Source organism: Sorex fumeus, unplaced genomic scaffold, assembly GCF_029834395.1.
Source record: "Sorex fumeus unplaced genomic scaffold, SorFum_2.1 ptg000005l, whole genome shotgun sequence".
NCBI lineage: Eukaryota > Metazoa > Chordata > Mammalia > Eulipotyphla > Soricidae > Sorex > Sorex fumeus.
This window is the reverse complement of record NW_026606062.1, coordinates 11,004-82,218: the sequence shown is the minus strand read 5'-3', so window position 1 is coordinate 82,218 and position 71,215 is coordinate 11,004. Positions and strand designations below refer to the sequence as shown.

General features: G+C 48.9%; 2 protein-coding genes across 2 annotated transcripts; one reads left to right on the top strand and one right to left on the bottom strand.

Moving 5' to 3' along the window:
* Window positions 1-12,327: 12,327 nt before the first annotated feature.
* On the top strand, window positions 12,328-43,715 carry SERPINE2 (serpin family E member 2). The gene is made up of 8 exons (XM_056121128.1): window positions 12,328-12,608; window positions 15,482-15,709; window positions 22,919-23,116; window positions 30,009-30,207; window positions 34,750-34,850; window positions 37,419-37,505; window positions 41,088-41,171; window positions 42,960-43,715. Exons 1-8 carry the CDS (start codon window positions 12,350-12,352, stop codon window positions 42,995-42,997), a joined length of 1,194 nt encoding a protein of 397 aa, XP_055977103.1. The 5' UTR covers window positions 12,328-12,349; the 3' UTR covers window positions 42,998-43,715.
* Window positions 43,716-52,587: 8,872 nt separating this feature from the next.
* MRPL44 (mitochondrial ribosomal protein L44) lies at window positions 52,588-67,503 on the bottom strand. Its single transcript, XM_056121729.1, has 4 exons — window positions 67,245-67,503; window positions 63,342-63,810; window positions 54,779-54,957; window positions 52,588-53,083 (listed from the first exon to the last, which is right to left on the bottom strand). Exons 1-4 carry the CDS (start codon window positions 67,421-67,423, stop codon window positions 52,912-52,914), a joined length of 999 nt encoding a protein of 332 aa, XP_055977704.1. The 5' UTR covers window positions 67,424-67,503; the 3' UTR covers window positions 52,588-52,911.
* Between the last annotated feature and the right edge of the window lie 3,712 nt (window positions 67,504-71,215).

Below are 71,215 nucleotides of genomic sequence, written 5' to 3'. Positions count from 1 at the left end.
TTTAATGGATGTATTCATTGCCCTGGTTTTGAGAACAGTTTCAGGAACAAACAACTTAAGGTTCGATGCCTGGCATCCCATATGATCCCCCGAGTGCAAGCCACAAGTAAATCCTGAGCACTGCTGGATGTGAGCCCCCTCCAAAGCCAAAAAAAAAAATTGAACTTTAAAAAAAAATTACCAATAATAGTTGCTACTCTCTAAAATATAATTAATAGTTTATGTCCACAGAGTCAGATCATAAGCATTATTGTAATCTACACTAGGGACTGTTCTAAATACAGGCAGTCAGAGATTATTAATAAGCTCATATTCCTGCCTTTAAATATCCACTACATGGCTTTAGTCACATAAAAAGTTCAGAATGGAGCTACCGGATACTGGGAAAAAGCACAGCAGGAAATGCTCAATGGAATGTAACTTCCACTTTAGTGTACATAAAGAAATTTCACCGTATTCTTATTCTCCCTTTCCTCTAAGGACCATTTTTTTATTCACGTTTTTATGATCGTGTGATTTAATCGCTATCGTATGCCTGTAGCCATTTCTGCTCTGCTTTATTATACACGGCGGTGGGTCTAAATTCCCATTGCTGGTTTTTATTATAGGGGCCTCTCCCCTGGTGCTTGGGGACTGGTTGTCCCCTGCCAGTCATCCTGGACCCACCAGCACTGGACCCAGCAGAGCTGGGGACCATGTAGTATTGGGGATCAGGTTTCAAGAATGCAGTGCACGCACAATACCCCTTTGAGTTATCGCCTCACCCCGCTGGTGCTATTTTGGGTAGGCAGAGAGAGGATGCTTATTTAACAGATGTATTCATTGCCCTGGTTTTGAGAGCAGTTTCAGTAGCAAACAACTTAAGCTCATATTCCCACCGTGAGAAATAACTCTATAGATAATATCTTGATATTATCTTGATATTTATCTGTCTAGGTTTTTTCCCCCTGTGTCTGTGTATAATTTTTATATGATTAATCACACCATAAAGTTTTCTTCTCAACAGCTAAGACGTATGCAGAATACATTACCATATCTTGACGTTTTCTTCCAAGCCGGTTTCTTTGTCACTGAAGGATGCTCTGTTGGGTTAAGAATAGTCTTAACTGCAGGGCGGGTGTCATTCTTAGCTGCCTTCCCAGCCACAACTTCTGAGCAAAAAGTGAGATGCAAAGGTTTCATGGAAGGATTGTGGCAGGTGAAGCAGCAAGGGGAGTGGGGAAGTGGGGGGTGGAACCGGAAAGGGGAGCAGCCAATCAGTGAGTTTCTAGCAGTCAGCGCTCTCCCTCTGGGAGCTCTGGAGAGCCATTAAGCCTTTAGGTGTTCTCAAGTCATTGGGTTTTCGCCACCAGTCTGCAAACCAGTACCAGTCAGTCCACAAGTGTTAATAGGTTGACAACGTGGCCAGAGATGTACAGGAAGTAAGATGCTTGTCTTGCTGACCCATGTTTGATCAACAAAGGGACCCTGAGTACTGTCAGGAGTGATCCCTGAGTGCAGAACCAGGAGCAATCCCTGAGCACCACTATGTGTGGATCCCCTCGCCCACCACCACTAACAACAACAACAACAACAAAGGATTGAAAACCTGGCAAGGGAGATGGCTCAGAGGACTGAAGTGCCTGGTTTGCTAGCAGGAGCCCCAGATTTGATTCCCAGCACCACACCCTGAGTAGCCTCGAGTAACCCTCAAGTATAGCTGTAAAACATCCACGTAAACAAATTAAGTAAAAGCCTCAAGCTGAAGAGAAAGTACAGCATGTAGGTCTCTCTCCTCGCGTGTTGCCAACCTAGGTTCAATCCCTGACACCCCACATGGTCCCTTGAGCACCTCCAGGAGTGCTCCCTGAGCACAGAGCCAGGAGTAAGCCCAAAGCACCTTCAGACGTGGCCCCAAAACAACAGAAAGTGAATCAAAGATTGCAGCACACTAATGTGGGCCCCTTTGAAGAGAAGGGGTTGGACCTTCGTCCTCTCAGATCTAAAACCAGCGCTGTGGGTCTCCAAGGTGGAAAAACGGTGCCCATACCCTCCCAACCACTTAGGAAAATGTCCTTCAGCTTTCTGTAACTTCCAGTAGCTTCTAGTGCTCCCAGCAGTCAGCCTCTGAAGGAAACAGGTGCAAACCATTAGCAGCAGCACCACACTCTGAAGCCAGAACAGTGCACAAAGCTAGGTCAAGGTCCCCAGGGGTCCCCTCTGAAAATGTGGGCTTCAGTGATCCTTAAGATTTCCTGCAAAGAATACAGCAGTGATTGTAGAAACAACACCATCATGAATGTCTTTAGTCCCAAATCTTTTTTATTGTTGCCTTACGTTGATAGAGGGTTATTACTATTCTGAGGAATATTACACACTCTTCAAATTATGCATGCCAAAAATTGCCTTTCAGAAAGATTGTTACCCATTTAGGCTTCCAACACTTAACTGCTCATTTTTTACTAGCAGTCATCCAGAGAGCATTGATTTCTCACCTGTAAACATCAGAGTTATTCCTGGGGATAAGAGAAACCATGTTCATAGTCCACCCTTGAGAACAGACAGACCAAATCACATCACTAAATGGATTTGTAACAAGCTTCTTGATGCCGCTATAGATCCCCAAAATTTGCATTTTATTAAAGTGCTCGGGAATGCATAGCAACTTTTATAATGCATTTTCAAGAGTACTAGAATTAGACCTTGTCACAAACTATCTGTAATACTTTTTCTATGCCTAAAAATGCATGTTAGCGAGTTTCTGACAGCACCTTGGGTCAATAGCCCTATAATATCTGAGGTCCCTTTCTTGATTATTAATTAGGAAAACACCTATTTGAACTTGTATCTTAAAAGGTCTGTCAGTAAGTAAGTCTATAAGTACAAAATAGGGGCTGGAGCGACAGCATAGTGAGTAGGGCGTTTGCCTTGCACGCAGCCAACATGGCCAACACAGGTTCGATTCCCAGCACCCCATATGGTCCCCTGAGCACTGCCAGGAGTAACCCCTGAGTGCTTGAGCCAGGAGTAACCCCTGAGCATTGCCGGGTGTGACCCAAAAAGCAGATATAAGTACAAAATAGAAATAGATCTGGGAAGGTGAGGGGGGCCCTCTTTAAAAATTTTTTTAAAAAACAGGAATCAACTCTGCATCTCATCCATTGTATCAGCAGAGGTCTTCAAACCAACTCAAGGCCCTGAACTTGAACTTGGAAGCGGGTGTTTGGTAGCCTTTGGTGTTGGCATGAGAGGGAGAGGGAGGCGGAGCTTCCGGTGTTGACTAGGAAGGACAAGAGCTGTTGCCATGGGGATTGTGGGACCTCCCAGTGCTCAGGGACCTCAGCAGCTGGATCTTGAGAAGGGAAGAACCCGCTGGAGGTGATTCTTCCCTGTGGTTGATCTCTAATCTTGGTAATGGAGGCAGCGCATATAACCCCCCAGAGCTAAACCTCTAATCCGAGCCTCAGGCTATAACTACTTTTATCTGAATGGAAGTGTTCGCTCTGCTGCTGCCAGAACAGGATAAGTACTGCACGTTGGGGATCCACAAGAGTCCGGGATACTGGTGAACTTATTCACAGAGGAAAGGATGCCCATGACTGTTCAGGCCAGGATCTGTAGCTCAGCCAGAGTCACAGAGATCCCAGCAGCCATACAATAGGAGATGCCTCTTTTCTGGCCATCATGAAAAGCATCTATCACCCTCAGTACCTCAGACTCCAAAAATCCACCCGTTTGCTTTAGCCTTGCTAGGGAAGAGCTGGCAGGGTTGGCACTGGAAACTCAGTCCAGACGCAGAAAAAAATAGTCCTCCGATGAGAGAATGAGAGAAGGGATTGACTGAGCTGAGAGAGGACAGATGAGGTCACAGAGGAGAGATTTCAGACCCAGAGCAGGGATGGAAGGAAACAAAACCAGCTCACACCAAGGTCCACCATGCCTCCTGGTGGAAAACCAAAACAAATGTTGGAAACGATGAACGAGGATGAAATGCCCTCAGAAGTAAACCTAGAGGCTGGAGGGTAGCACAGCGGGTAGGGCATTTGCCTTGCACGAGGCCAACCAGGTTCGATTCCCAGCATCCCATATGGTCTCCCGAGCACTGTCAGGAGTAACCCCTGTGCATCACCGGGTATGACAAAAAAAACTAAAGAAAGAAAGAAAAAAAGAAAGAAAACCTAAATGCCACCCCAATCTGGGAGCCTGATAGAAAGTGGATTTTTTTTTTAATTTTTACTAGTGAAACACCATGAGGTACAGTTGTAGACTTACAAATTTTTGTGCTTGGGTTTTAATTATACAATGATCAAATACCCATTCCTCCACCGAAAGCAGATTTAAATTAAAACGTTAGGAAGAAATTCAATCAAGTACATCAGGTGCACACTAACAGAGAAAGAAACGCTAACAGAAGAAGAAAGGAATACAGGAGCAAAGGACTGCTTTTAGCAAAGAGACTGAAACTATGAAAGAAAAATTCCAGATTTACTGGAAATAGAAAACACAGTGACCTAAATGCCTCCAGGGAGAGCTCAACCAGTAGGTCCAGATTTCACAGAGGAAAGATAAGTGAAATCAAAGACAAAATTCCAGTCATGACTCTGCAGATAGGAGAAGAGAGAAGTGAGATTTTAGATAAAATGAAGAAATCCTTCAGGAACACCAGTCTCTGTGAGCAGAGGAAATATCAGGATGGTGGATGTATTAGAAGCAAAAAGAGAGGAGGGAACACGTGCCTAGTCAAACAAAATCTACAGGACATATTGTCCTACATAAAAACATTTAATGAACTGAGTCAGCAGAATGAAAAACATCTCTAAACCATTAAAGCATTTTTGGAGCACACTTGTCCACCTTCTCTCCCGGCATCAAACAACTTTTTCTGCTCTCTCACAGAGAGAGTTTTAGTGTTGTGTTAGTTTATGTCTTAAGTGGTTCGCAGAAGTTATAAGGATAGAGGTCATGCTTTGGTTAGGCGGGGTGGGATTACTCACTTATTTTCTTAGCTTGGCCCTTGGACATTTTTAAATAACTATTGGGAAAAAATTAGATTATTTCACACCTTGACCATTGATTGACAAGGAGAAGAGAACCAACATTTATGGGAATTTCTGCCTTTCATGGGAATTAGACAATACCCATGATTACCATTGAAATGTTTACTAAAATAATGGAAGAAAAAGCTCAAATTGGGGCCAGAAAGACAGTACAGTGGGGAGGAGGGGAGGCACTTGCCATGCATGTGGCCAACTTGGGTTCCATTCCAGTGCCACATACAACCCCAAGCCCTTCCGGGAGTGATCCCTGAACACAGAGCCAGGAGTAAGCCCTGAGCACTGCTGGGTGTGGTCCCAAAACAAACGAACAAAAAACCTTCTGCTCAGGTGAACCAAGTTAGTCTCATAACTCACACATGATCTCATGATTAGTGAATTGTAAGTTTGGGGTTTGCACCTTAGATTATTTTTTCCTAAAATGTAAAGGTAAATAGAAGAAATACTCTATAATCTTGTATTTTAAAATATAGACAGCTAACAAAGTTTCTATTGTCTTCTTTTTGCCCTCTCCCTAAACTCCGAGAGATGTTTCAGGAAAAAATGATATATGGATGAAAGGCACTTGATGTCAGAGTTTGCTTAATAAAATGTGTGTTTCTCTTCACTGAAGGAATCTTTGAAACATTGCTGTCCATTTCAGCCACTAATAATGTCTCTCCTGAGTATTTTTAGGTTCTTTTCTGGCTAAATTAATTGATGTCAAAGGATCAAGTATGCATTTTGAAGTCCCATAAAAAAAATTGAAGGGAAAAAAAAAATCTATGAAGAGGTCTCTAAGCCCCAGTCCACTGAAAAAGCGCATTTCAAAACCACCAAGCTGCCATCATCACTGTGATGAGTTGGCATTTTCCTCTTCCATCTGTTGTAAAGATGCTGAGTCATTCTGATAACGCTCTGTGCACTTCCCAAGGTATCAAGATGCTCTTTAGTTTTGCTTCTTCATCTAATTTTCTATCTTAAGAGGGAGTGATAGACGTGAGGAAAATAAATTAATGGCAATAGATAAACATATTTCCAAACAGAGTCCTCTCAGGGTTGTGGCGCCATCTCTGAGACTTGATGCCTGCTGTGTGTACATTAGTGGCCACTGTCACTCTGCAACGTGACCTTTCTTTAACCCCTCTTTGCATGTGAGAAAGGTTATGCTAGTCTCCCTTCTGGTCCGCACAGTCCTCCCGAATGACCCCTCTGAGCTCTCCCTGTGGCCCCCAACACCTGTCCTGCACAATCGTTTCTTTGGGAGGTTAAGTGAGTCTAAGAGTAGGGAAAAGGGTGCCATGGTAAAAGGCATGCCTTGCATACATGAAGCCTGGGTTTGATCCCCACCCCCGACACTGCAAAAATAAGTAACCTGAAGGGGCCCGAGAAAGAATACAGGATGGAAGGCACTAACTGGTCTTCCAGGCTGCCATGGTAATCAAGACTCCTGGCAGCAGACAGAGGTCCCTTGAGCACCATTGGTTTTCATCACTCGTGAGTACAGTGCTAGGAATTGCCCATAGGGAGCAACCTGGTGTGACTCAATCCCTCCCCTCCAACAACAACAACAACAACAACACAAAAAGAAATGTCTTGATTTCAATATAGTCAAATGTGTGGTAGAGGTTCATCTGTTCGGGCTCAGATTAATAAAGAGTGCTTACGGGGCTAGAGCAATAGTACAGCGAGCAGGGCATTTGCCTTGCACGTGGACAACCCGGGTTTAATTCACAACATTCCATATGATTCCTTGGGCGCCGCCAGGAGTAATCCCCGAGTGCAAAACCAGGATTGACCCCAGTGCATCACCAGATATGACCCAAAAAAGAAAAAAAAAAAGAGTTCTTACATTCCAAGGACCAGGATCCTTAGATAGCAGAAGGATAGCGATAGCGAAACTTTTCCAATGCTTGAGAGAGTGTGTCCACTTTCGCTGAGGGCCAGAGGCTAATTGTCAGCCCTTGGGGGACCCTCCTTCTCAGTCTTTGAGCTCCTTCTTCATTCCAGGGTCTCAAAGCGATGAGGATCTTATTCTCGGGATGGACTTAATTCGGGTGATTCATCACTTTCAAGGAGGGTGATCTATTTTGATCCTAGCCTAACCTTTAGCACCAGTTCCTTCTGCCATTTTTTTTTATTCCCTGCCACGCTGTCTATGGACACTCTGGGCAGGGAAAGCTGACCCACCCTCAGCACGCAGTCCGTGTCACCTCATCAGTACTTCAGTGTCTGAGTACAGCCCAGACATCCATGGCTTTGGCTTTCACACATTGCTGTCATGCAGTTTCTGCAAAGTGAATTTAAGAGACTGTGAAGTCACCTCCGATGTAGTCTCTAGGTATGGGCTTCCCCTCAAAGGAGACAGAAATCCTCAGGGAAACAGCAGTTTCCTCTCAGCAGAATGTGCCTGACCCTGAAGCATGTCTCCAGACCAAAAAAAATTTTAAAAAAAACTTAAAAAGCAGCTATTGAGTCTTCAAGAGTCCCAGGAAAGGTTCAGATGCCACCACAAGAAAGCTCATTTTGAGTCATTAGGAGAAATCTTTTTTAAAATTTGTGGATCATGATCTTTAAAAAGTGCTAAAACATATGAGCTCATGATTATGTGAAGCTAACAAAACCCCCCTTGGACAACTGAGGATTCTGGGTAAATGACTCATTATTTTTTTTAAGACTATGTAGGGAACGAATCAAACATTGATCTTGCCTTTGTGATATGGGCCGAACTTCAGGATAACCAAAGCATTGGTTGTGGAACAAATTGTAGCCGTGTTCCGGCTAATAAATGAAGAAGGAAAGTTAGAATTACATTTGCCGGACCCCTAATGAAACACTGATCATGAGTAACTGCTAACATCAGGAAACATAGACAGATGGGCCCTGTCTCCTGATTCCCACCACTGCTGATGCAGCACCATCCCTCGAGGGGTCTGTTCCTGCAAAAAAAAGCAAGATGTGGATGGGATCGACTTCTGGGCAGTGAGGGTGTGCGTCTGAAGCAGGCAGGCAGGCGGTAAGGGCCTCTGGCTCTGCAGACCTACAGTTTCTGTCTATTGTCTGTCCCCCGACTGACTGCCTGTAAAACCAAGTGAGACCTGGAGATCTGGGCCCGGAGCTGAAGTTTTCAGACCCTCCTGTTGACAGATGGCCTCTTTACAGGAAGTCCAGACGACAAAGAAGCTTGTTAAGGGGCATCCTGGAGTGCAATTTAGCAAAATGGAGATGGCAGGAAAGTCCACGAGACAAGTAACCGGCTCCTTCATCCAAAAAAAAAAAAATTGACAAGCCAAGAGCGAAGAAAAGAAAGAGGCCACAGAGCTAGGACAGAGGGGACAGCGCTGGCCTTGCACACAGCTGACTTAGATCTGATCTCTGACACCCCGCCTTGGGCACTGCCAGGAATGATTCCTGAGCAGATCCAGAAGGGAGCCCTGAGTCCTGCCAGGTGTGGCCCCAAAACTAAACCAAAAACCCAACGCAAAGTCCAGTTTGGGAATTTTCTCCACTCGGTAAAGATTTGGAGTGAGGGAAGTTGCAAGTATGAGAGGAAGAGAAGTCCACGTCGAGGGCCAGGTGGAGCTTCTTACAGTCCCACGTCATCTCCCTGTGATGTTCCAGACTTGGAGCGGTGTTTACTGTGGTGAAAATACTGTTCCGGAAGTAAAAACTGTTTAGCTAGGTCTCTGACCTTCCATGCTGAGGCTCCGCAATTACAGTGTGGACATCCTTTTGGGGGGTGGGGGCGAGAAGGGAGGACCTCCCAAACAGTGCTTGGCAATCTCAGAGTTCCCACAGGCAAATCTCAGCCAACTTAGTGGGGAGTTCATGTGAGGGCCCAAGGATGTAGTGTGTTTGAGCCCCATGGTGCCTGGAATTCCCCAGACCAGTGCTTGGGGACCACCCAGGCTATCCATGGTGATGCACAGGGCACCATTGGGGGCCTGGTATCGAACCCCTGCTGGACATGCCCCCTCACTGCTGTACCATTCCCTCTTCAAACTATTCATAGGGTTTCCCTATTCTTCAAGGGACTTCAAAGCCTGACCACTCCAACGATCAAGACTGGACTGACTTCCGGTTTGGATACGAGTGTGTTTCAGTGCTGGGAATTTTATAAGCTGTAAGTGATGGATTGGTCAGACACACTTTCCTGGCTACTGAATTTTAGAGAGAAGGGGAAGCCAGGTGAAATGGATCGGTTAGCAGCCAGCAAACTGAGGCCAAGAGGAAGTCATGCCCAGAACAGCCTTCTCAACTTCACTCGGGTCTACACACATGGATGTTTTCCCCAAATCTCCCAAACACAGGACCCCAAGACACACTATAGGAGTGTGGCAGCCTTCCTCCCACACTCCAGAATGAGGCTGACATTCCTAACGCCGTTCAGAAGTCGCACTCAGTTCCTGATGGCTCAGTTCTCTACTGAGCAAAGGGACGCTTCCCTATCGGGTGGATTCGGAAGCTCCCCAGTGCCTAATGGTTCAGGGAAACTCAGGGGATTGTCTGAGCCCATCTGAGGGGCCAGCATGAACAGGGGCTGTGCTGGCCACAGGACACCAGTAAGGAGCTGCATCTCCAGGTCGCTCGCCTGTCTGGGATCCAGACAGAATGTCTTGATTGTTCCTGTACAGTGAAGCTCTGCAGAAATGGAAGGCTCCAAATTGCTCACTGCACAATATAGGAGAACTCTTCAGATTGCCCTGAATGAGGGCCTCTGAGCTGCATCAGACACCTAGGGTGGAGGGGATGTGGGCCAGGAGAAGGGAATCAGCCTGTGTCCCAGTTGACGTTTCTGTTCTTGCAAAATGTTGGCTGCCTACCCCAAGGCCCAGAACCAGATAGTCAGGGTCTTGGTCACACCTGATAAATGCCATGTTGGAGCAAGGAAGATTCATCAAGGTGGCAGGTGATCGATCCTATCAGACCTAACAGCCTCCCCGCATGTCCCCAGGTTCTTTCAAGCATTGGCTATAACCTGGGCTGGGTACGAGAGCATAGAAAGGAGAGAGGAGAATTTCCCAACAACTTCCGGTGCCTCCATGTCTTTCTGGGGCACACACGCTTCACAAGAGAGATAGTGCAGGGGGTAAGTGCTTGCTGGAGATTGAGTCTACCCCAGCTCAATCTCCAACATCCACATGCATACAGTCCCCTGAGCAATCCCAGAGCACAGAGCCATGAGTGATTCCTGAGCACAGCTGGCTTTGGCTCCAAAGCAACAACAACAAAAAAAAAAAACAATAAAACCCTCTTATTCTATCTGCCAAGACTCCCGGCCTCCCACTCTAGAAGTAAGAGACTGAAGGATGGCTTTTCCTTCTCGGCAAACTTGAGCTTAGCTGCCACTCGCGTCCCCGAGGGAGGAACTGAATTAGCCACCTGACAAATTCCCCTTTCCTGTCCCCAGCCGCTGCTTCCAAGTTAGGAGGTGCTGGAAGTCTTGGCTTTTCCATCCACACATGGCAGCTCCCCCGCCGCTTAACTGTCAGCACCAAGGGATGCTCAAGCAACGGTGATCAAAGATGTGGGCGCATTTCCCACGCCGCTCTGTCACGGCGAGTCAGCCTGCGTGCTGGGCGGTCGCCACCACTGGTGACTACCCACTGCTCTGCCCCACGGTGACTGTCAGCGTGTCCCTTCGATTTGAGTTAGCAGTGACTTCTCTTTGAGGATGTAAAAGCGGCTGCTTGGCGCTGAGAGGATGCAGTGATGCAATTTGTGGCCACCTGGATGGATCTGGTGCATTTCATGCTGGGTGAAGCCAGCCAGGAGGACAGGGACAGACACCGAATCATCCTCTCTCCTGGGACAGAAAGAGATGGCGTCAGGGAGTAACCAATGCCCCAAGGCAGTAGAACTTAAAACTCATCAATGGGGGCTGGAGCGATAGCACAGCGGGTAGCGCGTTTGCCTTGCACGCGGCCGACCCGGGTTCGATTCCCAGCATCCCATATGGTCCCCTGTGCACTGCCAGGGGTAATTCCTGAGCGCAGATCCAGGAGTGATCACCGTGCATTGCCGGGTGTAACCCAAAAAGCAAAAAAAAAAAAATCGATGGAATTGAGGGGATGGCGGGGAGCCGGGGGAAGGAGGTTGGGGGCTTGCTGGAGCAGAGGTGGAGGGTGGGTGCTGAAACAGTAATGTACACGGTAGGACACGAAACCTTACCCCTGTAAATCACCATGATGCCTACAGTCATTTTTTATGTAATATACTTGTAGTTGGGCTGGAGCGATAGCACAGTGGGTAGGGCATTTGCCTTGCACATGGCCAACCTGGGTTCGATTCCTCTGCCCCTCTCGGAGAGCCTGGCAAGCTACTGAGAGTATCCATCCCACCCGCATGGCAGAGCCTGGCAAGCTCCCCGTGGCATATTCGATATGCCACAAACAGTCACAACAAGTCTCACAAAGGAGACGTTTCTAGTGCCCGCTTGAGCAAATTGATGAACAATGGGAGGACAGTGCTACTTGTAGTTGGGAAAAAAAAAAAAAGAGGTGAGGCCCATCTAGTTCAAAGATCGTCATAGCATCCCCTCCGAATCGAATATCTGGGTTCTGATATTTCACCTGGATCTGCTAGCTAGCTCTAGGAATAAAATTCTGGAGCTTGCCCGGATTCTGTAGGTCTTCAGGAAACGTGCTTCTTCTTGCTCCCTACCTACTGCCTCACCTCTTCTTCCTCCACATCCCTTCTACCAGTTCACTGTGTGTGTTCCTGCCCCGACCCTCTGCTCACCACCCTTCCCGCTGAACAGGACCCTGGGCAGAGGAGGCTACTCCCGGCACTCCTTGGCTCACGGCACTGCCCCCAATTTCCTGGTCTGGACCTCTTTCACGAAAACATGGTTGTTTAATCACTGATTCTGTGTTTCCCCTTAGAGTGTCAGTGCCCTCGAACAGGGGGTCACATCCTTTGCATGTGGTCCTGAGCCCACAGCTCAGATCAATGCTGACACTCAGTAGAAACTCGGTCAGTGAAAATAAATAAATAATAAGACATTGGGGGCCAGAGAGATAGTATACTGGGGAGGGCACTTGTCTTGCACGTGACGGACCTGGGCTCAATTCTCAGCGTCCCGTATGGTCCCTCGAGCATGGCCAGGAGTAATTCCTGAGTGTAGAGCCAGGGGTAACCCCCTGAGCATCGCTGGGTGTGGCCCAAAAAGCCCCAAAGCCCCCCCCCCCAAAAAAAAAACAGAAAATGAAAAAAAATTCAGTTAGCGCCAAGGTCTTGCTGGCCATTCTCCGTGGAGTACAAAGCAGAGCCCTCACCGTGTAGGTGACAACAGGATTCTCCGTCTCCTTTTCAGGTTGTCCTCGCAGCCAGGAACCATGGCGTGGCACCTGCCCTTCCTCCTGGTGGCCACAGTGACCCTGCCTTCCATCTGCGCCCACTTCAACCCCCTGTCCCTGGAGGAGCTGGGCTCCAACACGGGGATCCAGATCTTCAACCAGATCGTCAAGGCCCGGCCGCATGACAACATCGTGGTGTCACCCCATGGGATCGCGTCCGTCCTGGGGATGCTGCAGCTGGGAGCTGACGGCAGGACCAAGAAGCAGCTCACCTTGGTGATGAGATACAGCGTGAATGGTGCGTGCGTGTGAGCCGGGGGTTAAGGATCCCGGGGGAGGGGAGGGAAGCGAGGATCACGGGGGGTGGGGGGCTCCCTTCTGGCCCCCAGAAGCAAGAGCAGCCGGGAGGGTCTTCCTAAGCCAGCGGGGGCTGAGGGCTGGCTCCTCTCGGATGGGCACAGTGCTGGGAAGGCAGGACAGGCCACTGGTCCCAGTGGGACTCTGGGGCGCTCCCACACCCCCGGGTTTTCAACACAGCTAGAGACAAATGACAGCTTCCTGCCTGCCTCACCTCCCTCTGGGGCACCAGAGGCATCAGGCACCTGGGGTGTGGAATGTTCTCAGAAAGCCAGGGAGGCGGAGAGCCTGAAGTGTGAGCTCAGAGCACTCGTCCAGGTGGGGGACACGGGTACCACCAGGAGGTGGGAATGTGGACCCACTCGCACAAACACTCACGTTGTCACAGATAACCACACACACACACACACACACGCCCATACTCACTCTCACATACCCTCACATTCCTTCCACACACACACACTCACATCCCTTCACATAGGCTCACATACTCTTATACACACACATACACACTCTCACCCACATACCCACACACACTCACACCTCTACACACTCTCTCACGCACCCTCACATACCTCCCAAGCACTCACGTGCACACACACACTCTTGCACACTCTCACACACCCACATAAACACACACACACTCTCACATACCCTCACATATGCTCACATACCTCCCACATACTCATACACACACACACTCTCACCCACAAGCCCACCCACACTCACATACCTCCATGCACTCTCTCACATACCCTCAACATACCTCCCAAGCACTCGCGCGTGCACACACACTCTTGCACACTCTCACACACCCACATAAACACACACACTCTCACATACCTCCCACGCACTCACACACACTCGCATACTCTCACACCCACATACCCACACACTTGCACACACACTCTCGCAACTCACACACTCTCACACACATATACTCATGCACTCTCACTCTTACACACACAGACACACTCTTACACGCTCACAACAACGCACTCTCACACTTCCCCACCTACACACATCTACGCTCTGACTCAAGATTCTTACACTACACACCCACTCTCACATTCACACCCACTCTCATGTACTCACACACTCATACACACACTCACACACATAGGAACCCCCTAGTTGCCCCCCCGGCCAGTGAACCTCCTGAGCACAGGACTCGGAGGAAGCCTGGCAGGACCCAGCGTGCACCCCCAGAACGAAACAAAATGCAGAAGCCGGAATCCCACATGGTGGGATGATTTCCTGGGTGCCCCCGGGCCCCGCCAACTGGACCCACGGAAGAGCAGCTGAGATCCGGGTCGAGGCTTCTTGAGTTTAGCCACACCCAGGCCGAGCAACTTTTCACAAACGCTGAGTCCAGCTCCCTCGACCGCCTTCCCCTTCTGTTGGACGGGGACTTTGCGGCACCTGACTGGCCCCCCACAAAGGTCCCCATGCCCTAAAGCATCAGGAGACTGGTCAACGCTCCAGAGGACCCTCCAGCGCCCTCTGCTGGTGGGGGAGTGTGGGGTCACTTATACACCCCTTGGGAATCAGGAGGGCCTGGGATCCCGGCTCTCAGGGACCCCGGGGGATACCTTTCTTTTTTTGTGGGGGGTCACAACTGGTGATGCACAGGGGTTACTCCTGGCTCTGCACTCAGGAATTACTCCTGGCAGTGCTCAGGGGATCATATGGGATGCTGGGAATCTAACTCGAGTGCAAGGCAAACGCCCTACCCGCTGTGCTATCGCTTCAGCCCTGGCCGGGGGACACCTTTCATCCAGGTGCCTTATCTGCCTCCTCACCCTACTCCGGAGCCGAATGAGTGTTCATCACTATGAACAGTTCATGGTTGATAAAGCTCCGGTGGCCGTAAAATCAAATTCTTCGAGAAGGATGTCCGGGAAAATTTACACGGTTCCTGGATGGTGGCAAGTGACAGTTTCATTGTAGTTGTTGCTTTGTTTTGTTTGGGAGCCTATCTGAAGATGGTCAGGAGCTAATCCTGGGTGTGCACTCAGGAATCGCTCCTGGCAGTCAGGGGACCCTGGGTTGGCCGCATGAAAGGCCAGTGCCCCTGCCCACTGCACTACCTCTCTGGCCCCCAACGTGACAGCATCTTCTGATCTTTCTGATTTTCATTCATTCCCCCACACACACACCCCCAAAATGGAGACCATCCGTTTAAATTTCTGATAGGAAAAGAACTCATGTTTTGGCTAGTTGAGAAGGAAAGGGAGAAAGAGGTGGATATGGCGGCTTCCATAGGCCTGTTAGAGGCGGGAGGCACAACCGATTTTATTTCATTGATTGATTGATTGATTGACTTCATATTATTTATTTTTTTGCTCTGGGGGCCCTACCCAGCTCCATCCTCAGAAGAACCTCTGTCGGCCAGTGGCCTTTTTCTTGTTTGTTTGTTTTCCTTTTTTTTTTTTTTTTAGGGTCATACTCAGCGATGCACAGAGCTTACTCCTGGCTTTGCACTCAGGAATTACTCCTGGCAGTGCTCGGGGGATGCTGGGAATTGAACCAGGGTCGGCCACATGCAAGGCAAACGCCCTTTCTGCTATACTATTGCTCCAGCCCGGCCAGTGGCCTTAAGTTCAGCACCCGCTTCGTGGCACAATCGCCTTGAGAGGCTGTTAATTGTTAGAACGGCCTCCCTGACCCTTTCTCAGCCCAGACCCCAGAGAAACGGACGAGCCGCTGGGCCCCCGCCCGGCCTTTCTCCTGCTCTCTCTGCTTCGCGGAGCTGCTGGGAAATAGGGTTTTAGGGTCTTGGGGTGCAGTGGGTACATTCTGCCGTCTCCGCAGGCGTGGGGAAGCACCTGAAGAAGATCAACAAGGCCATCAGCTCCAAGAAGAACAAGGACATCGTGACGACAGCCAACGCCGTGTTTGTCCGTGACGGCTTCCGGATGCAGCCGCCCTTCGTGGCCCGCAACAAGGACGTGTTCCAGTGTGAGGTTCGCAACCTGGACTTTGGGAACCCGGCCGCTGCTTGCGACTCCGTCAACGCCTGGGTCAAGAATGAGACCAGGGGTGAGTGGCTGCCAGGGGGGCATCAGGGGAACGGTGGGCCAGGGTGTGACTCCTCAGGTCCCAGGCCGGCCAATCTGCTCTTCCTGTCCACACACCCCGGGGAGACTCTGCTCCCTGCAGAGGGTCCCCAAGTCCTCCCCCACCCTTCTTCCCTGGCTGGCTGTGGCCCCTAGTGGCCCCAGGGTCGCCTGGCTCTGGAGAGCTGCATTGCTCCTTGCGGTTTTGGCGTCTGCCATCTCTCGGCCTATGATGCCTGGTGGGACCCCCAGGGACACGTTTCTCTGTGCCATCCCCACCTCATGGCCTGTCCTGCTCCGTCTCATCGTGGGGACAGGATGGAGCCTGTCTCGCGTCCTCCCCCTCAAGACAGCACCTTCCATGTGGTCATATCGGCCTGACTAAACTGCAGAAATGCCCCCGAGGATGGCGCGAACTTGAACACGTTAGGTGGAGGGGTTTAGGATGAAAGGAAGTAGGAAGAGAAGGCTCAGAGGACGCTGACTTGGAGCCAGTTTCCAGGCAAGGAGGAGTTGGGGTCCTAAGAATAAAGGGAAACCCGTGCGTCTCAGAGAGGGGACAGGGCTAGGGCACTTGCCTTACAAGGGGCCGACCTGAGTTCCATTGTCAGAACCCTGCCAGGAGTGATCCCTGAGCACAAAGCCAGGAGTGAAATTGAGCCCTGCTGGGTGGGACCAAAATCAGATTTGAGATTCAGCTGACCGTAAGACAAAACGTGTGTGTGTGTGTGGGGGGGGGGGGGGGCATGGTAGAGGGGTGGAGTGATAGTCCAGCGAGCTGGACATTTGCCTTGCATGCAGCCAGTCCGGGTTCAATCCCCGGCATCCCATTTGGTCCCCCGAGCACCTGAGCCAGGAGTAATTCCTGAGTGCAAAGCCAGGAGGAACCCCTGAGCATCACTGGGTGTGGACCAAAAAAAACAAACAAAAAAGTGCTCTATTTTCATGCTCCATCCCCCATCCACCCACCCACTTGTCTCAGAACACACCAGAACTTAGCCTTAGGGTGCAGACAAGGGCCTCTCCCGGCCTGAGCCAGAATCCATTCACAGCCCATCAGCAGATTTTCAGGTACGAATGTCAGCAGTCCTTGGCAGCACCTGGGAAGGGGGCAGGGGAGGGGCAGTGATGCTGAGGGGTGTTTTGGGCCCCTCAGAGGCGTCCTTGTCAGCAGGATCCTCCCGGGATTCCCTTCCTTGACTCCACAAAACAAATAGGAAACCCGCCAGCAGCAGTGTGTCAGGTGCTTTTTCTAAGCCCATTAGAGACCTAAGACCCCGGGTTGGGAGCTGAGGGTCCCGAGATGTGTGTGGCCATGGCAGCCCCTCCCGGCCGTCTCGGTGCCCTCCAGGAAACCACATCAGCTCAACCGTGGGCAGCTGTAAAAGCATTTGGACACAGATGGAGTCTGGGCTTCTCGTATCCCATGCCAGGCGAGCAACCAACCCTCACACAAAGCGCCCAGGATGGCAGCGCCCCCTGGCAGTGGGACCCAATGCTCGTGGATTCCCAAGCACATGTCCACATGGTGCTTAAGGGAAACCCGAAATTCCCCGTACAGGGAGGTAGGTGACCCTGGACGTGCCTGACCATCAAACCGTCACAGAGCAGTCCAGTTGCAGACCCCTGGCAGGATCTGAAAGCTACCACATAGAGGCAATGTGGCCCCATGATGACATTAGCCGCATCCCCGTCAGGGGACACAGTTTCAGAGCTGGTGCAAAACTTTAGGTGTCAGGGCTGGAGTGATAGCACAGTGGGGAGGACGATTGTCTTGTACACGGCCAATCCGGGTTCGATTCCTAGCATCCCATATGGTCTTCCGACCACCGCCAGGAGTAATTCCTGAATGCATGAGCCAGGAGTAACCCCCGTGCATTGCTGGGTGTGACCCAAAAAGAAAAAAAAAAACAAAAAAACAAGAACTCCTGGTGTCTTTCCAGCCCACCTAAGCTCAAGCTATATCTGCATTTGATTCTTCACACCCCCTCCTCTCTCTCTCTCTCTCTCTCTCTCTCTCTCTCTCTCTCTCTCTCTCTCTCTTATTTTCTCATAACTCCTGTATAATTTTATCCTCACTTCCACCAGGGGCCGTCAGAGGGTTTATTTTTCAGCAGGAGGAGACCAGGGAGAATTCTTTAGACACTTACGACACCCTCTCTGCCGAGCGTGGAGCTGCCCGTGATTTAAACTCCAGCGACAGGTTCCTGGGTCCTTACCGTCAGTTCTGTAGGGGACAGATACATTATCCCGGGCTAGGATAAAGCACCCTGGGGCCTGCGGGGCGGCTCTGTGCTGGGCTTCGTGGAGCAGGAAAGATCCGTTTGGGCTGTAGGGAAGGAAGGAGGTGCCCGGGGAGCTGTGTGTCAGCCGCGGGCCTGGATAATGTTCCTAGCAAAGGCAAGACATGGTATTCATTAGGGGGGGCCCGCTCAGGAGCTGGCTGTCACCAGAACAGAGTCGTAACTCCCTTCCCACAGGTGGGGGCCCGATCCTGGGGATGCTGGTGGGACCTTCATTTTTTTTTTAATTTTTATTAGTGAAACACCATGAGGTACAGTTGTAGACTTACAAATTTTTGTGCTTGGGTTTCAATTATCAATGATCAAATACCCATCCCTCCACCAGTGCCCATTCCCCACCACCACGGATCCCAGTATCTCTCCCACCCCCCATCCCCCCCATCCCACCCTGCCTCTGTGGCAGGGCATTCCCCTTTGTTCTCTCTCTCCTTTTGGGTGTTGTGGTTTGCAAAAGAGGCAATGGGTGACAATCATGGCTTGGAGGCCAGCCACACATGCTAGGGTAAAAGGGAGCTCAGATAGAGAAAGGAGCACCAAAGAAAGGGTGTTGGGAGGATCCTCCCAGGATGGGAGAAGCATGCTGAAATTAGACCTTCATTCTTTATAGCTACAGTTGGTGGCTTGCAGGCTCTGATACAGGGCGACGCTGGCTCCCCCTTGTGGACGTAAGGAGCAGTAGGGAAACTGCTTTCTTGACTGTGGCTTATTTATTTATTGTTATTATTTATTTATTTATTTATTTATTACTGTGGCCTAGGGCTGGAGCCATAGCCCAGTGGGTAGGGCATTCGCCTTGCACGTAGCCAACCTGACTGACCCGGGTTCGATTCCTCCGCCCCTCTCAGAGCACCCGGCAAGCTACCAAGAGTATTCAGTATGCCAAAGACAGTAACAACAAGTCTCACAATGGAGACGTTACTGGGCCCGCTCAAGCAAATCGATGAACAACGGGAGGACAGTGACAGTGACAGTGACTGTGGCTTATTTAAATGGTGGTTCATGGTGAACGCCAGAATCTTTCATTAGCTTCATTTAAAAGGACTTGACGCGCCTTCTCATGAATTTAGACCATCAGAACACAGTGGTTTTTCTCTTACCACTTCAAGAATCCCACTTGCATTTATATCGCCTGTTACATTGTTTTTACATATACATGGGCCGAAAGCTTAATAGTTTTGCAGACTAGTGTGCTGTCTTGAACACTCACACATGCGCTCACATATATACACACCCACAGCTGACTCTTCACAGAACACACAAAAGAAGGCGAAATGGGAAAATAAAAAACTCCAAGACAGCACTTGATTTTTTTTTAAGTTTTTGGCCTTCTCCAGCAGTGCCCGGGGCTTACTCCTGGCTCTGTTCTCAGAGATCACTCCTGGATCAGCGCGGGGGACAGTCTGCACTGCTGGGACCCCCAACTCAGGCCAGCCGCGTGCAAAGCAAAACAAGACCTTACCTGTTCTGCTATTTCTCTGGTCTTTCTTTTGCCGGGAGAGCACGGCAAGCTAATAAGAGTATCTCGTCCACAGGGCAGATCCTGGCAAGCTTCCCTTGGCATATTTGACATGCCAAAAACAGTAACAACAAGTCTCACAATGGAGACGTTACTGGTCCCCGCTGGAGCAAATCGATGAACAACGGAAGGACAAAAGAAGTGCTTTCTTTTGCCACTTAAAGAATCCAACTTGCATTTAAATTGCATGTTACATCTTTTCTTTTCACACATATGTGGGCGAAAACCTTCATGAACTGAATTTAATAGTTTTGGGGACTAGAGATCCCTCTTGAACACTCAAGTTTTGGGGGGAGGTTTGGGCCATACCTTCTCATGCGCTCCTCCTGACTCTGCTCATGGGTGACTCTTGGTGATGCTCAGGGACCCTTCCAAGGATGGAGCTGGGTCATCCTCTTCTCTCCTGTGTTCTCTCCAACCCCAGAACCTGGCCCTAGAGCACAGGTGCTTCCAGGCTTAAAAGCATCTGAAACTCAGACTATCATGTTTTCTCCCTGACCCTGAGCTTTGACACAAAGGAGAGGGTGCACCGACATCCTGTCCAAGGCCCTTTTCTCTAAGAAAAACCTCTTTTCTTTCTTTTCTTTTCCCTCTTAGCCCTCTCCTGCTCTCTCTCTCTTTTTCATTCAAACCTGTCACTCCCATCCCAAGCCCCGCTTTTTTTTTTTTTAATTTTATTGAAGCACCGTGAGATAGTCACAAGCTTTCATGTTTAGGTTACAATCACACAATGATCAAACTCCCATTGTTCCACCAGTGCACATTCCCTACCACCAATCTCCCCGGTATACCCCCCTTTCCCACCCTCCCCTAATGGCAGACATTATTCCCCATAATCTCTCTACTTTCGGGCATTATGGTTTGCAATAGAGACACCAAGAGGCCATCATGTTTGGTCCTTTATCTACTTTCTGCACACATCTCCCATCCCGACCGATTCCTCCAGCCATCATTTTCTTAGTGATCTCTTCTCTATCCCAGCTGCCTTCTCCCCCTCGCCCAAGAGGCAGGCTTCCAGCTATGGAGCAATCTTCCTGTCCCGTGTATCTACTATTCTTGGATGTCAGCCTCATGTTTTAAAACCCCGCTTTTAGGGTCAATCCTTCCTGAGCTCAGAGGCCCTGTGATGACCAAGCATCAGCATTTATGAAAAGATTTGCCCCAGAACCTCACCCCTCTCCTCCTAAGCTAAAAATGTCCCTTTATTTCTAATTTGGAACCAATTAGTTAAAAACAACATGTATTTCTTGGAATAGGGAACATGATGATTCACCAAGTGTGGCTTATTGGAGTCAGGCAAGTTTTCTTCACATTTAGGGCTGAGAAACCCTTCCACTGAGCTTCTCTAGAATCTCTTCTGGCTCTCTGGTTTTCTCTTTCTCTTACATTTTGATTTTATTGATTAAAAAAAAAAACAGTATATAGAGTTTGGTAGAATTGTTTCTTTTGAGGTCATTTATTTGCTCGAGCGGGCCCAGTAACGTCTCCATTGGAGACTTTGCTGTTACTGTGTCTGGCATATCGAATACTCTCGGTAGCTTGCCGGGCTCTCCGAGAGGGGCAGAGGAATCGAACTCGGGTCGGCCATGTTGGCCGCTTGTAAGGCGAATGCCCTACCCACTGTGCTATCGCGCACCTTTGCTTCTTTCTCTAAATGTCTTTGGTAAGTGTGATCAGACTGTTATTCTTTGTCATTCTCTGATTTCTGGTTTGGGGGCCACACCAGACAGCACTTAGGGTTTACTCCTGTCTCTGTGCTCAGGGATCACTCCTGGTGGGCTAGGGGGACCATATGGGGTGCCGGGATTCGAACCCGGGTCGGCCGTGCACAAGGCAAGTGCTGTCCCCTGTATTTATATTTCTGTTTCTTTCACTTCTTTCACTTAGTACAGTCCCCTCCAGTTCCTTCCTAGCTGTCTCAAACCTCATGTCCTTCTTTCTTGCTGCGATGACAAACTTTTCCGTCCTGTATGGAGACCACAACTTCTCTTTCCACTCATCTCCACTCATCTGTCGCTGGGCATGCTGGTTGCCTCCAAATCCTGGCTGTTGTACTAAGAATGTAATGAGCATAGGCATGCATGTGTTTTTTTTTCTAATATTTTCATGTTGGGGAGGACTGGCACATGCCTAGAAACTAATCAAGCGTATGGACTATACCCATAAGAAGCCTTGGATGCTGGATTGTAGACCTGAGAGTGCCAAGTTGGGGGGATGAGCATAGGATAACGGCAAGTAACACGGGGGCATAAGTGAAAGGTCAGGAGCACGCAGTGGTGCTAAGGGACGTAACAGAATGCACAAAACCGTACCTGTCAATCAAAAAGAACGGGACGGCGTGTGGGGGGGAGGGTTTCATCTTTTCTAACAGCTGCATAGTATTCCATTGTGTAGATGTACCAAAGTTTCTTTAACCAAATCATCTGTTCTCGGGCACTCGGGTTTTTTCCAGATTCTGGCTATTATAAATAGTGCATATAAGTGGATCAATGCGGAGAGTATCATGCTAAGTGAAATGAGTCAGAGAGAGAGGGACAGATATAGAATGACTGCACTCATTTGTGGAAAATAAAGTAACAGAATGGGAGACTAACACCCAAGGATAATAGAGATAAGGGCCGGGAGGACTGCTCCACTGCTTGGAAGCCGGCCTCACATGCTGGGGGAAAAGGCAGCTGGGATAGAGAAGGGACCACTAAGTAAACGATGGTTGGAGGGATCGCTTGGGATGGGAGGTGCGTGCTGAAGGTAGACTATGGACCAAATATGATGGCCGCTTAGTACCTATATTGCAAACCATAACACTCAAAAAGGAGAGAGAGAGAGTAAAAGGGAATATGCCTGCCATAGAGGCGGGGGCGGGGGGGGGGGAGATCGGATGGGGGTGGTGGGAGGGATACTGGGATCATTGGTGGTGGAGAGTGGGCACTGGTGGAGGGATGGGTACTCCCATCATTGTGTGACTGAAACATAATCACAAAAGTTTGTAAGTCTGTAACTGTACCTCATGTCGATTCCTTAAAAAAAATTTTTTTAATGTAGGCTGTAAAACCTTTAAATAATAATTAAAAGCCACAGACTGTAAAAAGAAAGAAAGAGAGAAAGAGAGAGAGAAAGAAAGAAAGAAAGAAAGAAAGAAAGAAAGAAAGAAAGAAAGAAAGGGGGAAGGGAAAGGTGAGGCCACAGGGACTCGGTGGAGGGTCACAGGCACTTTGCTGGCAGCTGTGTGCAGTGATTTTGCACGTTATTATGATAAACTTAAGCACTGTTGGAACCCTAATCCATAAGCTGCAATTTGAGATGGGGGGGCGCGTTCTGCGTGGCTCTGCCCCTCTCCCACCCTGACCCTCTCCCTTGGGTGCTCGGCCTCCAGGCATGATCGACAGCGTGCTGTCCCCCGACCTCATCGATGAGATGTTCACCCGCCTCGTCCTGGTCAACGCCGTGTATTTCAAGGGCTTGTGGAAGTCGCGCTTTCCTCCGGAGAACACCAAGAAGCGCACGTTTACGGCAGCCGATGGGAAGTCTTACCAAGTGCCCATGCTCGCCCAGCTCTCCGTGTTCCGGTGCGGTAAGTCGCCCTTTCTAGAATGTTCTGGGACCCCCCCGCCCCCCCGAAGGAGCCACATTGTTTTCAAGAGCAGATCTGACCTCTTCTTTTTAAATAGCGGAGAAGAGGCAAGGAAGAGTCTTTTTGGTTCGGGTTTTGCTTTTGCTTTTTGGGTTTTTTTGGGTCACTCCTGGCAGTGCTCAGAGGACCATATGGGATGCCAGGGATGGACATTGGGTTAGCTGTGTGCAAGGCAAGTGCCCTACCCGCTGTATCATTGCTTGCTCGGGGCCCTGAGAAAGTCTTTTAAATGCTCCGGGTAAATCTACATTATTCTGTCCTTCCTTCCTCCTTACCTTTTCCTCCTCCCCTCCCCTCTCCCTCTCCTCCCTTCCCCTACACTTCTCCTTCTCTTCTCCTTCCTTCCTTCCTTCCTTCCTTCCTTCCTTCCTTCCTTCCCTCCCTTCTCCTCCCTTAGTTCCTTCCTTCTTTTCTTCCCTTATCCTTCCTTTCTTTCTTCCTTCCTTTCTCCTTCCTTCCTTCCTTCCCTTCTCCTTCCTTCCTTCCCTTCTTCCTTCCTTCTTTTCTGCTTTCCTTCCTTCTTTCCTTCCTTCCTTCCTTCTCCTTCCTTCCTTCCCTTCTTCCTTCCTTCCGTCCTTCCTTCCTTCCTTCCTTTCTTCCTTCTCCCTTCCTTCTTTCAGAGGACATTCAGTACATTGTTAGCAGTGATAATATATCAAATGATTCTTTTTCTTTATCTGAATTTTCTTAAGTAAACAGATAACCAGTTTTATCATCTCAGTGGGAGAAGTGACTCCCTGCTGTTCTGGTGACCCAGACCACTAGATCACCAAGTCTACCAACTGTCTCTCCTGCTCTTGGCATGGGGGCACATCCAGTGATGCTTGGGCAGACGGTGCCGTGCCAAGGCTCAAAATCAGGGCTCCTTCAGGCAAAGCACATGAGCCCAGTCTGCAAGCCAGCTCCCCGGACCCTAATGTTCTCCTAAACCTGGCCTAAAAGAAGCACTTGTGCGTGACCCAGTTTGATTGAAATTAGCTTCAAAGTCTTCATCCGCCTTTTCCCTGCATCCCAGTTTCATCACGATTGTTCAAGTGCTATTATTATAAGCGGGTATCGTTGCAATAATAATTATTAGCAAGTACTATTCAGTATCCATCAGCGCCACGTCTGCGACGAATTCCCCAGATTCTGAAAAATGAATCAACACAGTAAATGAAGCCGCCTTCCCACTCGCTGATCTCAGTCAAGTTTCGCCACTCGCTTGATCGATGTCTTCCAGCTCGTCTGGGACACCCCTGGGGAAAGCGCGGTGCCCGGACTCTGAGAAGAATCAAAGTTCTTTGGTGCCAAAGCCTCAGTGCTCTGCCTCCCCACTCAGCCCTACATCAGGTCCCCACCTCTGCATGGTCTTCCATCCACCCGTCCTCGAGCACTGTGCTGGGAGTAGCCCTCAGGCTCTGCTTGCCGAGACTGTACCCCCCATAAAAGCCAAACAAGCACAAGAGATGTAACCTGTGACTTAGAAAGAGCTGTGTGCCAGGCCAATCTTGGGGTCCGACACCCACAGGGCATTGGATTATTACATGTGACTGTACCTGGTCTCTGTCCAGTACCCATTTCCACCTGGTTCTGAGCCGCCCTGGGGGCCTTGTGTATTCTCTGGCTCTCTGCTTACCCGTTGGGTTGGCTAAGGGGGGAACAAATCAGCAAGTGACAGTCCTAGAGAAGATTTAGGGACCATGGCTGTCTCTCTCTGCGTCACCCAGACCCACAGCCTTCTAGTAAAGTGTTCGGTTCTGGCCAGCAGGGGGCGCCCCAGGGCTAGGTCTTCAGGCTGGGTCTCTTCCACTTCTCTCCCCCTGCCAGCTGATAATGAAGCCCCTTCCTTGCAACTCCAGGAGTGGTCCCGAATGTCCACTGCACTTTCCCTGAGCTTTCCAAGAGGCCCCTTCATGCAACTCTGCTTAAGTAGCCTGACTTGCCGTCCTGCCGTTTCCCATCAGACATTTCCATTCTGAATTCATAACAGAAGGTGGAGGCCTCCGTCTCTCTTTCTCTTTCTTTCTTTCTTTCTTTCTTTCTTCCTTTCTTTCTTTCTTTCTTTCTGCTTTTTGGGTCACACCCAGCGATGCTCAGGGGTTACTCCTGGCAGTGCTTGGGGGACCATATGGGATGCTGGGGATTGAACCCGGGTCGGCCACGTGCAAGGCAAACGCCCTACCCACTGTGCTATCGCTCCAGCTCCTGTCCATCTGCATAGTGTGGTGTGGACCTTCTTTCTCTCCTCTCTGAGCTCGACATGGGTCCTTCCTGTCTCCAGGATCTGGACCCCAGCTCCTTGCCTGGCCTGTGTATTGCAGGGAAACAGGGGGGCGGGGGGGCGGGGCAGGGGTGGGGTGTATCAGTCCCACCTGCCTTGTTCCCTGGATGCCTGGTCAGCCAGTCTACACTTCTCCTTCGAGAGGGCATCCGTGCCCCACCCCCAGCTAGGCAAAGTCCCGGGGGCAGACCCTGGCAGGCCTGTGTTTTCCTGCTCGCAAACTCCTTTGCCCGTTTCCTGCCAACTCAGCCAAGTCAGGAACGGGCCAGTCGGGCAGAGGCCGCTGGCCAGCACCAAGGCGGCCCTGCCCCCCCCCCCCCACCTCCTGCCCCGTGCCAGGCCTTGACCTCACCCTTGTTGCTCACTTGGCTGAGACAGCTCCATTCATCTGTGTGCCTGGCTGGTCCCCCAAGACAGCCCGCGAGGCCGCTGAGAAGATGCATGTGGGAATATACCGAGAGAGGAGGGAGAAAATAGCAGCCGTGAGGAACAGCCTCCTGGGTTGGCGCCTGGGAGGAGGAGGCTATTTCTGGATAGGGAGGAGGCTGGGCCGGCTTCCTGCTCCATGCCCCCGGACCCCGCTACCCACCGACCCACCCACCAACATCTCCCCCTCCCCAGTCCCCACACTCCAACCTCCCAGGTCTGTAAGGATCAGCTCTGGCCAACTCCGCACTCCCTCTCCTTCACGGATTAAGACTCTCCAGGACGAGACTTGACGATTTTCTTCCTCCCTTGCCCCTTGATGTCTTCGTTTTTTCTGAGAAACAACCCACGAGGCTGAGAGTGAAGGGGAGAAAACGAGACCCCAGCAAGACCCCAGTTTTGAGCCTCAGCAAGGCAGAGCAGCCGTGCATCTGGGCTCCTGTGTTGGAAGGGGTCAACTGGCCACCCAGAAACCCCCGCCTCCTGCAGCCCCGGGTGCTCTAATCATAGCACTATCTTTATCAGACTGGTGTGGGCTAGAACAATAGCACAGCGGGTAGGGCGTTTGCATTGCAAGAAGCCGACTCGGGTTCGACTCGGGTTCGATTCCTCCGCCCCTCTCAGAGAAGCTGGCAAGCTACCAAGAGTATCTCGCCCGCACAGAAGATCCTGGCAAGCTCCCCGTGGCGTATTGGATATGCCAAACACAGTAACAACAAGTCTCACAATGGAGACATTACTGGTCCCCGCTGGAGCAAATCGATGAACAACGGGAAGACAGTGCTACAGTTGCCACAGTGCTAGGAGGTAGCTCAAAGGGTTCGTGGTGGAACAAAGGCAAAGAATGGGCCTCTCCGCCAGCCCTGCTCAGAGAGAACAGCCTCAAAGACACCCCAAAGGCAGAGCTCCCAGACCAGGCCAGCCAACAAAATGCAAGATACAGATGTCCAGGACAAAAATATTTTTGATTTTTTTTCCAATTTTTTTAAAAAAATATTTAGACGGCTCTAGGACTCAAGTCGAGTTTCAGGCATCCACAGTCGCAAGACTAGTACCACCACCAGGGACTGCTTTCTATCCTCAGTGTCCCCAGGTTCCCTCTCACTGTCCCGATCACCAGCCTCCTTCCTGGATCATTGTAGTTCGGACCCCAGACTTCGGTGCTGATGACTCTGTGGTTTGGATATCCACATGCACCGCATGTCTACATCATAGCTGTTTCCACGGGCCAGCACTCTTCTCTCTCTCTCTCTCTCTCTCTCTCTCTCTCTCTCTCCCCCCCCCCCCTCCCTTTGGGTCACACTGGGCAATGGGACGCCAGGAATCAAACCTGGGTCAGCCATGTGCAAGGCAAACGCCCTCCCTGCTGTACTTTTGCTCCAGCCCCCCCATATGCCGCTTCTTATCCCCCCTATATATTTCTTCTTCCCTGGCCTTTTCATTTCTTAAGTGCATAGGTCATTTCAGTCACTGAAAGAACCAATGTTCTCTGGGTGCCCACTAGAAGGCAGGCCTTGATGAGCACTTGAAATTTTTGTGAGACGGTGGGGGGAGTGCATTTGGGGCCACACACAGCAGTGCTCAGGACTTACCCCTGGCTGTGGACCCAGGGAACACTCCTGGTAGTGCTTGGGGGGCCATATGGGGTGCTGGGGATCAACCCCAGGTCTGCTACCCTACCTTGGAGATCACTTTTTAGATGCATCTGCATGTTCTCATTGGTCTCCACCATCCTGTGGAGGGAGAGATCATTCCTCGTAGTCCAGGCTCTCCTTAGCACTGCCCCCTCACTGACCACCAGGGTTACCAGACTGAAGACTGTACCTTTAAAAGTTTGAAGTGTTTCCTAGAACATTCCAGAAAGCCCCCTAACTCTAGCAATGTCAGTTTGCTTTCTGGCAGATGTTTTCCAACTCTTCTCATCCCGTGACCCACATCAGGGTCTCGTGGCGCCCCGTACAGGACCCTTTCTCTCCAGAGTCACACCCAGGCCCCACCACACACCCGACACCGGGTGCTGGGTCCAGGCGCACCCCTGGTGGCTGCGTAGTCCGATCTGAGAAGTCAGTGCTCAGCGGCTCCATGCTTTGTGTCTTTGACATGAGGAGCTGGAAGGGGCTGGCGATGGAATCAGTTGCGGGGCGCGGAGAATACCCAAAGTCGACAGCGTCCTTGCCTTAAGCGTGTCTGAGATGCGCCTAGTGGCTCCCCCAGCATCCTGGAGGATGCAGCGCTTCCTGGACCACCTGTGAAAGCCGCTTGGTGCACAGCGCCCCCTGCCGCCCATGAGCGGTCAGACAGCCTTTGGAGGGAGGCGTGTTTGAGTCTCCCTGGGGCGTTTGTCCCGGGAGGGGAGAGGAGGGGCGGGGTGAGGGAGAAGGAGCGTGAGGGCTGGCTTGCGGAACGTGGAGTCGGGACCCCACGAACCCGGGAGCCCTTTGTCCCCGCTGCGCTTCGTTGCACCTGCGGTAGCCCCTCCAAGCTACATAGTGGGACAGGGTAAGCCTCGGTGGGAGACCTGGGAGCTTGCAAGTCTGTGGGGGTGACCGTGAGCCCACAAGCAGGGAAACTGCTTCAACACCCACCCCCCTCCACACGCACGCTTAGGGTCAGTGAGAAAGGTCCACTGGGCGGCCCAGAGAGATAATTCCGTGGACTGAGCACATGGAGCTTTGCACATGGGAGCTAGATTTGCCTCATCCCCGGAGGGAGCACTGCAGGAAGTGAGTCCCCAAACAAAGACCAAAACAGCCCCTCCAGGCCAGAGAGGTGACTCAGAGGGGCTGTGTATCTGAGCCCTTGGTGCAATCTTGGTACCGTACAGTCTCTGAATGTGGCCAGGTGTGACCTCAAATCTGCCACTCCGGGTCCTCCCTCCAAAATGAGAAATTAGTGAAACGAACCACTCCACGTCGGTGCACGTTCGTTCTCTTGCTCACAGATGGGTCAGCTTCTTGTGAAGTACTTAGGGCCTAGTTAAATTCTGCTCAGCAGAATCCATGGGACTTTAACGAGGTCCAAGGCCTCCTGCTGACTGGGCTGAGATTGGAAGCCTTGCTTCAAGGGCTTGGAGAAAAGGCAGCTGGGCTAGAGAAGGGACCACTACGACAAAGAGACAAAGGTAGTTGGAAATGTCATTCTGGATAAGAACTGCATGCTGAGTGTAGGTAAAGGAACAAACGTGATAACCTCTCAGTATCTGTATTGCAAACCATAATGCCCAAAATGGGGAGAGAGGGGCTGGAACAATAGCACACCAGGTAGGGCGTTTGCCTTGCATGCGGCCAACCGGGTTCGATTCCCAGCATCCCAAATGGTCTCCTGAGCACCGCCAGGGGTAATTCCTGAGTGCTGAGCCAGGAGGAACCCCTGTGCATTGCCGGGTGTCACCCAAAAAGCAAAAAAAAATGGGGAGAGCAGGCGGGTGTGTGTGTGTGTGTGTGTGTGTGAGAGAGAGAGAGAGAGAGAGAGAGAGAGAGAGGAAAAGTGCCTTCCATAGAGACAGGCTGGGATGGGGGATTGGCAAAAGGGAAACTGGGGACTCTGGTGCTGGGAAATGTATACTGGCAGAGGGATATGGGTGTTGGGACACTGTATGACTGAAATCCAGTCAGAAACAGCTTTGTAAGGGTCTACCTCACAGTGACTCAATGAAAAAACAAGGGGGCGGGGGAAATACAATTTCAAAATTTCAGTGGAAGTAAAAAACTTTTTTCATTGATTTGCAGGAAAAAAAAAAAAAGAAAAGGGGCAGGAGTGATCGCACAGCGGGTAGGGCATTTGCTTTGCATGTGCTCGACCCGGGTTCGATTCCCAGCATCCCATATGGTCCCCTGAGCACCGCCAGGAGTAATTCCTGAGTATATGAGCCAGGAGTAACCCCTGTGCACCGCCAGGTGTGAATCAAAAAGCAAAATACAGACACACACACACACACACACACACACACACACACAAAGTTCTGCTAAGGCTTGTCTTTGACTGTAGGGAGAAAGCACCGTCCTGCTCTTAGCTGTCCCAAAGGCAGCTATGTTTGATGGAAGCTTCTCAAACACAACGGCCCTACTCAGCCCTTGGCCATACATCGGGACCCCCCTTCCGGATATCACTGCAGAGCCGCTGACTTGCCTCTTGTCTCTTTAGGGTCCACCAGCACCCCGGGTGACTTGTGGTACAACTTCATCGAGCTGCCGTACCACGGGGAGAGCATCAGCATGCTGATTGCACTGCCCACAGAGAACTCCACCCCGCTCTCCGCGCTCATTCCTCACATCAGCACCAAGACCATCGACAGCTGGATGAGCATCATGGTACCCAAGAGGGTGCAGGTCATCCTGCCCAAGTGAGTAGTCCCTCGCCCCCGAGAGAAATCGCAGGCCCTGCATCTCGTGCCCAGAGGCACGAGGCTAAATTGAGATCTGGGCTGATGTCTGCTGTCTGATCTCTGCAGAAATTGCTTTAGTGGGAAGACCAGGCAATGCTTTGGTAAATGTCTAGCCCCCTCCTGCTTCGATACCTGCCTCCAGGGGTGATGGAGATTATGAGGAAGGAGAGAAGGTGGTCTGGGCTCAGAGCCTTCCCAACAGATGGAAGCTTCTTATTTCCCAGAGAGGGCGCCTTGATATACCTCATTCTGTTCCAAAGACTAGGAGACCCCCAACTGTCAGACACAATGGGATGTCCATTGAGTTTGGTAGCAGGTTATGGGGGGGTTGTTGTTTTGGTTTTTGGGTCACACCCGGTGATGCTCGGGGGTTACTCCTGTATCTGTGGCTCATGGATTATTCCTGGTGGGCTCAGGGAACCATGTAGGGTAACTGGTATCCAAACCAGGTCAGCCGTATACATGGCAAACACCCTACCCACGTACTATCTCTCTGGCCCAGACCATGGGTTATGTTACTCACTTTGGAGCTTTTGTTGGAAATAGCTGAATATCACGGTCCTCCTGTTATTCATCGATTTGCTCGAGCGGGCCCAGTAACATCTCCATCATGAGACTTATTGCTACTGTGTTTGGCATATCGAACACCTCACGGGTAGCTTGCCAGGCTTTGCCGTGCGGGCAAGATACTCTCCGTAGCTTGCAGGGCTCTCCGAGAGGGGCGGAGGAATCGAACTCGGGTCGGCCATGAGCTGAATATCAGGGTGGAAAATATAGACGGTAAATGTTTGGGGAGACTGGCAAGATAGTATAATTGTTAAGGCTCTTGCCTTCCATGTGGCCAACCTCAATTTGATCCCAGCACTACATATGGTCCTCTGAGCACAGAACCAGGGGCCCTGAGCACACCTGAGTGTTATCCCCTCCCCCAGAAAAATAAATATTTTGAAAATCCCGCAGAATTCTTTAGTTCCTCAACTGTATCACTGTATCACTGTGTCACCTTCATCCTGTTGTTCATCAGTTTATTCGAGCAGGCCTAGTAACGTCTCCATTCGTCCCAGCCCTGAGATTTTAGCAGCCTCTCCTTACTCGTCTTTTCCAATGCTGCCGTATTTGAGGCTCTTTCAGGGTCAGAGGAATGAGACCCTTTATTGTTACTGTTTTTGGCATATCGAATACGCCACAGGGAGCTTGCCAGGCTCTGCCGTGTGGGCGGGATGCTCTCGGTAGCTTGCCAGGCTCTCTGAGAGGCATATACATATATATGCCTCAACTATTACGGTCTAATTGTTGTGTGTAACATAGTGAGATAAGTGTATATTGCTAAAAGATGAAGGTGACTGAGCACACCCAACACCTCCCCTGGACATTTTTCATGTGCAAGGATCCTTCCGTTCAGTTCTCCCGACAGCTTTCAGTTGTGTTGACTGTGGACACTGAGCTCTACGTTTCCTCTCCAGGGTTTCCTCATCTCACAACAGACCGTTCATACCTTTGTCCCTCACCCCCTTTCCAGCCTCTGACAGCCACCAGCTGCTCAGCTTCTGAGTTTGGGTTCTCCTCGATTCCACAAAGAAGGGAGATAGTAATCGTCTCTCTTTGATTTCACGTCGCACACTGCCCTGGGGGAGGGGGGGGGCAGAGCGATAGCACAGGGGTAGGGTATTTGCCTTGTACTTAGCTGACCCAGATAACCTGGGTTCAATTTCTCTGCCCCTCTTGGAGAGCCCGGCGAGCTACCGAGAGTATCTCGATATGCCAAACACAGTAACAACAAGTCTCACAATGGAGATATTACTGGGACCGCTCGAGCAAATCGATGAGCAACGGGAGGACAGTGCTACTGCCCTCGGGGTCACCCATGCTCTGGAAAAAGGCCGATTGCTTTCATTTTACAGTCGAACACTGACCTGCTCTGACGGCCCCTTTTTTCATGCATTCAGCCACCAGTGGCCACTTACTTGGTCTGGTCTCCCTTTCTCAGCTGTTGTAAATAGAGTTGCCTTGGCCGGGGGAGACAGCTTTGTCTCCACAATCTCATTTCCTTGTGCTTCGTACCCAGAAGTGGAATGGGTGATTCGTCTAGTATTTCTGTTTTCCTTTTCTTCAGGGAGCTCTATACTGTCTTTTTGTTTGTTTGTTTGTTTTGTTTTTGTTTTTTGCCATCCCTCAGAGGTGAGAATTGCTGGAGCGATGGCACAGCAGGTAGAGCGTTTGCCTTGCACATGGCCGACCCGGGTTCGATTCCTCCTCCCCTCTCGGCAAGCTACTAGAGTATCCCACCTGCAAGCTCCCCGTAGTGTATTCGAAATGCCAAAAACAGTAACAATAAGTCTCACAAAGGAGACATTACTGGTGCCCGCTCAAGCAAATCGATGAACAGCGGGAAGACAATGCAACAGTGCTACAGTTTTTTGCCATGCAAAATTCTAGCATTAGCATCTAGCATAGTGTTGCTGGTACACCCGAAAATAGACAATTAAGAAGACTTTGAGCTGTCAGTGACTTGAGACCGAGGAAAAAGGGATATCACATTGTGAGTCAGATATTTCAACAAGTGAGTCAGTGCTTTGTCTGGTGTGAGCGAGAGGGGACGGGTGTCCTCTTTCTACGGTCTTCTCTTCCTCTTCCTCTGTCAACTTCCAGAGTTCTAAACCCCCCAGTCTCAGGAAGGCCAGAGACCCTTCCTTGTGCTTTTGATTGATTCTCCAGTTATTGAGTTATCAACAGAATATATTAATAATAACTACCCAAGTTTGATTCCTCCACCTCTCTCAGAGATCCCGGAAAGCTACCGAGAGTATCTCGCCCTCACAGCAAAGCCCTGGCAAGCTCCCCGTGACGTATTTAATATGCCAAACACAGTAACAACAAGTTTCACAATGTTACTAGGCCCACTCGAGCAAATCGATGAACAACGGGGAAGATAGTGATAGTAATAGAACTACTTACTAGTAGAGAACTTTGAAGATTTTTTTATTATAAAATTCTCTTTGAGGGGGCACAGAGATAGTCCAACAGGTAGGATGCTTGCTTTGCATGTGGCTAACCCAGGTTCAATCCCTGGCACCCCATTTGGTTCCCTGAGCCCACTAGGAGTGATCCCCAAGAGTAGAGTCAGGAGTGTGGCCTCAAAACCAAAACAGTAAAATAAGATTAGCCTTAACTCGCACCATGCTTGATATAAATGCATTCGACGGTGACTTAGCGGGTAAGTTGCAGTTCCAGTGGTAAGGGACTGTCTTCACCTCTCTGTGACGAGGCCCTTCTACCCTGCCTGGTTTCCCACAGGATGGCATAAAACTTGGTTCACCCGGGTCTGATTCTCAGCACTGCGTGGTCTCCTGTCTGGAGGCCCTTGAGCACCACTGGGTGTGACCCTAGAGACCCCCAGCACTGCCAGGGCGGTCCACATAACCCAGGACCACAGGGCCCAACCGGCTTCACATCCTTAGACCCTTGCATTGAAACACCAGCCTGATTGGCTGAGAATCTCCCCAGTGGGGCCTCCCGTGCCACCCCCCCTCCAAAAAAAAGTCTATGATAGTTCTAATTACTGAAGTTTACAGTAATTACAGTAGACAACAAATCATAGAGGGAAATGTATATATATAGAGAGAGAGAGAGAGAGAGAGAGAGAGCCACAAGGCCAAATCATTATATATATACATATATATATATATATATATATATCGGAAAGCCCTGCAAGCTACTGAGAGTATCCTGCCCACACAGCAGAGCCTGGCAAGCTCCCCGTGGCGTATTTGATATTCCAAAAACAGTAACAATAATGGATCTCATTCCCCTAACCCTGAAAGAGCCTCTGATACGGCAGTGTTGGGAAAGATAAGTAAGGAGAGGCTGCTAAAATCTCAGGGCTGGGACGAATGGAGATGTTACTGGCACGTGCTCTAGTAAATTGATGAACAACGGGATGACATTGATACAGTGAAGTTTACCTAGGTAGAGCCACACGGCCAAATCACCCACAGTTGGCTGAAAGAAAGCTCATGTGATCCCCACATGTCATACTGTATCACCGATTCTGAGTGTTTGCACCCGTTGGGGCAGTACAACGCTTTCCCGCTCCCAGCCTGAACCGGCAGGCATATCTCTCCTCCCAGTCGCAGTGGGTTGGATGTGGGGCGGAACTGGACAGATTCCACAGGACCAGGAACTCACGTCTGCACGAGCACATGAAAGAAAGTACAGGTGTGGCCCTCCCAAAGAAGGGGAATGGGAGCCCATCACTGGAGGACAACAACATCACAACTGGCTTTTACTCTGTAACACAAGTTTTGCCAGCAAAGCATTTGGGATCCCAGTTACCCTCTATTCACCAGGGTCTTAGATCTTGGGATCATACTTAAGGGGCAATGGAGATTGGTTGGTTTTCAAAGTAAACTGCAGAAAGACCTTTTCCACTGCTGTTGATTCTGCCACTTTTTGCTATCAGGGTCTAATGATCTTTCCCCCTATTTTCTTCTTTGCAACCAGGTTCTCAGCTGAAGCACAAACAGATTTGAAGGAACCTCTAAAATATCTTGGCCTCACCGACATGTTTGATCCGTCAAAGGCAAATTTTTCGAAAATAACAAGTAGGTTCCCTCTAAAACTTATTCTCAAACGTGAAGATTGTGTTGCAGACAGATTCTATGATTCGCTCAGGGAGGAGAAGTAGAATTAAGAGTGTGTTGAATGTTTTCTGGGGAGCCCAAGAAAACCTCCACAGTTAAAAAGTGTTTTATAAATTGCCTCTGATTCCCTGAAAATTTGGCCCACCTTTATATATGAGTTTGTCTCTTTGTTTTTAATGGAAATCTCTGCTGTTTGAAGACTCACTTCCACTCAACCACAGTAGGCATGCAGTTTGGAATTTCATGCCTAGTAATCTGAAAATCATAGAAATCCTTCCTTCCTTCCCTCCCACCCTTCCTTCCAACATCCTTCCTTTCTCCCTCTCTTTTTCTGTTTGTCTTGCTCCCTTCCTCCCTCTCTTCTCTCCTTTCCTCTCCTCTCTTTTCTCTCTTCTCTTCCTTCTTTCTTTTTTCTTCTCCCTTCCTTCTTCTCTTTCCTTCCTTCTGTCTGTCTGTCTTTCTTCTCCCTTCCTTCTTTTCTCTCTTTCCTTTCTTTTTTCTTCTCCCTTCCTTCCTTCTTCTCTTTCCTTCCTCCTTTTCTTTCTTTCTTTCTTTCTTTCCCCTTCCTTCTATTTCTTTTTTTCTTTTTTCTTTTCTTCTCCCTTCTTCTCTTTCTTTCTTTCTTTCCTTCCTTCCTTCCTTTCTTTCTTTGTTTCTTTCTTTCTTTCTTTCTTCCAGTATTTCATTCTTCTCCCTTCCTCCTTTTTTTTCTTTCTTTTATTTTATCTCTAACTTTTTTCTCTGTTTGGGGCCACCCCAGTAGTGTTCCTGACCCCACAGTACTCAGGCTTATTCCTGGCTGTATGTCATTCATCAAATCCAGGTCAGCGGGATGCAAAGCAAATGCCATATTCACTGTATTAGCCCGCTGGTTCCCATAAAAAATACCCAAATTAAAAGGAATCTGATTAGAACTTTTCTCTGCCAGAACATATAGGCGCCAGCTGGCCAATCACTGACCTCTTCCTAAAATTCAATCAGTGGCTGATCCTTTGTCCTTTGAAAAAGCCTTCTTCCAAGGAAAAGCAGGGCTGGCACCTGATTGGTATGCATTTCAGATTTATCCCCTTGAGCAGAAAGAAATTAGATCTTGAGCAAGTTCAGCAGCCTGCTCGTGAGTTTGTCCTGGGCAGAAATCCGGCACCCTCGCTGGCTGGCCTCACCCGGCTCTTCGCTGGCAGACCAGCAGCATTCCTATCTCCTGGCACGGGCTGGAAACGCAGACATGGGTCTGACCCAGAAACGAAAAGGCAATGTGTGCCCTGCCCCTGCGTAGCCATGTGCTCTGGGTGCAGATTCCTCAACAGCTGCTGGGCCTCAGTTTCCCCATCTCAGTTCTATGCTGCTGTCCCCAGGGTTTTCATATCTGACGCCACGTCTCTGAAAGAAATGAAAGCGGGTAGGGCATTTGCCTTGCACACGGCCGGCCCAGGTTCGATTCCCAGCATCCCATAGGGTCTCCTGAGCACCACCAGGAGTAATTCCTGAGTGCATGAGCCAGGAGTGACCCCTGTGCATCGCTGGGTGTGACCCAAAAAAGCAAAAAAGCAAAAAAAAAAAAGCATCAGCTTGCTCTTCGGGAAAATAGGGCCTTTCGGTGCTTTGCCCTTTTTTTTTTTTTTTTTTTTTTTTTTTTGCTTTTTTAGCTGGAGTGATAGCACAGCGGTAGGGCATTTGCCTTGCATGCAGCCAACATGGCCGACCTGAGTTCGATTCCTCTGCCCCTCTCGGAGAGCCTGGCAAGCTACCGAGAGTATCTCGCCCGCACGGCAGAGCCTAGCAAGCTCCCCGTGATGTATTCAATATGCCAAACCCAGTAACAACAAAGTCTCCAATGGAGACGTTACTGGGCCCACTCGAGCAAATCGACGAACAACGGGAGGGCCTTTGCTTTTTTTGGGTCACACCCGGCGATGCACAGGGGTCACTCCTGGCTCATGCACTCAGGAATTACTCCTGGCGGTGCTCGGGGGACCATATGGGATGCCGGGAATCGAACCTAGGTCGGCTGCGTGCGAGGCAAATGCCCTACCCGCTGTGCTATTGCTCCAGCCCCTGCTCTGCACTTTTTATTCTTTATATTTTAATAAAATTCTTAGAGATCAGAGTTGACTGCATAGAGAAACTAGCTCTCCTCTGAAGAGCTCGGTACAGTCATTTGGAAGGTGGACAGTCCACCCACCATCAGTCAACCTGTCCTAGGTCACTCTTCTATGACTCTTATCAAGAACTGGACCTTGGGAATGGCAAGAGAGTACAGTGGGGAGGGTGTTTGCCCGCCTTGCATGCAGCTAATCCAAGTTCGATCCCCAGCACCCCATATGGTCTCCTGCGCACTGCCAGGAGTGATCCCTGAGCACAGAGCCAGCAGTAAGCTCTAAGCACCATAGGGTATGCCCCCCCCAAAATAAAAATTATTAAAAATAAAAAGAGAAAGAACTGGCCTTTGCCACCCCTCTGAGCTCGCTCCCCCAGCCTACTAGAGGACTTCCGTGTCAGACCAACACCATGTTTGTTTCCTGTGCACAGAGTCAGAAAACCTTCACGTTTCTCACATCTTGCAAAAAGCGAAAATCGAAGTCAGTGAAGATGGAACCAAGGCTTCAGCAGCAACAAGTAAGTTCTGGGCTGTGCATCAGGGGGGCGGGGGGAGAGCAAGGATGGATGCTCAGGTCCATCCTTTAACTCCGCACACACAGAACGAGCCCTGATTCTGGACCAGGCATAGAAGGTTGACTCAGATCGATTTCGGGACCTGTGCTCCACAAAACCTAGACTCTGTCTATGCCATTGAGGAAAGCACATCAGTGAGAGAAACTCCTCTAGGACAGGAGTCAGCACTTATTTCCGAAGAGATCCTGAGAGTACGCATCTTCAGCTTTGGGAGGCTCCGGGGGCGTCTCCGTTGAAGCCATTATCAAGTGACGTAGCCCTAGAGGACACAAGTCAGTGAGTGTGCCAATAAAGCTTTATGTAGACGGCCCCCAGCCCCTGAGTCTTGGCCTAAGAACAGTAGTTTGCTCTTAGGAGAAGCAAATCCATCCTGGCTTGTCATTGGTAGGAAAGACTGAAACAAAATCACAGCAAGTATGAGTAGGAAATAGCCCACAGGGTCCATTGCGTGAAGAATTATCGGGCAGCTGTTGAAGTACAGTGGGTGGTCCTGCTTTCTTCCCTGGTAATTAGAACAGCCACACCTGCCTTCTCCTTGATGACTTATTAATGAAGGAGAAAATAGAAAAATCTTAGGTTGACTTTTTGGTGCCTTCATCCCCCCCCACCTCTAATTACCCACGTGAGAGTGGAAATCTGCCCAAATTCTGTGAACTCATAAAGCGAATATCTTAGCTGCACTGGTAACTAGGTCAAAGACATCTGGTCATTAAGATACCACTGATGCTCACAGCAGAAACCGCATTGCCTTTCTAAAATAAACGCTACGTGTTTATCCCTTTAAAATAACGTTTAAACAAAGACCCATAATCAGAGGGCTTAGGCTTTTTCAGAAGCCTTTTTGTCTTTTTTTAGACAATTGACTAGAAATCATATCTAGGGCAGGAGTGATATATAGTACAGTGGGCAGGGGCGTCTGCCTTGAATGCAGCCAATCCTGGTTCAATCCCCAGCACCGCATTTGGTCCCCCAGGCCTGCCAGGAATGATCCCTGAGCATAGAGTCAGAAGTATGATGTGAGCACTGCTGAATGAGGCTCCCCCCCCAAAAAAAAAAGAAAAACAAAAAAAGACTGTAAATAAAATATCTCACCCTGCAAAACTCAGCTCAGATGTCTTCTATGATGTTATTGCCAAATCCAGTTTCAGAACTCACCACTTGAAGGCATTATGGAAGAGACAACATGATATATTAAACATAGTTTCACTCCTAAGTTGAAGCCGTTGAATACTGGCCTCTAAAAATGTGATTCTTAACATCTTTATCATGTTTGTCTTCCAGAGGACTTTTTTTAAGTTTAGTGTCTAAACCTTTAATACTTCCAGAAGATGTCATACTTTTTAAATCAAAGCTTCCAAATTGTTTAATTGAAAACCAGTGTTTTGGGGCTGGAGAGTTAGCACCACAGCAGGTAGGGTACTTGCCTTACACACAGCTGACCTCAGCATCCCATGTGCTCCCCCAAGCCCTGCCAGGAGTAAGCCCCGAGCACTGAGCCTGGAGTGAGCCCTGAGCATAGAGCCAGGAGTGAGCCCTGAGCACAGAGCCAGGAGTGAGTCCTGAGCACTGAGCCCCAAGTGAGTTCTGAGCACTGAGACCCGAGTGAGCACTGAGCCCAGAGTGAATCCTGAGCACTGAGCCCAGAGTGAGCCCTGAGCACAGAGCCAGGAGTGAGCTCTGAGCACAGAGCCTGGAGTGAGCCCTGAGCATAGAGCCTTGAGTGAGCCCTGAGCACAGAACCTGGAGTGAGCCCTGAGCATAGAGCCAGGAGTGAGTCCTGAGCACTGAGCCACAAGAGAGTTTTTGAGCACTGAGCCCCGAGTGAGCACTGAGCCAGGAGTGAGCCCTGAACACAGAGCCTGGAGTGAGCCCTGAGCATAGAGCCTTGAGTGAGCCCTGAGCACAGAGCTAGGAGTGAGCACTGAGCCCAGAGTGAGTCCTGAGCACAGAGCTAGGAGTGAGCCCTGAACACTGAACCCGGAGTGAGCCCTGAGCACCACTGGGGATGGCCTCCCCCTCAAAAAAATGACATCTAAATGTTGCCAGTGTTGTTGACCCATTTTTGCCAACTAGCAGGACTGGCTCCATAAATCCTCAAGGTCCTGTAACAAACAAAAGCATGAAGCTTCTGCTTCCGAGCTCACTAAAAATGTCAACACACAAACAGCAAAGTAGTGGCCCCAAGGCAGGTGATTGTGGTGCGTTGGTGGTGCAGCTAGCCAGCCACACAGCCCAGGTCGCCCTGCCACCTGCACCAGCTTGCTGGACCCACCTAACGTGCTGCCACAGACCCATGACTTCGGCTGCAGAATTCATCTCTCCCAGATCTAGGCACCGGGGGTCCACAGAGCTGCTGTTGGCAGAATGGGTTTCTCCTGAGACATTCTTCCTGCGCTTACAGATGGCCGCCTTCTCATCAGCATCCTTCCATTAGACGAGAGCCCCGCCTTCATGTCCTCATCTAAAAAATTAGATCTTGGGGCCACAGCCATAGTGGAGTGATAAGGGCGTTTGCCTTACACGTGTCCGATCCCGGTTCAGTCCCCAGCATCCCATATGGTCCCCCGAGTACTGTCAAGAGTCATTCCTGAGTGCAGAGCCAGGAGTAGCCCTTGAGCATCGCTAGATGTGACCCAAAAAGCAAAAAAAAAAAAAAAAAAGGAAAAAAGAAAGAAAGAACATTTAAAAATAAATAGATAAATAAAAATAAAAAATTAGATCTTTTCTTCAAGACCCCATCCCCAACCCAGTTGCAGTAAGAGTGAGGTTCCAATATATGCATTTTGAGGGATGTAGTTCAGTTCATATGACTGGAAAAAAATGACCTTTCTTTAAAAAAAAAAATAATTCTGGGAGCTGGAGCGATAGCACAGCGGTAGGGCGTTTGCCTTGCACGCAGCCAACATGGCCAACACAGGTTCAATTCCCAGCATCCCATTTCGTCCCCCGAGCATCACCAGGAGTAATTCCTGAGTGCATGAGCCAGGAGTAACCCCTGAGCATCGCCAGGTGTGACCCAAAAAGCAAAACAAAACAAAAAAAAATCTGAAAAGGTAGTCTAGTGGGCAGGGTTCTTGCCTTACCTGCAGCCAGTCCACTCAGGCTTGATGCCCTGCATCCCGGACGGGAGTGATCCCTGAGCACAGAGCCAGGAGTTAGCCTGAGTGCCATAGGGTGTGTCCCCAAAGCAAAAACCCAACAACAGCGACTATTCAATGGTGTTTGTGCTTTGAGTGTTTTTTTTTTTAAAGCCAGAAACACTGTTCTAAGAGGTGTCATATGTTTCGATGCCATTTAACCCTCAGAGGAGCAAGTGTGCTTGTTAAAGAAGACAAAGGCGATGGTATAGAATCAATGAGAAAGTCACGGCAAAGAGCCATGGCCGTGGGGAGCGTCCAGTAACTGGTCAGCAGAGCGCAGGAAGGGATGAAGTGTGACCTCAGACCGCTGCCCCCAGGGCCCCAGGCAGCTGCTGTGTTGTCTTTCCACTGTGTAACACCTTTTCCTTTTCTTTTCCCCCCACAGCTGCGATTCTCATTGCCCGGTCATCACCCCCCTGGTTTATCGTAGACAGGCCTTTTCTATTTTTCATCCGACATAATCCCACCGGTAAGTGGATTCTCTTCCAAGGAGTGTACCCAGACCACGGCCTCTCTTCGTTCTGTCCAACCAAGTCGTGCCTAACCCCTTTCACTTGTGCAGCTGGAGACATAGGCCAGGGATGATGACCCTTCCTTGCCTGGTATGTGGCTGGCCCTGGATTCACTCCCATCACCACATGGGATCCCCTGAGCACTACCCGGAGTAAACCCAGAGCACAGAGCTGGAAATAACTCCTGAGCACTGCCAGGTGTGACCCAAAGCTGCCCCCTCCCCCGCACCCCTTGTTTCCAATCCCTTTCTCTTGTCACAACCATTGCAAACACTATTATCACCCACCTTGAAGAGAGAGGAAAATCAAGTTTGTATTTCCAGACTGTGATGGAATCTTTTGGGCTGGAGCGCTAGCACAGCGGTAGGGCGTTTGCCTTGCATCCAGCCGACTCAGCCAACCTGGGTTCGATTCCTCGGCCCCTCTCAGAGAACCCGGCAAGCTACCAAGAGTTTCTTGCTCGCACGGCAAGGCCTAGCAAGCTACCCGTGATGTATTCGATATGCCAGACACAGTAACAAGCGTCACTATGGAGACGTTACTGGGCCAGCTCGAGCAAATCGATGAATAACGAGAGGACAGTGACAGTGACAGTGATGGAATCTTTTAAACATTGACAAGATCCTAAGGGGCTGGTTTTTATTTTGTTTTTCATTTAGAGAGAGAGAGTTCAGCAGCCCTCTGGGCCCTTTAGACATTTATTGATCCCCCCCCACCCCAGTTTTATCAATGCAGGAGCCGAATTTTATTAAAAAAAAAAAAAAGCTACAGGTCTTCAACTTTCAAAAGCCTCTACTGTTCTTAGGAGCTGAGATTCATTAGTTCAGTAGCTGAGAAATTCATTAGTTCATTAGTTTTAGCTTCGTGTTTAACATGCTGCAGTTTGTGTTAATTGAGCAACAGCAAATGTGAGCCGCCCGCGGTATGTGCAGATACCAGTGTACTCAAAAGTTAGTGATTGTTCCGGTACAATGATTAAGAACCACTTGGTGATAGGAAGTCATATATTTCATCTTTCATTCTTTTTTGATCACACAAACTATCTTTCTTTTCCACTAGGGCGTGTGTGTGTGTGTGTGTGTGTGTGTGTGTGTGTGTGTGTGAGTGATCAGGGAGGAACCATTTGGTCCCCATCTTCAACCCCTCATTGGTTTTTAATGTCATTGAATTTCACAGTCCAGTGCTATCCTCTAGCCTTATGGAAATACTTCATGTAAACGGGTAGCACTGCATTGTAGCCCTGTCCTTCCGTTGTTCATCGATTTTGCTCTAGCGGGCATCAGTAACAAGACTTGTTGTTACTGTGTTTGGCATATCTAATACGTCACGGGTTGCTTGCCAGGCTTTGCCGTGCGGGCATGATACTCTCAGTAGCTTGCCGGGCTCTCCGAGAGGGGCGGAGGAATTGAACCCAGGTCGGCCGGGGTCAGTTGTGTGCAAAGCAATCGCCTTACCCGCTGTGCTATCGATCCAGCTCCATGTAAACGTATAATTCACTAAAATGAAATCATCAGAAACTTAAGGGTTTTTTTTATCCACACTGTCCACATTTCAAGGGCTTGATGGCCCGTGGCTGCTGTACAGGACCAGAGCATGTGGGACCATCTCCCCCACTGCAGGGAGCTTGAGGGTCAGGCTGCCGGTGAATGTGACCTCGAAATACCTTCTGTCTCACCGTAAGGATGGTCTTCTATCATTCTGCACGATTTCATGGACTTACGTGTCATTTCCTTTGAACCCCATAGGTGCTGTCTTATTCATGGGGCAGATCAACAAACCCTGACGAGCTCACGAGGGAATCCCTGCACCGCGAAGACTCCTTTGCTCCCCTCCTACGTCTTCCATAGTTCTGTTCAATATTTTTGTACATTACCTTCTTTTCCACATACACCTGTCGGAACAGAGTCTCAGTGACGCCAGGGATTCGATTCTGGGATGGGTTTGAGAGTGGAGGGAAAGACAGAAGGGCTCGACACTGCACTGAAAAACCTGCAGAGTGTCTCAAAGATTCTTTTCAACTACTGAGCGGTCACCTAGCCTAGCAACCCTCTTGAGGATTTAACTGTCCAGGAGTTTTGTTCTGTTTCTACATGGGCTTTTCAGGAGAAACTTAATCAGTGTAACACAGGGATGGGGCGGGGAGGCGGACGGTGGGAGGAAAGACATTTTATGGTAGCTTTTACTTTTTTTTATAAAAACGTTATTGGCCTTTGAAACTTTTTTTTTTTTTGGTCCCATCCAAAGTCTTGCTCATAGTCAGCATTATTTGGGGGGAAGGGGGATAGAAATAGTGAGCTCTTTAGCCTCTCCGTGTTTTTGTTGTTTTATAGGATGCATGTATTCACTAAAAATCAAGTCTGCAAAGCTAATGATGTCTTGCTAGACCGGGTTTGCTGTCGTGCAGTGTGCCTGTTGCTACTGGTCTGTATTCTTGGGATTTGCATTTTTTGTATTTTGTACAAAGTAAAAATAAAGTGTTATGAGTAGTAAAAAAAAAAAAATCATCAGTACAATACCGTGTCTCTGCTCTATGGAAATACAACCAAAGAAATGGGACCCTGCAAGTAAAGTAAGTAAGTAAAGGCCCTCCCGTTGATCGTCGATTTGCTCGAGCGGGCCCAGTAACGTCTCCATTGGAGACTTTGTTGTTACTGTGTCTGGCATATCGAATACTCTCGGTAGCTTGCCGGGCTCTCCGAGAGGGGCGGAGGAATCGAACTCGGGTCGGCCATGTTGGCCGCTTGTAAGGCGAACGCCCTACCCGCTGTCCTCTTGCCACTTCTAAGAAACCTTTACAGTTGGGAAAACTGAAAAACTCAATGCTCAGGGCTCCCCCAAACCCCTTTTTTTCTAAGCCTGGCTGTGGACATTATTCTCAATTGACAGATCACTTCAGAGGAGTCGCAATAGCAGAAAACTCAATTTTTTTTTCCTTCTTGGGTCACACCAGGGATGCTCAGGGGTTACTCCTGGCTCTGCACTCAGGAATTACTCCTGGCGATGTTCAGGGGACCACATGGGATGCTGGGAATCGAACCCGGGTTGGCCATGAAAGACAAACACCCTCCCCACTATACTATGACTCCAGCCTCCAGCAAAATACAATGCTGTGGGCTCCCCCAGACCTCCTCCTGGTCTCAGCAGGGGTCCCATCACTGGGCTGGGAGCTGAGAACTGGCCACAACGAAGACAGAGGAAGACAAAGACGAGTTGGTAGCAAGGGCAGAAGGAAGGGGCTGCTTTAGAAATGAGAGTGAACAAACAGCTCATGCTGCATTTCCAGTGCCAGGCTGGAGTGTTTCCTTTCTGAAAGGGTGGTGTGTAGTCGTTTCCTAAGGACTCCTCACAATTGTTATGTTACCTGACCCCACCCCCGGCCACCCCCCAGTGTTCGATTTGCCTGTTTCCTCCTGCTCCCTGACCCCCTACCCCCCAGTTTCCTAAGCCTGTTGGTCATCTCCTTAAATCAGAATGACTTAAGACATTTCTTCCAGGACCTAAGGGACTTGCCTTGCTTGTAGCTGACCCTGGATCAATCCCCAGGATAGGGTCCCCAATCACTGCCAGGAGTGAGTGGAGCCAGGGGAGTCCCTGAACATCACTTAGAAAAATACAAAAAAATTCTTTTTTTTTTTTTTTTTGCTCTTTTGGGTCACACCCAGCAATGCGATGCTCAGGGGTTACTCCTGGCTCTGCACTCAGGAATTACTCCTGGCAGTGCTCAGGGGACCCTATAGGATGCTGGGAATCGAACCCGGGTCAACCTCGTGCAAGGCAAACCACCTACCCGCTGTACTATCGCTCCAGCCTCATAAAAAACATTTTTTTTTTGCTTTTTGGGTCACACCCGGCGATGTTCAGGGGTTACTCCTGGCTTTGCACTCAGGAATCACTCCTGGCGGTGCTCGGGGGACCATATGGGATGCTGGGAATCGAACCCCGGTCAACCTTATGCAAGGCAAACCACCTACCCGCTGTGCTATCGTTCCAGCCTCATAAAAAAAAAACATTTTTTTAATCCCTGAGTTCTACTTGCACCCTCTCATGAAACAGGACAAGCTCAGCTTCAACATTCCTAAAATTGCATCTATCATTCAGGTCCCGTGGCTGAGTTTAGCTGCAGGCCACTCTTTAAGCATGGAAACTTTCATTCACCAGAAGAGAAGAGAGAAAGGAAGAGGGTTGTTCTGATTTCAGAGTTAAGCACCCTTTGGACTCTTAATGAGATCGGCACTGCCTGAGACATGCTAGGAAAATTAAAAAGGCCAGGCACCACTTAGTACCCCTGTTGCAAACCATAACATCCAAAAGGAGAGAGAGAGAGAGAGAGAGAGAGAGAGAGAGAGAGAGAGAGAGAGAGAGAGAGAGAGAATGTGCCTGCCACAGAGGCAGGGGATTAAGGGTTGGGGGTGGCGGGAGGTATACTGGGAACACTGGTGGTGGAGAATGGGCGCTGGTGGAGGGATGGGTACTCGATCATTGTATAACTGAAACATAATCACGAAAGTCTGTAAGTCTGTAACTGTATCTCAGTGATTCATTAAAAAAATTAAAAATAAATAAAAAATAAAAAGGCTAGGCACAAACCCGAGTGGGAAAGTGCTATGTCTCCCCAGCTTTGGGAGGGGTCAGTCCTAAAAAAAAAAAAAATGAGACTGGAGAAAAATGCCAATCCTAAGCAATTCTTGGAGTCCAGGGTTTGAAGCTTTTGTTATTCTGTTTTTTTTTTTTTTCTTTTATGGGCTAGCCCCAGAGGTCTTGGGAGTCGCTCCCTGCGGTGCTCAGGGGACTGTCTGGTGATCCCATATGCAAAGCCTGCATTCATCCCAATAAAAAGAGGAACGATACAGCCCTCTGGGAATCATTGTCATGAGTGTAGGAAACTGTGGCTGTAAAGATCGGGGTTTTCTGTCACTGAGCAACTATATAGCCAGAAAGACTGGGGTTTTCTGTCCGCGAGCAACCCTGTTTCCAGAAACTGCTGGGCCACTTCTCTACCGCCAGCCTCCATGAGTGCTGACAAGACTGTCAATTTGGGCACATGAAGCCTGGAAGACACCTCTAGCCAATAGTCCTGTTTCTTTTCTCTCTTTTTGGCTTGTTGGGTCACATCCAGCAAGGCTCAGGGGTGGGTTCCTCCTAGCTTTGCACTCAGGAATCACTCCTGGTGGTGCTCGGGCATCCATATGGGATGCCACGGATTGAACCCATGTCGGCGGCATGCAAGGCAAATGCCTACCCACTGTGCTATGGCTCCGGCCCCAGCCCTGTTCCTTTAGAGAGTTCCAAACTGCCCTTAGGACCCCCTTCCCAAATCTTGAAAATGGGGGTGCCGATATGTCATTGAAAGGGAAAATTAGCCCCCTGAGGAATCACTGTTCTACCTGACACCAGGTACAATGAGAGCGATGAGAGCATTGGCAGACAAGGTTGAACACTGGGTCGCACAGAAGTCAAGGTCCCAATGTTTGAGTAGTTCGCCTTCTTCCCCCAAGTTGGACCTTCCGTAGCATCAAAGAGAGGTAAGGGTCGGGGCTGGAGCGATAGCACAGCGGGTAGGGAATTTTCCTTGCACGGGGCTGACCCGGGTTCGATTCCCAGCATCCCATATGGTCCCCTGAGCACCAGCAGGAGTAATTCCTGAATACATGAGTCAGGAGTAACCCCTGTACAATGCTGGTGTGACACAAAAGGAAAGAGAGAGAGAGAGAGTGAGAGAGAGAGAGAGAAAGAGAGAGAGAGAGAGAGAGAGAGAAGGGCCTTTGTGGTTGTCCTTCCCGGGCAAGCGAACAAAAAGAGAATGTGAGGGACCAGTCGTCAGGAGCCCAGTGACAGCACAGACAGATTCAGGAACCCAAGGATGCTTCGCTGGGTTGTCCCTCAATTGGTCTGATGACTCACTCTCCCCTGACCCTGGCTAGTCTTGCTGTGAAATGCTGTTACTAATGACTTAGAAGTGTCAGGCGTGTATGCCTCCGCTTCACCTGCTTAGTAGTTGTCAGTGGCGACTGTTGTCCTATTCACAAAGTGCTCAGAACAAGCTCACTTCCGTAGCGTGCGTTTTTAATTACAGCAGAGGTGGCCGAGAGTCACAGAGTTCCTCTGCAGATGAAGGGAGAATAATAGCCATAGTTTTCGCTACTGTCTTTCCCTCCCGCACGTTGGTTAAGCCGTCTTCAGTGCCCCATAAAAGCACAAAGGCGTGATGGTGGGCGGACACTCCCGATACCAAGCTGCGGTTTTCAGGGGCCAGGGTGCTGGTGATGTGCTCGCCTGAGTCTCCTCTTGGATGAAGGGTGCTTCGTATGCACCATGTGATTCCACCTTGCCGTCTTTGTCAGTGCCCTCCAGACCTGGCTGTCATGGGCTCTTGACAGCCGACCAAAGTGGCGGGCAGCCACAGTTGGAAGCTTGCCTCATGACCCGGGGGAGACGGCAGCTGGGATAGAGAAGGGATCACTAAGTCAATGATGGTTGGAGGCATCCAAAAGGAGAGAGAGAACAAAAAGGAATGCCCTGCCACTGAGGCAGGGTGGAATTGGGGGGATGAGGGGGTGGGAGGGATACCGGGATCCGTGGTGGTGGGAAATGGGCACTGGTGGGGGGATGGGTATTAGATCATTGTATAATTGAAACCCAAGCACAAAAATTTGTAAGTCTACAACTGGACCTCATGGTGTCTCACTAATAAAATTTTTTTTTAATGATGGTTGGAGGGATCATTTGGGATGGGAGGTGTGTGCTGAAAGTAGATAAAGGACCAAGCATGATAGCCTCTCAGTATTGCAAACCATAATGCCCAAAAGTAGAGAGTATGGGGGAAATTGTCTGCCCTGCAGGCAGGGGGAGGGTTGGAAAGGGGTGGGGGGATACTGGGGACATTGGTGGTGGAGAAAGTGCACTGGTGGTGGGATGGGTGTTTGATCATTGTATGACTGAAACTCAAACATGAAAGCTTTGTAACTGTTATTTCACAGTGATTCAATTAAACAAGAAAAAAGAAAAGTGGCAGGCAAGTCACAGCTCTGGGTCCTGGGGGCTTCATGGACTGAGGTTTGGAGGGATGATGATAAGTGGGGTCCGCCGAGGGAGGTCAAAGGAGGCTGTTGAGCTGGCAGCAGGGCACCGTCAAGATGCTAAAGGTGGGGGGGTCTGGTCTGGAGCGATAGTACAGCAGGTAGGGCGTTTGCCTTGCACGCAACTGACCCAGGTTCGATTCCCAGCATCCCATATAGTCCCCAGAGCACCGCTGGGAGTAATTCCTGAGTGCAAAGCCAGGAGTAACCCCTGTGCATCGCCGGGTGTGACCCAAAAAGCCAAAAAAAAAAAATGTTAAGGCGAATGCCCACATCTGTGGCGAGGGAGGGGATGTGCTCTCTGACGCAACGCGCCTGTGTCCTGCAGCTCTTTCCATCCCGAAAAGAAGAAGCCAGAAACAAAACACCTCTTCAAAGTTTCAGCTGGATAAGACAAAATCATGCCGTTTGGATCCGGGGAGTTACTGTGCAGAGTGACAGTAGAAGCAAGGAGATGAGCATGGAAACATCGCCCTCACATGTGGGACATAAAGCAACACAGGAAGGAAACACAAATACTCAAAGGCAACAGCAACTGAGAGCTGGTCTTCAGTAGGAGGCTCTCACTGTGTGTAGGGGGGGATGGGGTTGAGGGGGGCAGGAGAGCAGTTGGGGGACACGGGGAAACTGATGGAGGACAGCTGACATTCTGGCGTAGGGTGTGGTGTTGGAATTTTTATGCATGATACCGTGCCACCATCAATATGTAAATCTGTAGCACTGTAGCACTGTCCTCCCATTGTTCTTCGATTTGCTGGAGTGGGCCCAGTAACGTCTCCATTGTGAGACTTCTTGTTACTGTGTTTGGCATATCGAATACGTCACGGGTAGCTTGCCAGGCTCTGCCGTGCGGGCGAGACACTCTTGGTAGCTGGCCGGGCACTCATGGTGCCTAAAATGAAAATTTTCAATGAAAAGAAAGCAATAAAAATCAATGTTTCGGGGCCGGAGCGATATAGTACAGTGGGTAGGGCATTTGCCTTGCATGCAGCCGACCCGAGTTCAATTCCCGGCTTCCCATATGGTCCCCTGAGCACTGACAGGAGTGCAGAGCCAAAAGGAACCCCTGAGCATAGCTGGGTGCGACCCAAAGAGCAAAAAAAGAAAGAAAGAAGTTTTGGCTAGCCAGGGAGATAGCTCTGAGAGAGTATGCTTTGCAGGGTGAGACCCGAGTTTGATCCCTGGCAGTGTTAATGCGTGGTCCTTGATGGCCTCAAGCACCAGTGGACCCTGGGACCAAGCATCCAACCACCAAATCGAGTATCACCTGGAGTGGATCGGAGGACCCGGCCATCCTTAGTATGGGTCCCTGTTAAAAATGAGAAATTTAGGGGCTGGAGCGATAGCACAGCGGGTCAGGTGTTTGCCTTGCACACAGCTGACCCGGGTTCGATTCCCAGCCATCCCATATGGTCCCCCGAGCACCACCAGGAGTAATTCCTGAGTGCATGAGCCAGGAATAACCCCTGTGCATCGCCGGGTATAACCCAAAAAGCAAAATAATAATAATAATAATAAAAAATTTTAAAAAATAAGAGATTTAGCTACGGCAGCATTGACGTTTCCCTCATCCCCAGTGAATGCAGAAGAGCTCAAACGCCCAAACCTCGGCATCAGAGGTGAGTTTAGAGGAACGGTTCATACATGAATTCTTTACATTGGATAAGTTAGCATCTCCAGGTCTATCCACAGAATGGGAGAGCTGCAAGGGATGGAGGAAAGTCAGGTACTACCGAAATCACATGCCCTGTGAATCTTCTCTATAATTGCTCTCTGCAGGCCGCTTTATGGGCAAGTAATAAAGCATATTAGATTAGAGCCCCATCTTGTGGTTAAAATGTATACAATATTGCACACACATACACACACACACACACACACACAGCTCTTTTATAAACACACAGCTCCACTTTACACACACACAGCTCCACTTTATACACAAACACACAAAGCTCCACTTTTCACTCACACATAAACACACATACATACAGCTCCACTTTATACAAAAACACAGAGCTCCACTTTTCACTCACACACACAAACACACACACATACAACTCCACTTAATACATAAATACAGAGGTCCACTTTTCACTCACACATAAACACACACACACACACATACAGCTCCACTTTATACAAAAACACAGAGCTCCACTTTTCACACACACACACATACACACACACACACAATTCCACTTTATACACAAACACACACAGAGCTCCACATTTCACACACACACACATACAGCTCCACTTTATACATAAGTATACAGAGGTCCACTTTTCACTCACACATAAACACACACACACACACACATACAGCTCCACTCTATACAAAAACACACAGAGCTCCACTTTTCACTCTCACACACACACAATTCCACTTTATACACAAACACAGAGCCCCACTTTTCACTCACACACACACACATACACACACACAATTCCACTTTATACACAAACACACACAGAGCTCCACATTTCATTCACACACACACACACACACACATACACTGATTTCCACTTTTCTTTCTCTCTCTCAAACACACAGCTCCACTAGGGATGATTCCGTGACCCCAGATGGAATCTTCAGAGGCCAGTTGGCTGAGATCCTAACAGTGAGATCCATTCCCCACCAAGCTCGTGCTGAAGTCCCTGCGGACGAGGTCTGCGAGACCAGGGCTACTTAGGAGGAAAACAGCTTATGGGGTTTGCCAGTGAATTCTCCAAAGGCCTTTAAATAAAAGCAGAGAATACTCTAGTGAGGCTCTGACAGCTGTCACACTATGGATGAGGAAGTGGCTGCATGGGCAGTGCCCCTCCTTTCACTCCCAGAAACTCTCCTACAATCTCCCCTGCCCGGTGGTATCAATGAGATGATTACCTAATCCTCTTTCTTACTGTGGGTGATATACATAATGGCACTTCATGGTTTGACCCCCTGTTCCTCTATGGGCAGGAAAAAAAAAAGGTGAAATAATTTATTTGACCCACCACTGCAACCAATGAGGTGATCCGCAAACTCCCCCTCTAAGAAGTCTAGACGCAAAGTAAGCGCCTTCAGCTTCCTGCCCCTCGAGGAAAGTCCTACTTCCCTAACAGGCCCAGGAAAGGAGCTTCAAAGGCCCTTCAGCTTCACAATAAAAAAGATTTGGGGGTAAAAGCGGCATTAGCACCTATTTTTTTTCTTTCTGGGTCACGCCCGATGATGCATAGGGGATCTTCCTGGCTTTGCACTCAGGAATTACTCCTGGAGGTGCTTGGGGGACCATATGGGATGCTGGGAATTGAACCCGGGTCAGCCGCGTGCAAAGCAAATGCCCTACCCGCTGTGCTATGGCTCCAGCCCTGCGTTAGCACTTTATCTCTGTGGATTTTCAACTCCTAGTCCTATTCTCCTCATTACCCGTGAGGGCTATTGGCACATTCACATGAAAACGATTAGTGTCCAAAAGCTAAGATCAATAAAGCTAAGGGAATTTGTAGCTTTAAGGATCGTAGAATTATTAAATATTAAGGATAAAAGACCCAGGATACACTCTTAAAAATGTGTTCGCGACTGAATTACAGGTGTTACAATAAAAGATCTGGAAGGGGCTTGGGCGCACTGACTATGATCATATGATACCACACTGACAAACCGGTACTTCTCCATTTCCATCAACATTATTTTTTTCTTTATTGGGTCACATGCAGCAATGCACAGGGGTTACTCCTGGCTCTGCACTCAGGAATTACTCCTGGAGGTGTTTGGGGGACCACATGGGATGCTGGGAATCAAACCTGGGTCGGCCGCATGCAAGGCAAACGCCCTACCTGCTGTACTGTTGCTCCAGCCCCGTTCCCATCAACATTTTAAGTTGTTTTCTATTTCCAAGTTTTTCCTTAAAAGACATGCCTTTTCTGCAATTTATCTGCAGAAGCTGAATAGCCATGAAATACACAGAATTTTAAACCGAAATCTGAAGATTGATGCAAGTGCCTGGATAGTTGTTAGAGTCTGCACTTTACATTTCTAAAGGGTTCCAAAGCACAATGTTACTTTTTTTTTTTTTGCTTTTTGGGTCACACCCGGCGATGCTCAGGGGCTACTCCTGGCTCATGCACTCAGGAATTACTTCTGGCAGTGCTCAGGGGACCATATGGGATGCTGGGAATTGAACCTGTGTTGGCCATTTTGGCTGCGTGCAAGGCAAACGCCTACCCGCTGTGCTATCGCTCCAGCCCCCACAATGTCTTAACTAAAATTCTATTAGAGAAAGGAAGTTCACTCCTGCTGTATCAAATCAACTACAATGTGCTCTTTCGAGAAAGAAACTTTTTTTTAATTGGTATGATAGCCAAACCCAAATACATATATTTAAATTAAGCCTCCAAGCCAGGAGGGGCGAACGCATACCTATCTGTGGAAATTAGATGCAACAGTAAAATCAAGAACTTTGGGGGAAATTCCTTAGAAAAATGACAAAAGTAAGAAAGAGTCAGAAGAAACCCCGACGGCCCCATGAACGCGTTCATTTTTGCAGGAGCCCGCTCGGACGAACGGGGGCAGGCCAGGCTGAGGGCGTTGGCCCGGCGGCTTTGCACTCCTGTTTCAGGTGGCCGCATCCCGGGCTGGCTAGTTGGCCGCGATGGTCTTTTCTGCTGGGAGCTTCTCTTTGGGCCTGGAATAGTCCCACGGCCGCCGGTTCTCAGTAAAGCCATAGAGTTTCCGCAGGGCCACGCGGGCCGCCTCCTCTTCAGCCACCAGCACTGTCTCTCCAGGACCTTCTGCGATCAGCTGCTTGTCGCTGGAAAGGAAACCAAGAGCGCCTGAAACTCCACGAGGCACCGCACACCCGCCCTCCTCTCGGGCAGGATCCACAGGAAGGAACTGAACTGCTTTGGATGCGGCCTCCGGATCCCAACGTATTTGGAGGTCTGGCCAAACACATTTCTCTAAGCCCTTGGACGAAGAAGCATTCGCATTTCCAAAGGAACAAGCAGTCTACTAGAAGTTAACGCTTCTCAGGTCAAAACCGCAAGGCAAGACAGGTCTAAATACATAAATACATGCTGTGAGAGAACTGGAAGAATGTATTGAATCTTGTCATAAATACCTAAACTATTCTTTTTCCTTCATTTTGAAGCTTAACTTGAAAAAAGTAGTAACCTTGAGGAAAATGCTCTCTAGGCCTTTCGGGTCTATCATATAAACTTTGATTCATTTTTTAAATGTCACTGGCTTTTGGGCCACACCTAGCATTGCTCAGGGATCTCTCCCCAGGGCACCATATACAATACTGAGGAAGTGGTACATAATCATGGCATAATATATATATATATATATATATATATATATACACACACACACACATATATATATAAACACACATACACATAGATATGTGTATTTTATATATATATACACATATATATACATATATACACACACACACACATATACATACAGCGTATTCGATATGCCAAAAAACAGTAGCAAGCCTCACAATGGACACATTACTGGTGCCCCCTCGAGCAAATCAATGAACAATGGGAGGACAGTGCTACAGTGCAGTACTACATACATATAGATATGTGTGTATATATATATTTGTGTGTGTGTGTATATATGTATCTGTATGTGTGTGGTCGTGGCCACGCAACCTCTCATTCTCTAGTTCTTGCTCTCAGAGAACCCGGCAGGCTACTGAGAGTATCCTGCCCGCATATATGCCTGACTGGGAACACCTTTAAAGGTGATTAGAGGCCACCCCAAAAGCCTCCATCCCTCTCAGAGAGCCTGACAAGCTACCTAGAGTATCCCACCCGCATGGCAGAACCTGGCAAGCTACCCGTGGTGTACTCGATATACCAAAAACAGTAACAATGATGGTCCTCATTCCCCTGACCCTGAAAAAGCCCCCAATGTGTCATCAGGCTACATTAGCACGTGACAGGGATGAATGGAGACGTTACTGGAGCCCGCTTGAGCAAACTGATGAACAACGGGGTGAGATATATATATATATATACATAGGCTTTTGGGGTCACACCTGGTGATGCTCAGGGGTTACTCCTGGCTCTGCACTCAGGAATTACTCCTGGTGGTGCTCGGGGATGATATGGGATGCCAGGGATTGAACCTGGGTTGGCTGCATGCAAGGCAAATGCCCTACCCACTGTACTATTGCTCCAGCCCCGGCATGAGATATTTTTTTAAAAAATTTGTTGTCGTTTTGGATCACACCTCATGGTGCTCAGGGCTTACTGCTGGCTCTAGTGATTTCTACTCAGGAATCACTCCTGGAGGTGCTCGAGGGTCCATATGAGAACCCGGGAATTGAACCCACCTGCAAGGCCGCATGCCAGGCCAGAGCCTCACCCTCTGTACTATCACTCTGGCCCTTTAAACAATATTTTCGTGTCCTTAGAGGCCACATTAAGGGAGTGTGAAAGCCAGTCTGTAATCACTGGCTTGAAAGAAAGAGGAGAGTTGTACTAACCAGTAGAGCCCGACGAAATAGAGCGGCAGAGCTGTGGTGCCCCCTGACTGCCTGGTGAGGCGGGACTCGGGCGCCGGAAGCTTCCTGCGTGTCAGCTCCTCCCCCAGCAGGCCCATGGGGTTCGTCACCTTCCAGACCTCAAAGAGCTCCTTCCCGGTCAGCTGGGTGATCAAGAAATCCTGCAGACGAAAAAAAACGGATGAGACGTGTAACTTAGTCTAAGGGAAGGCAAAGATCACAATTCAAAGTCCACTTTCAAATTTAAAACTTAATAGGAAATTGGGGCTGGAGCGATAGCACAGCGGGTAGGGCATCTGCTTTGCCTGCGGTCAACCCGGGTTCGATTCCCAGCATCCCATATGGTCCCAGGAGCACCGCCAGGAGTAATTCCTGACTGCAGAACCAGGAGTAACCCCTGTGCATTGCTGGGTGTGACCCAAAAAGCAAAACAAAACAAAACAAAAAACAATAGGAAATTAAAAACAAAATATTATTCTCTCATTCCCAGTTTTTTCATATGTTTTTCATTGGCGGGGGAAGGGCGTTGAGGTCAAACCTGGCAGTGCCCAGAGCTCACTTCTCTGCTCAAGGATTATCCCTGGTGGGGTTCGGGAGGGGCTTATATGGTGCTGGGAATTCAGCCGGGGTCGGCTGCGTGTAAGGCAAATGTCCTGCCCACAATACTACCTGGCCCTTCACGTGAATGTTCTTACAAAAATCATAACTGACTGAAATTCTGCCTCCTGATTTAGAACTATGTTATCACTAAGATAAGCCTTTTTTTTTTTTTCCTAAACAAAATTTCAGGGGAGAGAGAGTATACCCAACAAGCGAGCCCGTGATTTGCAGGCTGGAGGCTAGTTCACCCCCACCAAGCACCAAAGTACTCCAACGCACAGATGGGTGCAGCTTCAGAGCACCACTGGGTGTAATCCAACAAAGGCAAAGATAAACAGAAAAAAAAAAAAAAGCACTCAGGGTTCCCGGATAACAACTTCATTGTCTAGTTTGGCATTTCTCAACCACAGGAGCTAAACAGACATTTGGCTGCCAGAATTTTCAAAGGGGACCACAGGTGGAAATGTCATAAATTGAGGCATACGGCATGGGACTAGGGGGTCAACCGGAAGGTGGAGGGGAGGGGGTCAGTACAGAGAGGAAAGGAGGTGAGAAGGGGCCAAGGTAGGGAAAGGGTTTAGAAATGCTGGTCGAGCTAAGGGTTAGGTTTTGGTTTTTGGCTTTGGAGCGGTAACACTCTGGGTGCTCAGAGACTACTCCTGGCTCTGTGCTCAGTCAAGACCCCTGGCAGGATGCTTGCAGGGGATATGCAGCATTGGGGATTAAACTGGTGCCAGATTCGAGCAATCCAAGTACCTCATCGCCTTTACTCTTTCTCTCTGGTCTCTAGTTCTCTATTTTCAAAAACCATTTAATAGCATGGGTTGGAGCGATAGCACAGCGGGTAAGGCGTTTGCCTTGCACATGGCCGACCCAGTCGGCCCAGGTTCGATTCCTCCGCCCCTCTCAGAGAGCCCAGCAAGCTACTGAGAGTATCTCGCCCGCAAGGCAAAGCCTGGCAAGCTACCCGTGACGTATTCCATATGCCAAACACAGTAACAAGAAGCCTCACAACGAAGAAGTTACTGGGCCTGCTTGAGCAAATTGATGAACAACGGGAGGACAGTGACAGTGCTAATAATGTCATATTAACTGTCCTTTAAAACTACTTATGATTGTGGAGTTCATGCCCAATTCAATCAGCTAATCAGTGGCTGAATAAATAGCAGTACTCCTACATTTGGAAAAAAAAACTACTTATGACTTTGGGGGGTCAGAGCAATAGTTCAGCAGAAAGAGTACTACTACCTTGCAAGCAGCCAACCAAGTTTGACCCCGTCATCCCACATGCTCCCCTGGGCTGCCAATAAGTAATCTCTGAGTGCAGAGTCAGGAGTCAGCCTTGAGTATTTCCAAGTGTGGCCCCTAATCGAAAAATAAAGTAAATGACTCATGACTTGATATCACTTTAATTTCTTAAGACCAAGAAAATTAACACAAATTATAAACATTCAAAGCAGAAAAGAAGGGGCTGGAGCGATAGCACAGCGGGTAGGGCATTTGCCTTGCATGCGGCTGACCCGAGTTCGATTCCCAGCATCCCATATGGTCCCCTGAGCACCGCCAGGAGTAATTCTTGAGTGCAGAGCCAGGAGTAACTCCTGTGCATCGCCGGGTGTGACCCAAAAAGTTTAAAAAAAAATATTTAAAAAAAAATTTTAAAAAATAAGCAGAAAAGAATTCTCCAAATAAAAAAAATTCTTTGAAAAACAAATTCTGTGTTGTGTGGGACACACAGGAATATGAATTTTCAAAACAATATACTGCTACTGACTCAATTTAACAAACACATGTAGAATCAGCTAACAGGATGGGGAAACGGAACCTAAGAGGTTTTTTTTTTTTTAAATCACTGTATCACTGTCACACTGTCATCCTATTGTTCATCGATTTCCTCAAGCAGGCACCAGTCGCGTCTCCTTCATCCTAGCCTTGTGATTTTAGAAAGTGCCACATTCGAGGCTCTTTCAGGGTCAGGAGAATGAGACCCATCATTGTTACTGGGTTTTGGCATATTGAACACGCCACAGGGAGTTTATCCGACTCTGCTGTGCAGGCAAGACACTTTTGGTAGCCTGCCAGGTTCTCCAGAGTAAGAATTAGATAATAAGATGTTGCGCGGCCGCAAATGCAGCCGCGCTTCCAGGAACTGGGTTTTATAGTCTCTGGGTCTTGGCCGGTTGATGGGATTACACAGTGCCGGGGGCAGTTGGTGTGTGTAATGCCTATTATATTATTTTTTAAAGAATTAATTTAAAAAACCAAAACCAGATAAAAATTCCTTAGCTTATGTAATATAGTCAAATTTCATTACACTTCCCCAAGCGCCAGAACTCTATTTCAGTTTTGTTTATAAAAAAAAGTAAGTCCGTTCTCAACAGGGAGTTTGAGTCTTTCAATAGCCAGAAACAGAATGTATTATGAGACAGATACTAAGCCATGCAGAAAACCAACTGAAGAGTAAAGCAACAGCCATTCTAATGCCTAAGGAATTAATAGGATACATATAGAACAAAATCTCAGTTACGCTAGGTAATTACCTCTGCCTCTGCAAAACCATTTCCTATGGGTTCCTGTCTCTCTACTTTACTACTAGAACTTTCTATAAGGTGTGGGTTGAATATTCCAATTTCATCTCCCTAGAACATGGAGGCTCTTTAAAGAAATATCTCTAAAATGCGTATTTGATTACAGAGATCGTTTTAAACTGCATCAGCTGGGGCCAGGAATACAGCTCAAAGGGCTGGAGCACAAGCTTTATGTGCAGAAAACCTGGGCTTAAGGGATCACAGAGATGGTACAGCAGGTAGGGCATTTGCCTTGCACGTGGTCGACCTGGGTTTGGTCCCCGGCGCCCCATATGGTCTGCAGAGCATCCCCAGGAGTGATCCCTGAGTGCAGAGTCAGGAACCTGGGCTCCATCCCTAGGAACACACAGTCTCGAGAGTATCACTAATGAGTGATGCCCATTAAGTGTGGGCCCCCAAAAAACCCAAACTCCTGCAGCTGTCTCCACATGAGGCTGTAGAACCTCAAAAGTATAGACTCCCTAACAGTACAAACAGGCCTGCTCATATTTTAGATGCAGATTCCTAGGAACGTCTCCCAGGTATCCTGGTTCAGTAGCCTGAAGAGATGCTAACGTTGACAGCAATCAGGTTCTGAGGAGCACGGGCTTAGAGAGCATCCTTGGGCCCGGCTGGTGCGGCGGGGACTGTGATCGCCTTAGAGGCAGGTGACCCAAGTGTGATTCCTGTTGCTCTGTATGATCCCCTGAGCACCACCAGGTATGATCCCTGAGTGCAGAACTAGGAGTAATACCTGAGCACCAGCAAAATGTCTGGCCCAAAAGTCAAACAAAGAAATAATCGTCTCTGAGCTGAAAGTAGACTACAGACCAAACATGATTGCCACCCATTGCCTCTTTTGCAAACCACGACACCCAATAGGAGAGAGAGAACAAAAGGGAATGCCCTGTCACAGAGGCAGGGTGAGTTGGGGGGACGGGGGGTGGGAGGGATACTGGGACCCGTGGTGGTGGGAAATGGGCACTGGTGGAGGGATGGGTACTTGATTATTGTATAATTGAAACCCAAGCACAAAAATGTGTAAGTCTACAACTGTACCTCATGGTGTCTCACTAATAACAACAACAAACTGCCCTCCCGTTGTTCATCGATTTGCTCGAGCGGGCCCAGTAACGTCTCCATTGTGAGACTTCTTGTTACTGTGTTTGGCATATTGAATACTCTTGGTAGCTTGCCAGGCTCTCCAAGAGGGGCGGAGGAATCGAACCCGGCTCGGCCTGGAGCAATAGCACAGTGGTAGGGTGTCTGCCTTACACGCAGCCAACCTGGTTGAGTCAGGTTCGATTCCTCCGCCCCTCTTAGAGAGCCTGGCAAGCTACTGAGAGTATTCAATATGCCAAACACAGTAACAAGAAATCTCACAATGGAGACGTTACTGGGCCCGCTCGAGCAAATAGATGAACAACGGGAGGACAGCTCTGTCCCTGTTTATAGTTGTCACAAACTAATAAAAATTTAAAAAATAAATAAAATGAAATAAAATTTATGTCCACACCAAAAAAAAAAATTAAAAAAATAATCGTCTCTTATACAGTCTTAAAGGTCCAGACTCACCCACCGTGACTCCCCTAAAGACAACAGAAACTGGGTCGCCAGTCACAAACCCATCCCCGAGGCTCCTTCCTGGAACGCATCTGGAAAACCTCTCTTCTGTAAAATCTCCCCAGCCCTCCTAGAGCGGATGGCTGCCCCCGCGGACTCCCACCGTCCCTTCAACCTCCCGTGGGAGCACCCCGCCACGTTCCACTCTGTCTGCCTCATGCGCTGCAACCAAACACTGTTTCTAGACACTTGGAGACTCCAGTCTGGGGGAAACGAAGGCGACAGGCAGGCAAAGACAGAACTGACTGAGAGGCAAGAGGATTGCAAAAGCAGCTCGCGGGCTGACCTCTGTCTAACGCCAGGCACAAAAGTCAGATCAAAGTGGAGGAAAGACCTCGATATCAGACCTGAAGCCATAAGGTACATGGAGGGAAATGTAGGCAGAACCCTCTGTGATATTGAAGCTAAAGGAATCTTCAAGGATGAAACACCACTGACCAAGCAAGTGGAGACAAACATAAACAAATGGGACTACATTAAACTAAGAAGCTTCTGCACCTCAAAAGAAACAGTGAGGTGCAGAATTGACTTAGTGATCAACTCTAAGAGAAATTCAGAGAGAGCCCACAGAATGGGAAAGAGTATTTACCCAATAACCACCTGGTAAGGGTTTAATATCCAGGATATACAAGACACTAGTAGAATTGTACAAGAAAAAGCCTACACCCTCATCCAAAAAATGGGGAGAAGAAATGAACAGAAGCTTCCTCAAAAAAGGCTAAAAGGCACATGAAAAATTCTCTATATCACTTATCATCAGGGAGATGTAAATCAAAACAACAATGAGATATTGAGATATCATCTCACACCACAGACTGGCCCACATCAAAAAGAATAAGAATAACCAGTGCTGGGGTGGATTAATTGTTGGGTGGAGAAATTGTTGGTGGGAATGCCGACTGGTCCAGCCTTTTTTGGGAAACAATATGGGCATTCCTTCAAAAACCAGACATTGAAGGACTGGAGCACAGCGGGTAGGGCGTTTGCCTTGCACACAGCAGAACTGGGTTCGATCCCCGGCATCCCATATGGTCCCCTGAGCACCGCCAGGGGTAATTCCGGAGTGCATTAGCCAGGAGTGACCCCTCTGCACTGCTGGGTGTGACACAAAAAGGAAAAAAAAAAAACTAGGGCTGGAGCAATAGTACAGCGGGTAGGGCATTTGCCTTGCACGCAGCTGACCCAGGTTCAATTCCCAGCATCCCATATGGTCCCCTGAGTACCGCCAGGGGTGATCCCTGAGTGCAGAGCCAGCAGTAACCCCTGGGCATCGCCAGGTGTGACCCAAAAAACAAAACAAACAAACAAACAAAAAAACTAGAAATTGAGTTTCCATATGACCCCGCAATACCACTTTTGGGAATATATCCCGAAGGTACAAAAAACCACAGCAGAAATGACATCTGCTCCTGTATGTTCATTGCACCACTGCTCACAACAGCCAGAATCTGGAAACAACCCGAGTGCCCGAGAATAGATAACTGGTTAAAGAAACTTTGGTACATCTGCACAATGGAATACTATGCAGCTGTTAGGAGAGATGAAGTCATGAAATTTGCTTACAAGTGGATGGCCATGGAGAGTATCATGCTAAGTGAAATGAGTCAGAAAGAGAGGGACAGACATGGGACGAATGCACTCATTTGTGGAATATAAAACAACATGAGACTGACACCCAAGGACAGTAGAGAGAAGGGCCAGGCAGATTGCCTGGTTGGAAGCCTGCCTCATGAGCTGGGGGGAGAAGGCAGCTGGAATAGAGAAGGGATCACTAAGTCAATGATGGTTGAAGGGCTAGTTCGGGATGAGAGATGCATGCTGAAAGCAGATAAAGGACCAAACGTGATAGCCTCTCAGTATCTATACTGCAAACCATAATAATGCCCGAAAGTGGAGAGAGAGGAAACTGCCATAGAGGTGGGGGTTGGGGGCTGAATACTGGGGACATTGGTGGTAGAAAATGTGCATTGGTGGAGGGACACGTGTTCGTCATTATATGGCTGAAATTCAAACATGAAAGCTTTGTAACTGTATCTCACAGTGATTCAATAGAACAAAATCACGACGAATCACGACCATCTTGTTATTCGTCGATTGCCTCGAGCAGGCCCCAGTAACGTCTCTTTCATCCTAGCCCTGAGATTATATTCAAGGCTCTTTAGGAGAATGAGACCCATCATTGTTACTGGTGTTTGGCATATTGGGTATGCCACGGGGATAAATTAAATAATTAAAAAAAAAAAAAGAGCAGCCTGCAGGAGTGGGCTGGCACATCCCAGATGTAGCAATCCTTGACACCCACAGTGGAATTCACAGGATGTGAATGCCACTGTTTGTCCTTCTGGGTTTGGGGCCACACCTGGTGGTGTGCTCAGGGCTTACTCCTGATTCTGTTCTCAGATTTCACATCTGGTGGCCAAAGGAGGTTTGATCCATATGCGGTGCTGGGGATCAAACCTGGGTCTGCCACATGTAAGGCAAACGTTTTACCCCTATACTATCTCGCTGGCCCCTAGGAATGCCATTCTTAAAGAACTCCTATCTAGAAAACCAGAACTTGAAAAAGGGAAGAAGCAGCCAACACCCAGGACAAAGGTCTAGATCAAGACTGTTTTCCATCTTAAACTGACAAGTGAACTTTCCATTAACGTGGCCGTGACCAAAAACCTCATCTCTTTATCCAATAGCAGAGAATAAAAATTCAAATGAAAAACTCAAAGCCCAGTGGGAGGAATTCCACTGAATACTTAAGCATTTTCACGATTTTTGTTGTTGTTGTTGTTGTTTCTTCACACCTGGCTGTGCTCAGGAGACCATCTGCAGTTCCAGGTACCGAACCCAGGTTGGCTGTGAGCAAGGCAAACGCCTTACCTGCTACCTCTCTCTCTGACCCTTAAATATTTTAATTGGCTAAGCTACTGGCTAACGAAGAGTTACACCGGGACTGAAATCCAAAATTTCCTCACTTGGGAGACCACAGGGGTCACCAGTCCTTGGTCACAAATTCCCTTAAGCTCCCACAAACAGTCCTCAAATAGCCCTTTGCCCTCACTCATTCACTGCACCTGACAGAGGGCCTGCCCTGCAGGTACAATCAGAGGAGTTCAGGTGTCAAGATAAAAAACACAACTCCTGGGCTGAAGCGAAAGAACAGTGGGTAGGGCGTTTGCCTTGCACGCGGCCGACCTGGGTTCAATTCCCAGCATCCCAGATGGTCCCCTGAGCACCGCGAGGAGTAATTCCTGAGTGCAGAGCCAGGAGTAACCCCTGGCAGGTATGACCCAAAAAGAAAAAAAAAAAAAGAGATATGACTCCCCAGTGCTCTGCACTCAGCACCCAGAATTGAACCTTCACCCCTGACAACGGCCTCAAGGACAAAAGACAACCAGGAGAACTAAGCCACTATCACCAAAGAGCATCTGGTAGGGCCCAGTTTGGGAGGAAAAAAGTCACACGTAATGGGGCCGGAGCGATAGTACAGCGGGTAGGTTGTTTGCCTTGCATGCCGCTTACCCAGGTTCGATCCCCGGCATCCCATATGGTCCCCCGAGCACCGCCCGGAGTAATTCCTGAGCGCAGAGCCAGTAGTATCCCCTGTGCATTGCTGGGTGTGACCCAAAAAGAAAAAAAAAAAAAGCCACACGTCGGCCTTGCAGGGTGGTACTGGAAGAAATGCTCTCCAAGGGTTTCCTGCCAGCCACCTCGTACAGCGGCCAGCCAGGAAGGTGCAGTCGGTGATCTCTGCTATGACTTACCCGGATGAAAAGCGTGGCCCGCTCAGGCCCACTGCTCTGCAACAGTGCGCCAATGACGGCAAAGAAGGTCCTCTGCAACACGACCGGGGGTACGGGGAACTCGGCGCTTAGCGTGAGCTGCTCCACGGCCAAGTTCCTGGCCACGTGACACACCACCTCCTCTCCCGTGAGGAAGGCCACCAGGCTCTGGACACCTTCCGGGGGCAAGGACGGGTAGGCATCCCCCAGCATCTGGGAGAGGCAAGTCTGCGAGAAGGCGGCGCCCTGCTCGGCCAGCTCCCGGTTGTCCTGGAGATTCAGGGCGGCCGCGGCCTTGTCCACGCCCAGCTCCTGGCGCCGGGCTTCCTCGCTTTGAATGTAGCAGCTGTTCACAAAGGCCGTTTTGAGGAGCTCCAAGGAAAAGGTTTCCTGCAGCCGAGGTCCGAAGGCCTGGATCTCGGCGTGGTAATCCCAGTTGGGCTTCTCGGAACTGAAACCAGGAACCCAGAGACGGGAGGTGAAGTTAGAGAAGAAACCAGGTGTTATCATCACTGAAAATGTTCTCCATGTGGGGCTGGAGCGATAGCACAGCGGGTAGGCGTTTGCCTTGCACGCAGCCAACATGGGCAACCCAGGTTCGATTCCCAGCATCCCATATGGTCCCCCGAGCACCGCCAGGAGTAATTCCTGAGTGCATGAGCCAGGAGTAACCCCTGAGCATCGCCGGGTGTGACCCCCCCCCAAAAAAAAAAGCAAAAAGAAAATGTTCTCCATGTAAGGCAGTTTTATTCGTTTATTTAATGCATCACTGTCACTGTCCTCCCGTTGTTCCTCGATTTGCTCCAGCGGGCACCAGCAACATCTCCATTGTGACACTTGTTGTTACTGGGTTTTGCATATCGAATACCTCACGGGGAGCTTGCCAGGCTTTGCACTGTGGGTGGGATACTCTCGGCAGCTTGCCGGGCTCTCCGAGAGGGGCGGAGGAATCAAACTCCGGTTGACCTAGTCGGCCGCGTGCAAGGCAAACGCCCTACACACTGCGCTATCGCTCCTGCCCATTTAATGCATAGAACAAGAGTTAATTAGTTTATTTAATGCATAAACAAGATTGAGTTTTATGTTATTTGGGGGTTTTGTGGGGTTTTTTTTTGGGGGGGGGCCTGCATCCCCAGCTGTGCTCAGGACTTACTCCTGGCACCACTCCTGGCAGGCTTGGGAACCATAAAGGTGCTGGGGATCAAACATGGGTCAGGCACATGCAAGGCAAGCACCCAATCTGCTGTACTATCTCTCTGGTCCCTGCTATTTTATTATTATTATTATTATTATTTTAGATTTTTGGGTCACACCTGGCATTGCTCAGGGGTTACTCCTGGCTCTGCAATCAGGATTTACTCCTGGCGGTACTCAGGGGACCATATGGGATGCTGGGGATTGAACCCGGGTCAGCTGTGTTTAAGGTGAACGCCCTACCGGCTGTACTAACTCTCCAGCCCCCACTATTTTATTTTAATACCAGAATCTGATCTTCAAGATGTAAAAACTGAGGTCATGTGACTCTGTGCTTCTTCACTATAAACAGCGAATTCGTTTTCCTGTTGAGCCCAACGGCCTCCATAAGAGTAGTTCTGCTTGAAAAGATTAAACCACTGTCCTAATGTTTAGATTCCTTATTTCTCTCTCTAGAAACTATTCTACCCAAGCATGAAAAAGCAAAGTTTCACAGATTCTGCACAGAAACAACACTCTATTTCTTTCGTGGGTTTGTTTGCAAAGCATCCAGTTAAATATCAAACAACCTCCCATCAATATAATGGGTTAAAATAATCATCCCCAAGAATAGACTAAAAGATCTCATGACCACGATTATTACTATTGCTGCTGCTGCTGCTAGTGTTCCTTTGGCCACACCCCAGCTAGGTGCCCAGATGTCACTTCTGATGGTACTTTGGGGACTAGACAATGCTCAGAGTCCAACATACAAGGCAAGTGTTCCACCACTGAGCCAGGTCTTTGGGGGCAGGGCGCGGTGGTAGCTAAAAAGACAATTCAAAATAAAACTTCTAGAGGTCAGCATAAGTCAGAGAGAGTATACAAGTAAGTCACTTGCCTTGCCTGAAGTCAATGCAACAGTGATCCCTGGCACCCCAGGTGTACCCAGCACCTCAGGAGAGACCCCCGAGCACGATATCGGAGCCAAAGACCTTAGCACCCTAGGATATGCCCACCCAACCCCAAATCCAAAATAAAAGGGGCAACAAAGAAAGTATAAAGATCTGGGTTTAAATGCACATGCCAAGGGCCCAAGCACTTGCCTTGCACACACCTGACCCGGTTAGATGGCCAGCACCCCCCAACGGTCCCCAGGGCCCTGGAGACTGAGCACAGAGCCCAGAGTAAGTCCTGAACACTGCCGGGCATGGTAAAAAGCAAATCCCTTTTATCCGCATGCAATAAACCACAAAGTTCTTAGACCTAAAATTACAAACCACGAAAGCCTCAGAGGACTGAGTTCGCAAGCATCAAAGAAAGATTGCAGCTGCTATTTTTGCTTATTAGAGAAAAACATAAAGTTCTGTATGGAAAGCATTATAAATTTCTATTCCTACAGGCACGTATGAAACCATCTTTTTTCTTTTCTTTTGTGGGGAGGGAGGGGATAATATTGAAGTAGCCATCAAAATCTATTACTCAATTTTCCCAAAGGATTGATGACTGCGGGGGTCCCATTCCCCGTTATATGGAGTTGTCACAGCAATAATACTGGTATGCAAACCAAATAATACTGGCATGCAATAAAATTGCCATGCAAACCAAATAATACTGTCATGCAATTATACTGCCATGCAAACCAAGTAATGCTGTCATGCAGTAATACTGCCATGCAAACCAAGTAATGCTGGCATGCAGTAATACTGCCATGCAAACCAAGTAATGCTGGCATGCAATAATACTGCCCTGCAAACCAAGTAATGCTGTCATGCAGTAATACTGCCATGCAAACCAAGTAATGCTGGCATGCAATAATACTGCCATACAAACCAAGTAATGCTGGTATGCAATAATAAGGTAAAGGCCCTCCCGTTGATCGTCGATTTGCTCGAGCGGGCCCAGTAACGTCTCCATTGGAGACTTTGTTGTTACTGTGTCTGGCATATCGAATACTCTCGGTAGCTTGCCGGGCTCTCCGAGAGGGGCGGAGGACTCGAACTCGGGTTTGCCATGTTGGCCGCTTGTAAGGCGAACGCCCTACCCGCTGTGCTATCGCTCCAGCCCAAGGTAAAGGCCCTCCCGTTGATCGTCGATTTGCTCGAGCGGGCCCAGTAACGTCTCCATTGGAGACTTTGTTGTTACTGTGTCTGGCATATCGAATACTCAATATGCAATAATACTGCCATGCAAATAATACTGGCATGCAATAATACTGCCATGCAAACCAAATAATACAGTCATGCAATTATACTGCCATGCAAACCAAGTAATGCTGGTATGCAATAATACTGCCATGCAAACAAAATAATACTGGCATGCAATAATACTGGCATGCAAACCAAATAATATTGGCATGCAATAATACTGCCATGCAAACCAAATAATACTGGCATGCAAACAATACTGGCATGCAAAACCAAGTAATACTGGCATGCAAACCAAATAATACTGGCATGCAATAATGCTGGCATGCAAACCCCCTAGACCGAGCTGTCAAAGAAACGGGCGCGAATTGCTGTGCACCGCCACGAAGGGTGGGCAGCGGGCACCTCCGGGAAGAAGGAAAGGCGGCCAAGAACGCCTGAGGTGGGCAGCGAGGACGCTGGGAAGCAGCCCCGCTCGGCCCGGCAGCCGGGCTCCCGCCAAGCCCGACCCCGCAGAACGTATCTCTCTCCCCGGGGCTCGGCCGCGGGTCCCGCTCCTTCCTACCGGCGCACGGGCGGCGGCGGGCAGCGCTGCAGGCGCCAGCGCTCCAGCTCCTTCTGGAAGCGGAAGGCGGCGCGGAAGCCCTTCTTCACCCCGCGCACCGGCGGGGACAGCTTGGGGGCCGCGGGGGCCAGCAGGCCGCGAGGCCCCAGCAGCAGCAACCTGGCCAGCCCCGCAGCCATGCCGGCGGAAAGAGCAACGGGCAGCGGAAGGCGCCGGGAAGGACGGGTGTCGCGGCGACACCGCGCCCCCGGAATCCGAGGGCCGGATCGCGCCGAGGCCCCCGGAACTGAGATGGGGGCGTGTCTGGGGCGTTACCAGGGCGTGGCTAAAGGCGAGAATGGGCCCGAAGCATGGCCAAAGCTAGATCAGGGGCGTGGTTAGGGCGGGGCCGGGGTTGGGAGCGTGGCCAACGCTAGATCGGGGGCGGGGGCGAGGCGGGGCCAGGGCTGGGAGCGTAGTAGGAGCTAGCTTGGGGGCGTGGTCAGGGCGGGGCTGAGGCGGGGCCAGAGCACGGTGGGCGCGGAGGCCGCCGCTTGAATTGGTGGTGGGTGGGTCTTGCACACAAGCTAGCATGGCTGAGATTAGTACCAGGAATTTTGCTCCATGAATGGAAGGCCAGCCACAGGCTCTAGGTGAAAAGGAAGCTCAGATAGAGAAGAGAGTACCAAATGAAGGGTGTTGTGAGGGCCCTCCCAGGGTGGGAAAAGCATGCTAAAAGTAGTCTATAGACCAAACATGATTGCCACTCAAAGCCTCTCTTGCAAAACACAGTACCCAAAAGAAGAGAGAGAGAACAAGGGGGAATACCCTGCCACAGAGGCAGGATGGGGGGGTGGGGGGGGATGCTGGGACCCGTGGGGATGGATGACGGGCACTGGTGGAGGGATGGGCACTTGATCATTGTATAACTGAAACCCAAGCACAAAATTTGTAAGCCTATAACTGTACCTCATATTTTTTCACTAATAAAAAAAGAAAAATTAAAAAAATAAAAATTAAAAAAGGTAAAGGTAAAGGTAAAGGCCCTCCCGTTGATCGTCGATTTGCTCGAGCGGGCCCAGTAACGTCTCCATTGGAGACTTTGTTGTTACTGTGTCTGGCATATCGAATACTCTCGGTAGCTTGCCGGGCTCTCCGAGAGGGGCGGAGGAATCGAACTCGGGTCGGCCATGTTGGCCGCTTGTAAGGCGAACGCCCTACCCGCTGTGCTATTAAAAAAATAATAAAAAAAAAAAGAATTAAGCTTTCAACATGCAGCTCGCATCCTGGGCACAGGTGGAGGGATGGGTACTCGATCATTGTATAACTGAAACCCAAGAATAAAAATTTGTAGGTCTACAACTGTACCTCATGGTGTTTCACTAATAAAAATTTTTAAAAAAGAAAAAAGAATTAAGCTTTACAGGCTGGAACTGTAACTAAGTAGTAGTAATCTCTTTTTTTTTTTAATGTAGGAGTACTGCTATTTATTCAGCCATTGATTAAACTGATTGAATTGGACATGAACTCCACTGTATCACTGTATCACTGTCATCCTGTTGGTTATCGATTGCCTCAAGCAGGCCCCAGTAACATCTCCTTCGTCTTAGCCCTGAGATTTTAAAAAGTGCCACATTCGAGGCTCTTTCAGGGTCAGGAGAATGAGACCCATCATTGTTTCTGATTTTGGGCACACTGAATACACCACCCGAGTTCAATTCCTCTGCACCTTTCAGAGAGCCCTGCAAGCTACAGAGAGTATCTCGCCCGCACAGCAGAGCCTGGCAAGCTACCCGTGACGTATTCAATGTGCCAAACACAGTAACAACAAGTCTCATGATGGAGACGTTACTGGGCCCGCTCGAGCAAATCAATGAACAACGGGAGGACCGGGACCGTCACCGAATATGCCACGGGGAGTTTGCCAGACTATGCTGTGTGGGCAGGATACTTTTGGTAGCCTGCCAGGTTCTCCAGAGTAAGCCCTAGATAAAAACCCTGCTTCTGGGAGCAGGGTTTTATAGTCTCTGGGTCTTGGCCATTGATGGGATTACATGGTGCCAGGGGCAGTTGGTGGGTGTAACGCCTACATACTGGAAGATGGGGGATCTGGGTGGAGGAGGCCCAGTCCCAATCCGAGCAGGCTTGGAGATCTATGCCCCGGGTCCTGCACACCTGCGTTCTTCTGCCAGTTTCTTCATGCATGAGGCTCATCCGAATGTGTGGAAAGTGGTCTTAAGCATGGCTGTGGCTGGAACTGGAGGTCTTCAGCTGCCGGGGCTCTGCTCGGGGTGGGAAGGGAAACTCAACTCACCCTCCTCCAAGGATAAACTCCACATTACTTTTTTTAAAAATTCAGAATAGTAATTTCTTATACAAGGGTTTAATGGCTCCAGGGTGAGACACAACCTTTGTACACTTTCCTCTAAGGAAACTTTTTTGGTTCAATTTTTTAGCAGATTATTCATAACAAGCAACATGAACTAAATTATTTAGGACCTGCTTTGGGAGCAGGCTTGGGTGGTGGTGGGAAAGTGTAGTGGTGGTGGTGGTTGGTGTTGGAATATTGAATGTAATAAATTATTGTGAACAGCAATAATAAAATAAATAAAACAGTATAAAATGCAAAAGAATTACTCTCTACTTTTTCTTTTTTGAGTTTTTTTGTTGTTACTGTTGTTCTTTGGCCACTCCTGGCAATACTCAGGGGTTACTCCTGGGTCTGCATTCAGGAATTATTCCTGGTGGTGCTTGGGGGACCATATGAGATCCTGGGGATCCAACCCAAGTGGGCCGCATGCAAGGTAAGCACCCTGCATTTTTATTTATGAATCTTCTTTATTGTTTGTTTGGGACAATCCTCAGCAGCTACTTCTGACTCTGCACTCGGGAATTACTCCTGGCAGTGCTCAGGGGACCAAATGGAATACCGGGAATCAAACGCACGTCAGCCACATGCAAGACAAGAGCCCTATCCATTGTACTCTTGCTCTGGCCCCTGGAGCTAAAATTCTGAGAAGTTGCTTTATCTTGTCAATTGCTCTTCTGTTCCTTCCTTTTTCATTAAAAAAAAAAAAGCAAAAAACAAACACAAAAGTCCAATTCACTGCTTTAAAAAATATAAATGGTACCGGGCAGGAAAAAACTAGACCACTATTTCATACATTAATGGGTACAAAAATTAATGCAAAATGAATTAAAGACGTATGAGATCAGAAATCATAAAGGACAGAGAAGAAATTACAGGCAAAGTGCTCCACAACAATGACTCCATTGTTGTCTCTGGGGACTTCTAACAAGGAAAACAAAATTAAAAATATACAATTGAGACAATATAATCAAGCAGAACACTTTAAAACAGCAAAAGATACCATCAGTAAAGGAAAAGACAGCATTGAGGAAATATTGATACTCAAAGAGCCAAAAGGGCTGATACCTGATTTGTATGAAGAACTTAAAAAACTCAAACAACAAAAAATAACACATATTTAAATGATCAGAAAAGATAAACAGGCACTTCGTCAAAGACATAGGTAAACAACATACACATTCCAAAAGTGCTCATCATCACTTGCGTCAGAGAAATGCAAATCAGAACCACAATGAGATGTGGCATCACATTTGAGACTGGTATTTAGCACAAAGTCCTAAGCCAATTGTTGATAACGCTGCAGAAAAATGGAGCCCTTGTACATTGCTGGGAATGCAACTGGTCTAGAGTCTTTGGAAATCAGTGAAGTCTTTTTTTCTAGATACTAAAAGCACATTTATTGTGCCAGTGTGCAATTATATTGTTGTCTATAGCAAGTCTAACTCGAGACTATAAAAGCACTAGTTCAAAATGACATTCCCTCTACTGGTTAAAGAAACTTTGGTACATTTACACAATGAAGTATTATGTAGCTGTTAGAAAAGATGAAGTCATGAAATTTACATACAAGTGGTACTACATGGAAAGTATCATGTTAAGCGAAATGAGTCAGAAAGAGAAG

Coding starts and splice junctions, on each gene's coding strand:
- MRPL44 (XM_056121729.1), bottom strand. CDS start 67,423: ATGGCTGCGGGGCTGGCCAGGTTGCTGCTGCTGGGGCCTCGCGGCCTG. Junction 63,811..67,244: donor CCGCCGCCGCCCGTGCGCCG/GTAGGAAGGAGC, acceptor TCCTGGTTTCAG/TTCCGAGAAGCCCAACTGGG. Junction 54,958..63,341: donor GGGCCACGCTTTTCATCCGG/GTAAGTCATAGC, acceptor TTTCGTCTGCAG/GATTTCTTGATCACCCAGCT.
- SERPINE2 (XM_056121128.1), top strand. CDS start 12,350: ATGGCGTGGCACCTGCCCTTCCTCCTGGTGGCCACAGTGACCCTGCCT. Junction 15,710..22,918: donor GGTCAAGAATGAGACCAGGG/GTGAGTGGCTGC, acceptor CTCGGCCTCCAG/GCATGATCGACAGCGTGCTG. Junction 30,208..34,749: donor GTGCAGGTCATCCTGCCCAA/GTGAGTAGTCCC, acceptor CTTTGCAACCAG/GTTCTCAGCTGAAGCACAAA.